This window comes from Numida meleagris, chromosome 1, assembly GCF_002078875.1.
Source record: "Numida meleagris isolate 19003 breed g44 Domestic line chromosome 1, NumMel1.0, whole genome shotgun sequence".
Lineage (NCBI taxonomy): Eukaryota > Metazoa > Chordata > Aves > Galliformes > Numididae > Numida > Numida meleagris.
In genome coordinates this window covers 115,088,928-115,161,016 of record NC_034409.1, presented here as the reverse complement: position 1 = coordinate 115,161,016, position 72,089 = coordinate 115,088,928, and the positions used below count along the sequence as shown (strand labels likewise).

At 36.3% G+C, this 72,089-nt stretch overlaps 1 long non-coding RNA gene across 2 annotated transcripts; it reads left to right on the top strand.

The window, feature by feature from the left end:
* On the top strand, nt 40,824-67,454 carry LOC110404265. 2 transcript variants are annotated; one of them, XR_002442133.1, is made up of 4 exons: nt 40,824-41,110; nt 42,644-42,956; nt 56,051-56,163; nt 67,212-67,454. It is a non-coding gene; the product is annotated as an uncharacterized LOC110404265 (long non-coding RNA). The 2 variants fall into 2 exon arrangements; XR_002442132.1 differs by having other exon boundaries at nt 42,644-43,302.

The following is a 72,089-nucleotide window of genomic DNA, read 5'->3' as shown; positions in this document are numbered from 1 at the left end:
AATTTTATATGAAACAGCTATACTATCTCATTACAGCTACCAGTCGAACTTTAAGAAGTATATGTTACTTATAAGAATTTATGATCTCTAAATATCATCACACACATTTGCAAGAGATAAAGATTTTTGGTGTTACAATTCCAGTTAAATGAAATTATTAGGTAAGAAGGAAGCATTACAGCTTTCTAAACATCCATATATACCTTTTTCTATTCACACCTTTCTAAAATGATCCACGCAGTTCAGACTGATTGAGAAGTTGTTTAAATCAAAGCATGAAATGTCTGGTTGAAGAGATTATTCATCATTTATCTTAGACTGAGTCTTGTCTGTCAGTTTGTAGAAATATTTATCTCTTGTCTTTTTTACTTTCTCCTCCTCTCCTTAATCTCAAATGTGGTTAGGGGAAAAAGATTTTGATTACAAGAAACTAAAGCAAACTATTTTAGCATTATTTAGTTTACAGAAGACGAGTTCTGTTAGGTTCGTCCACTAGGTCTGTTTATTTTCCTAGGCTTTTCTTAAAGGAAAATGGATAAACTGTTGTGAGAAGCGTGGTGCAGCTGGTAGTAATGTCAAGAAGACTTTCAGCTTCAAGAGAAGCCAGCGTGTTAGCCGCCAAATCTAATTATTACTGCTTCATTGTCCAGAACAATAAAACAATTTTTATTAACAAGTTCTAAAAATTGAAATGTCAGCTAAACTATTATGATCTCTCGGTATGTATCTTATTTTCAACTTTGCTGGATGAATATTCCTTTATAATAATGCTTATAAAATTTAGAATGATTTTTCTTCAAGTTAACTTTTGCTTACATTATAACATTAACCCAAATTTTTTTAACAGAGATGTCTAAACAACCTAGAATACCTTGAAGAGCTTATATCAAAACTTACTGATTCTCCTGTGTTTTACTTTGCAAAGACCTAACAGATGTTGCTTCTTTTTTCTTTAACTTTTTAGAGGTTTTGTGGTTTTTTTTATATACTTCCAGAATATAATTTATTTTCTGAAAAGTGCTAAAAATAGAAGTGTTAAGAATGGTGTATTTGCAGTGCACACAGACATTCTTATGTACACTTTCTCCTTAGAAATATTGTGTTTACTTTATAATAAAATCATCAAATTATCAATTGAATATTGCATTATTTATTATTAGGATTCTAACTACAAATTTTTGTGGCACCTCAAGGTTGTAACGAAGTCACTTTTTGTTATTTTGTCGTTTTTTTTTAAAATACTTAAGATCCTTTTGAACTTACCCTACAATTAGGGTTTCTTTTACAGAGGCTCTTTCTAATAGAATCTTAATTTGTTTATTTATTTATCTTGCATGAAGCTTGCTCAAATGACAAAATCCCAAACAGTGAGTGAGTATTTTGCATGTTGCCTTGGTGAAAAGCAAATAGAAAGCAATGTGCATTTTAGCCTCTTCAGACTTGAACTGTTATGTAAACTGCTGGATCAGGCACACATTCCCCTTGAAATGTTATTCTTCATCAATATTATTGTAAATTTGTGTCCTGAGAGTGCAGAAACTATTTGTTTGGTTATCTCCTAAGCTGACAGCCTCACAGAGCACAAGGCATGTTCTTTATTATTCTGTGTTAATGCAAAGGCAGAGAAGAGTTTCCAAGCTTTTCCTCTTGATTTCTTTTTTTTGAATAGGTACAACTATGCAGGATTTAGAGCAGCAAGCAATCACTGCTTCTGTTAATGAAAACAAAGGTGCAGATTTAGTCCACTGACAGGTCAAAGCTTTGAGTACAAACGTCTGACATATATTTTGGCCCCAGTCTTTCTCCTTTTTGCAGACGTGGTATACTTCTATAAATTTGAAGGAAACTTTAAGACATTTTCTACTCCAACTCCTGTACTCTTTCTTATGATGGTTCAGATAGCTAAAAATTCATGGGTTAACACTCTTATTGAAGATTTTTAATGATCACTATCCAGAGCTCTGTCTGTCACAGTAAGGATGTTTTCCTCATGCACTTTGTAAATGGTACATGTTGTTTTGTTTCAGTTGTACTTCAGGGTGGTACAAGGATGGAGGCTCTGGGGATGGCTGAGCTATCTTGTTGGAAATGAACGCTAACAACTCAGAAAGTCAACATCTTCATAAGAAGTCTAAACAGACATCTCTGTTCTACTGTTTTTCAGTTACCAGAGAAGAAGCAGAAACATTATTAATTATACTGAACCAATTCTTTTCTGGAAAGAAAACAAGAGAAATGGCTGAAGAATTAGGTGAAGGGAAATTAAAGTCATTTTCCCTATGGCAAAATTTCATTTAAAGAAATAAAAATAATTGAGATCACAGTCAACTTTTATTTATGTTGTACATGACCTAACCCTTTCTTCTTTCTCTTTTCTTAAATGATCTTCTAAGAGCAATTTGTATTGCTTTGTATTCTAGCTAAGAGGAAAGCTCATTTAAAAAATGTATAAATTAATACACATATAAAAGAAAAACATATACATAACTCTGGAAATATAATCCAGGAAACTCTTAGAGATATGCACGTTCTCCTCAAACACTTTGCCTTCTTTCTACTGTCTCCAACTGTGGAAGCCCTCCATTGCTTTGGAAAAATGCAGAAAAGGGAAAAAAATATTAACTAAGTTTTACAAATCCCTTTACACACCGATTACATTCCCAGGTGCCACAAAAACAGGAGATGAGGATTTCTGCCTTACTACTGACCTGAAAATACTGAAAAATTAGGCTTGTACATTTTTATATATGTGCCATTTTGGGATTTCTAAGTTTAAATTTACACTATACTATTGTCATGCTGTCATGAAAGACCACAGGAAATGTATGGAGAAAAAGAAGCCTCACATTTTGCCAGAGACAGAAATTATACCATGATAAACATTTGGCTTTCATAGCATAAGCTTACATTCAATCCAGAGAAAGAGGGGAGGAAAAAAAATGCAAGATACCAAAGAAAACCTATAGTTTAGTTGATGTTTACCTTGTCTTCCTTTGGTACACCAGTAGCTGTTTCCTGGGCCAAACGCTCTGTTACCAGACAACACACGTATGCTTACCTCTCTCACATTGCTCACACACTGTAAATTTTCCAGTACATTAACCTTTTTTCTTTCTGCAAAATGTGCCTCGCTTATGGCCATTTGATGTTTACAGCAATCTTGTGCACTTTTACTGCCACATTTGGAAAAAAAAAATCTGTTTAAGACGTTAGGTTTCTTTAGCCCATACTTCTTTTAAATCTGATTTTCACCTACTGCATCCAAGAGCACATTTCTGCCATAGAGCTACTAGTCACAAGGCTATCTTAATTATGTTAATCACTCTCTTTAGGCTAATACAATTAACTATAATTAGCTGATCCCTTTCCTCTTATACTTTGTTCCCCTAGGGAGATTAGGAGTTATTAAACTAGATGAATACCCAATCCCTCTCATTTGATTGTCTCCCAGGCAGAGCCATAGGGCAGAAGTGCAGATGTGTTGACTGGGCTCTTTCCTGACCCAACCTGGATGAGCAGCAGAAGTTCCCTGAAGAGGCTTTGACCAAAAATACGCATTTCACTGTAGTCACCTTACATGGAGGATAGATGCTGTGGCATGTTTATTTGCTTGATCATTAAAAAATATTTTAAGTTTGCTGTGCTTTTTTTTCTAAATACGCTGGCCTTTGTCATTAACACCATTTCAACAGCATGTACTGCATTTACAAGTGCAAAGTTCTTTCCCTTCTTCTTTGTACCAAAGATGACACTACTCCTTGCATACATGGAGCTGATTGCCTACTCCTGTTGTATTAGGCGTGTTACGAAGCACTCGGGCTGTAACGTGGAAGGCCCTTCCCCATTCGCTTCCTATTGGTTGGCCTACAGGAGAGGCTGTCCTTCTTTGTTTTCATAACAAGGTGTATAACAACTCCGTATATGGCCTTTCAGAAGTAAGAGGTCAGAAGCGGGATATTCAATATGATTGGCCAGGAGCCCGCGTGAGCTTCTGGAACATTCTAGTAAAAAGATAAGAAATACTACATAGTTCAGTAACTTTTAACAATAAAGGCAATTTTGCTGCATATCATATTGATGCTACGTGCAGTGACTGGTCGGGACCAGGTTTAGGTTCTCTGCATGCAAGGGTAATACAAAAAGGGTCGCCGGAGTTCGGTAACATACTCGCCAACATGCATTGTAGTTACGTACAGTTAGATGAGATATAATATTATAGTAACTTACAGTAAACATGTTTTAAAGACATTTTGTTCCATTTGGCTTTATTCTTCAGACACAGTTTTCACTGTAACTGCTGGTGACCATATTGCTAAAGCAATGCTAAGAAATCTTATTCAATACTTCTCTATAGCTATCATCAGTCACTGCATGAACACTTACACTGCTCCACAGCTAGAGGTTCCAAGTGCTTTGCACAGGTGCTTTTTTTTTTATGCAGAATGCATATGTGTGATCCAAAGAGACTCTAAATGTATTTATAAGAATACATTGCAAATGTAATTTGGCTACTCAAGATGTCCTGGAAATGCATGATGCACCAGATCAGTAATGCTTTCTGAAATCCTGGAATAACAGAACATGGAAAACAGGTGAGAGTTTCTCAAAAGTATACTTAACACCACCAAACAGATATACCTGCGTCTATTAAAAAGGGAGATGTAAAACAGTAAGAGTAAAAAATACATGTCAGGAGCAATCCTCAATTAGAAGGGATAATGCTACATGATAGAATAGCCTGTTCCAACTTAAGCTCCTAGGGCTGGTAGGAATACCGTCTCTCAATTCCTGATAGTTTTTGACAGTGAAAATGAATTTAGATTCCATGCATGTGCAGATGCTCAGAGTAGGTATATTGACACAGTGCAAGATTTGAATCTGTACATCTGCTTACCTCACCCTGAGTCATAGTTCTTGCAAGGTTATTGTTTCAATAGTTTTTACTGTTGTGACTCTCAGTTCAGGCAGTTGATGGTGAAAATTGTAAGTGATCATGCACCAAGAACAGAGAACCTACTTATACAACCCAGCCACAAGCAGGAGTTCCAAACTGAAGTCACAAACGCATCTGAATACCTACTTCCATAATTCATTTGTGTATTTAATAACAATAAAGCAGACAACTGCATTCCCTGTGAATGTGACTGCAGGGAGAAGTGATATTTTCAGGACCACACTATACATGTTCCCAGGCATCTGTTTTGCAAATATATTTGTTCTGTCTCATGGACAATTTTACATGATAGGGGGGAGGAGATAAGTAGACTGAGAGGACAGCAAGAGGCAGAAAAAGGTGAGAAAATCAAGCAGTGGTAGGGATCAGTTAAGTAGATGTAAACTTTTGAGGTTGCCCAAAGATATAAAATTCTCTCTGTTGATTTTGTATTATGTACATAGATATATGTAGGTCTTCATGTATACACACATATCTAAATACACACATTAAAAAAAAAATAATTAAAAACTGTCTGGATGTGGTGCTCAGGGATGTAATTTAGCAGTGGGTTGTTAGGGTAGTACAGTTAGATTGCAGTTGGACTTGATGATCTTGAAGGTCTTTTCCAACCTGAGCAATGCTATGATTCTATGATTCTATATATGTATTTTAACACTTTTTTACATTGTGTTTAGACAGACTTGCACATGTATGCTTTTGCTGGATTGAGACACAAAGTTTTACATTCAAATTTTTTATGTAGTGTCACTGTGATGAGCATATTCCAGAAATTAGTTCTCCCCACGCTCCTGTAAGGACATTGCTCCTTCTTCCAAATTCTTCACATGTAAATTATACTTGCTGGGGTTTTATTCTGTATTTGTTGAATTTTCACAAGCAGGTTTAATGGAGTCCACATTAGCATTAATGGATTCTAGCTTGTCATACATGACAGACCATTTCTCAATTATCTAATCTGTAAACTAAATTTATTCTGAAAAGCAAATTATATTAATCTTAACTTACTGGGAAAACATATAATACACAGATGAACTTTAGAAATAAATGTTTAATTCACGACTTTTTAATTTCTGTCTGAGAAATGATTCTGCTCTAAGGGACAGTGTGGTTTCAGTATGACTTACTGCTTTCACTGCTAGCCAAAAAATACAATGACACAATGAAAACCAAGAATCTGGCATTAAAGCACAGTCTTGTTGTACAGCAGGGTGTGCTGGAAGTGTCAGAACCTTTGAGTGTCACAACAGTTAGTGATACAGAGCAGTAACAAAATGAGTCATAAGCGGGACACCTGTGAGCAGATAGAAGTTACTCAGAGATTAGGGGCGCAGGGGACATAGCAGGAAGAAAGAAATGCTAGAACGTAGAAACAGTGGAAAGAATTTAATTTTAAGAAGTAAATCTGGAAGCAGGGGAAGTTGGGATTTAACTCTAAAAGGAAGCCTGAGATAAATTACTTACAGTAGATGTGTCAGAACAGAAAGAGCATGTGGAGAAGACACCTCTCATCTAATGTGAGGACATATCTTTTGCCCCTCTATTTGTGCCCACCAGAGATGTTACTGGGCCTTCAGATTAGCTGGCAGAGATTAGAATATTTCTGATCAAAGAGGCAGGTTAGCAAGGAGTTCTTCTTACAATGTCTTAAGCTAATCTGGCTTCTTTTGACCGAAATAAATTCATAAAACATTTACAGAAATCGTGAAGACAGCTGATTGGAGGAGGTATTAGCAACCAGCTTGGAACATGCTGAGCAGCTGCCAGAAGAGTCTTCTGCCAGAGCCAAAAGAGAATGTGTTTGTGATTGTTGAATGTTTTACAGAAAGTTGCTCTGGTACCAAGGGTAGAGAATCATAGAATCATAGAATCATAGAATGAGCTAGGTTGGAAAAGACCTACAAGATCATCCACTCCAACCATCCACCTACCACCAACAACCCCACTAAACTATGTCTCCCAACACTATATCTAAACGTTTCTGAACACCTCCAGGGACGGTGACTCAACCACCTCCCTGGGCAGCCCATTCCAGCACCTGACCACTCTTTCAGAAAAGTAGTATTTCCTAATGTCCAGCCTAAATCTCCCCTGGCGCAACTTGAAGCCATTCCCCCTTGTCCTGTCACTAGTTACAAGAGAGAAGAGGCCGACACCCAGCTCACTACAACCTCCCTTCAGGTAGTTATAGAGAGCGATGAGGTCTCCCCTGAGCCTCCTCTTCTCCAGACTGAACAATCCCAGCTCCCTCAGCCGCTCCTCATAAGGCCTGTGCTCTAGACCCCTCACCAGCTTCGTCGCCCTCCTCTGAATATGCTCCAGGGCCTCAATATCTTTTTTGCAGTGAGGGGCCCAAAACTGGACACAGCAATCCAGGTGCAGCCTCACTAGGGCTGAGTACAGAGGGACAATGACTTCCCTACTCCTAGTGGCAACACTATTTCTGATCCAAGCCAGGATGCCATTGGCCTTCTTGGCCACCTGGGCACACTGCTGGCTCATGCTCAGCCGAGCGTCGACTAATACCCCTAGGTCCGTTTCCTCCATACAAACTTCCAGCCACTCCTCCCCAAGCCTGTAGCATTGCCTGGGGTTGTTGCGGCCAAAGTGCAGGACCCGGCACTTGGTCTTGTTGAACCTCATCCCGTTGGCTTCAGCCCAGAGATCCAGCCTGTCCAGATCTCTCTGTAGGGCCTCTCTACCCCCAGGCAGATCGACACTTCCTGCCAGCTTGGTGTCGTCTGCAAACTTACTGAGGGTGCTCTCAATGCCTGAAGATTCTGGGTAGCTGGGAGAAGACTCTGGGTAGCTAACTACATACCTATCCCTGGAGAACAAGAACTATATGAAAGTCAATATTGGGCAAAGGTGAAGAACAGAAAGAACAAACAAACAAAAACAAATGGAAAAAAGCCAACATCATAGCAAGAGCCAAAGTATACCAGAAGTTCCAGTATGTATGGAAATCAGACTGCTACTAGGTAGTCTGTAACATCCAACTGTATCTATGGAGATACATAAATTTACCAGTGGAAATGACTCATTCCATTAATAATTAAAATAGGAAAGTCTTTAGTGGATTATAAGGTGGATTTCCTGATATATAGAAAATGTTAAAAATAGTCTGCAACTTTTCTATCCATATGGATGCTAACAGAACTCCACCTCTTTTGTCTACTTTATTTGAAATTGAACAGCTAAGGGGAAAAGCTCACTAAAGAACACATCATTGTGATTCTATGTAAATGCTTGTATTCACTGTAAAATTAGACAGGGACAACAGTAAAAATGCTTCTGGGTGTTGTGTTTGAGTGTTTAGATACACATATAGATAAAGATAAATATGTACACGTGAATGTATATGTATATATATATGCATATTTCAAAATATCCATATATAAATATGCATAGGTATAACACTGCATAGTGTATATAATTAATTTTAATATCATAGAGTTCTATGCAGTACCTTCAGGCTCAAAAATCAATATTTGCAAAGTACTCTGAAATTGTCAAATTACAACTGCTACAGCATAGCTGAGTATTACAAAGAAATATTTTGCAAAACGAAACGATGTAAGAAAAAATAGTTAACATTTTTGTTAGATGAAAAATTAATAAAAGTGACTGATGGAATCTGAAGAAATTAATTACCATTTTTGCTCTTTCCCACTTCATTGTGATGTACATTTCTTCCCAACTCTGTGCTGTGTGGTCTGTAAATTTGATTCATGTGAATCTGCAACTTTCTTTAACTATTTCTTAAGGAAGAAGATGTCATGAGGTAGTGTTTGTACACAGAGTAAGTATTCTGTTGTTACAAATCCTACCTGAGGGAAACAGATGACCTGTTCAGAACTCTTCTGTATTAAGGTCCTTGTGGAGGAGGATCAAGTTAGGGGACATACAAACTGGACATATCTAAGTCCATGAGCCTGCTGAGTTGCATCCACAAGTGCTGAGAAAGCTGGCCAGTGTCACTGCCAAGTTTCTTCTCATTATCATCATTTTCGGGAATCTGCTTTGTCTTCATTTTCCTCTTTTCGCAACTCCAGAATTCATATGTTACCCCAAAATACTGTGAATTTCTATGAATTAGCAAAGCTTAGGAGAAAAGTCATCAAATAGAAATGTCACTATCTCAGTAAGAAGGAAAAATGCAGAAGAGGTGGAAGTCCCAGCCACATGTAAACTATCAAAAATGACAATTGTAAAACTTATACATATCACCCATGCAAATACGTATGCATACTACTTGTTGCCAAATACCATATAGATTTCTTCAGTTTGACTGTAGTACTTAGGCATATCTCTACACATCTTTCATGGTAAACTGGGACCTAATCTTCTCTCATTGATATTGAGATACTGACTTACTTTTAGTATTCAATATGTTGTTTCTTAATGACACTATTGTTATAATTTTATTTTATTTTACTAGTCTCGTATTCCTCTCCAGATAAAATAATCAGTGTGGTGACTTCAACTTCAAGAAGCAGAATTTTTTACCTTCTGGTGACCTAAGAGATTATCTCCTCCCTTACTATGACACAATTCAAGCTTATTGAGTTGAGTGTCTGGTTTTTGTTCGATCAGGGAATGATTTTGAAGATTGTATCTGATCTTTACTTTACCTGGCTACATTCGGCTTTATTTACTAATAATCTTATCCCTTTTTCTATTCTGTTGTGACAGCTGACTACAAACAAATTAAATCCAAATGCAGCATGTGCNTACATTCGGCTTTATTTACTAATAATCTTATCCCTTTTTCTATTCTGTTGTGACAGCTGACTACAAACAAATTAAATCCAAATGCAGCATGTGCAAATTACATATAGTAATGACTTTAATACATACATACTCATCTAAGTAATAGCATCATAATTAAAAATAGTGTTTTAAAATTCCAAATTACGTATGACAATGTCCTCATAATGTGAACTCGTAACATTTCTTCAGCATATCAGTTTTCAAACCCATCATAATGCTTAAAGTTCAGCATGTAAGTTGCTGAATCATAGCTTTTGAACATGTTGTGCTCTCTTTCCTTTCTCTCAGTTCTGCACATGAAGTATGTTTTCATCAAACTGATAGAAAAAACTACTCCTTCCTTATGTGAAATAAAATAAATATAAATCTTTTTAACAGAAGCAGTAAAGTAACTTCATGGTGAAATGTAAGCCATGCTATTGTTTCACATAGAATTGCATAGTTGCTATTGTTTTACATAGAATTGCATATTATAATAATAAATAATAAACAAGATGGTGTTGAACTCAAAAGGTTCAAGCAGAACAGAAGCTGTTTCTATGTTATCTGTAGTGTACTTGGTGCAGAATACATATTCTGGGAATTATTTTTCAGATCTCATTTAATGATAGTTGAAGAGATTCAGCAACAGTTAATACTTCATTTATTGTTTTGTTGAGAAAAGTTAGCAACTGAGGATAAATTTGCAGAAACAACTTTATTTGCAGACGAGATGCTGACTCTGGCCAAGAGAAGATCACCATCTGATGGAGTTGCCACAAAGGTGACCCAAGTAAATATTTGGTAGGGATGGATACCTACCTCAGCAGGGGCCCTGAGCTTTGCTTCATCCTTGGTAAACTCACAGGGCGCCAAAACATCCTTGCTGAGGTGCAGTTGGCAGAATAATAAAACCATGATGACAAACAAATTCAATAACCGATGTACCAAACTCACTTAGGATCTACAACAAATAGAGTGTGAAAATAAGTTACTGTCTACAAGAAATGAGCTGCTCTGCATGATACCTCCCAGACAGACCCAACCATTGCCAGGAATGCCTGGCTGACTGTACTCTGAGGTGCAGATTATCTATGAAGAAATTTTTGTCTGACTAGCCCAACTCCTGGGGGCTTTGTGGTGGAAGCTGTATCAGTAACACATATCAAATAATGCACATGTATAGGTAAGTGCCCATAATTGCATACTTGCTTCACTAGTGGTAATTTTGTAACAAAGTGTAATATAGACTCGCTTCATTATTTATTTGTAAAAACAATAACAACAATAACAACAAAAAAAAAACAATCAAAACCAACTTTTTACTTTACTGATTCAGTGAAAAGTATCTGAAAAGCTTAAATTCTCTAGGCCTGGCTATCTGAATCCCAAATCATATACTTTTAATAGTATGTGAACAGAATCAAATTAAGTCTCACAATAACACCACAGTGCAAATGATTCGAATCAAATTCTTTAATTACAAGAAGTGCTAGTGAATGGAGGAAGGGCTTTATGGATTAGTACAACATAAGCCACTTTGCCCTAAGCACAGATTTTGATAATCAGAAAAGACATTTTTCTCAAAGTAATATCAAAAGCTTGGGTAAGCCAGCAGGCATTTAGTACGCTGACCAGAACTCACCATCAAAAGAATGTAAAAATCATGACTGGAACATTCTCATCCCCCAGGATAACTCTGTTAGACCATTATTGACCTCTCTCATACAGGAAAGCGTGTCTTCTGCATCTGTTTCAAAAAATATCTGGGCTAGACACGACAGAAACAAACAGAGGCTCTAGAGACAGCTCTGTGAGGTAAACAGCTGAAGTCTTGCACCAGAATGACTTCTCAGCAGTGTCTGAATTTCACACTTTCAAAATAAATGTTTGCAAACACTTCAAATTATAAAGTACCAACACTTATTCTGAAAATTGACATTAAAAATCACATACTGCTTTCAAGCAACTCTACTGATCAATAAGTCAAAACCTGAATCTGGTAAGGTTTTCCTTCATCTTAGATATTAAAAAATCCTTCAAAATAATTAATGCCTGACTTGTCTGTTCTCTATTATTTTATTTACTTGTATTAAAATACATTGCTTTACTTTTCAGTCCCTCTCACATTTACATTCTCTGCAGATGCTAAAGACATATTATATAAATTAATTCCAGAAAATTTCCAAGAAGATAGACATTTGAAGTCTGTTAGGAAAATGTGGAAGGATCCTCACTGACGTTTATCAGTTTCAATCTCTCTACCTTGAAGCTGCTTATTTATTTGCCTCTGCCATTTTTGAGAGGAAAGAAAAAATACTTATACATTTTCCTTATGAGTTTCTACCTTTCAGCTTGATTTTACAAGCAAACTTTATAAGCATTCTATAAAAAAAAGAGACTCTACTCATTAAACTTGCCCTTTAAATTGCCTAATTCTTTTCTCACTTGTTTATTATATTGGGGTTTGGAAAAGCAAATGATGTGCTATTATGATGAATCTATAATTCTAGAGCAAGTGTTTAAACTTAAATAACTTAGGTCAAAAGGGAGCAATAAACTTAATGACCTTCATTCTGAAAAGTCTCCTGAAAGGATTGGATGTTGAATATGTTATTAGACCACTGAAATAATGGATGTTTTCCAGATACTGTCAAGATAGAATGTTAAAAGATAAGCTGTGTAGCACTCCTTCAGTGCTACTTGTCAGCTGTAAAGAGTAGCTTTCAGGATTTTATGAACAAATACATCCATTGACCCAAATACCCAGAAATCTTAGGGATGCTGGTTGGTAGAGCTGTGGAAAAAAAGAACCTGAAAGAACTGTTGCTACAAATTGGTAGTGGGAATTGCAGCAGAGAGAGAAACAGTGCATGCAATATTTTGCAATACTGATGTTGTCAACAGTAATTGAGTTTTACACAGAGATTTCTAGAATTATGAAATAAAAAACTCAAAAATTTGGTTTTGGCAATGGATTTATGACTTAGAAGTTAGCTGGCTGTCTGAAGGTAAAAATCCTACTATAGTTACAGTGTGGGTCCAGAAGACAGGTATTTTTCAATTTGAGTCTGTGAGGATTTAACTTTTCTATAACACACTCAATATGTTCTTTCAACATGAGCAGTATTGGCCACCTCACAAGACTGAATTGTTATTTTCTGCCGGTGACAGCGTTTTGTGGATCTTCCTATTCCATAAACCATGCATGCAACCCTGCAAGTCACAAGCAGATATAAGTTAATCTTGAAAAATCTACAAATAAGCTCTTCATCTTCTATGTGAACTGAAATGATCTCCTCACAAGCATGAGCCTACATGCAGCAGGATCTCAACAAAGCCAGTAAGAATCAAAACACAGCAGTCTGCACGACATGGACAGGGAAGGCCAGAGCTGAGGATGACCACAGGACAGGCACTGACAGGGAGCTCATCAACAAGGATTTACATCCCGCAGGACTCCAGCACAAGGCATTCATTGAAGGTAATCAGGGTGAGCTCAGTGGTTCCTGTGCAAGTCCAAGACACATCCAAGAAAGTAATTTCAGCAAATTAAGATTCAAACCAAGTAAAAGCAAAATTACTGAATAACTCAGGAACAGAAGAAAGGACAACTGGACCAAAGCTTAAATGAAGCTTCTGAGAGAAGTAAGGAGAAGTTCCTCTGCAAGCCCTCCTACAGATATTTTCACAGCAGTCAGTGGTATTTCTCATGGCCTTGACAGTTACCTTTATACTATCATCATATTTGGCCTGTCTTAAATACCATTTTTTGGGTTAAAAAATACCAGACTGACCTCTTAAGGACACTGAACTTTGCATAGTCTGTTCATGCAAAAGCTTGTTCTGGTCCTACTTCAACACACACAAATCAAAACATTGTTCGATCTGATAAAGATAGTAGTTACTTCACATATTCAAAATTAGAAGCTGTGTTCTATAATAACTATAAATTTGTTCTGAACTCAAATGTTTAGAACTCATTTTGTCTCTCAGCAAAATGGTGAGAGAAGTAACTGCTCATGTTTTGTACTGTGCCCCTGACTGAGGCACTAAGACTGATCCTGATGATTTTGAATCCATTGTTCCTGTGTAAAAAGTAACTACTATCCAGCAAACTATTCTCCTTCAATGGAAACACAGTTGAAGATAGTATTAAATCATACTAGTTAGTACTTGTGACTCACCTTACCTGTATGGATTCAGTTCTGGAGAGGGATGAAATAGAAAGTAGTAGGATTAAAAAAAAGTGTAACAAAGTATTGTCTTCCAATTTTAATAATAATCAATAGTTATTAATGGTAATTTATTGTAATAATAGGATAATATTACAAATGGAGAACTAATAGTATTCCTCAAATTCCACAAGGTTTTCAAAGTAACTGTTGCCTTAACTAAATTTACCGTCATTTAGAAAAGCTGATCTCAAGTTTAGGTCACAGTCTTTATATTTCTCATATGTAGATTTCTGTGGTGGTATTAATTATTTATAACAGTGAGTCATCACTTATGCAAACAAGTTTTAAAGCCTGTGGTTCCTTTGGACACTTCTTGTAATGTCTTCTCTGAGAATCCATAATTTACTGTCAGTGTCTTAGGGCTGGTATATTTTTATTTCTGTGGTCACACTGTATACAGTCTGATGACCTAATTGGGTAACTGAAAAACAAGCAAAAATCTTGAAAGAAGTACAACCAATATGCTGTCATGCAACACATTTGTTTGTTGATCATGCTGTTCCCTTTTACAAGATTTTGTAAAAGAAATTGTTTTTAGACGTAATCATGAACAAATATAACTGCAGGGTTTTTCTGAGGAAAATGTGTGCTATATGTCTTCATGTTTTCATTTACTTTGTTTGGTCTTCCTTCCCTTTATTTGGTCTTCCTTCTCCAGATTAAATCAGAAATGGTTCAATCACATTATTCCTGTTATTGCAAACTGCTGTAATGTTAGCTGTTAGTATGCTCTCCAATTCGTTTGATGTCTGTGACCCAAAATGGTTAGTACTTTACCTAGAGTACACCACTAGAGTGCACTAATTCTGTCACCAAGTGTTGATGTTTATTCTACTAATTGTTTTTCATATTTAGTTCACCTGAAGTACATAAAGGGTCTACATCACCCCTTTCCAAGTACTGAGAAAATATTTCATCTTCAACTTTATTATATTTCTAGCTCCTTTCTTAGTATTTCCTCTTTGTCACCTGCTTGCATTCATATTGTTTGTTCTCTTTGCCTCTTAATTTAAGCTTGCTAATCATCTGTTAATGTAGTTCAAATGCAACATCCTTTGCATTCAACCTCATCAGCTACCTCATTACTAAATCTCATTTGAGTCACTCCACCTATTATCACCTGGTCAAATTTCCATTATGTTTTGTCATTGAGAATGTTATCAAGGAGAGATTAACACTAATAGGAAATAAAATAATTAATTCAACTTGATCCTGTTAATATAGTTATTTTCTCCACTATAGAAAAGTGACTTCACCTTAAATTACTCTTAACAAAGACTTCTATTTCCTTGCCAGGGTAGCAAGATATGACATTCAGCTACTGTTAATGCATGCAACAGCCAAATCAAGTATGTGTAATGAAGTATTCAGAAAGGCTAATCATTCAAAGCCGTTTCTGGTATTAGAGGTTATAGCTCTGCAGTTAGGAATATGTTTTTGAAAACACTAAGTACTAATAAATATATATTTTCTAAGAGAGTATTCATCAGAGATGTTACTGTGGTACAATACTTGGACTTGTCCTCAGAATTTGCTTCTGCTATCAATTTCATAATTCTGGATTGTAGATCTAAAATGTAAAATGTGTCAACTAAATTTTAAAGAACCTGAGATTTCTTACAGTGGTATTGCATCTCTGTTCTTCCCATATATTTCTAAAAAATAAAATCAGGATATTTATGGTTATCTGCATTTTAGATCTTAAGGTAATGGTTATTTGAGCTTCTCATCTTAAACTGAGGCAGGATATAAGCATCCCACAAATAAAAGGCAGAGGTCATGGGGACAGCATATAAAAGTTCTACAGAGTTCTATAACTCTTCCTATTAAAGACTGCTTTTTTTTTTTTTTTTCTGTAGGCAATTGTCATTGTGGTCTTCCAGTACTTAAGCAATAGTGCAATGCAAGTTTCATGGGGTTTGTAGCATATAAAAGAGATGAATATTCTCCCTCTTACTAATTAGAAGACAAATGATCATGCTTGACACATTTCTTAAATGGACATGCTCTCCAAGAAACAGAACTCGAATAGAATCATAGAATCATAGAATGGCCTGGGTTGAAAAGGGCCTCAAAAATCATCTAGTTTCAACACCCTTGCTTTGTGCAGGGTTGCCAACCACTCAACCAGGCTGCTCAGAGCCACATCCAGCCTTGACTTGCAATAGCATGCAGAGAAGAGTTACAAAGATGATTGTAGGGCTGGAGCACCTCTAACAAGAAGAAAGGCTGAAGGGAGCTGGGCTTGTCTCACTTAACGAAGAGAAGGCTCTGGGAACTTCACTGTTCCCACTGTTTCACTGTGGACTTTCAGTGCTTGAAGGGAGCTTATAAACAGGACCAAATTTTTACATGGTTTGATAGTAATTAGTATAAAGGATAACAGCTTTTAACTGAAAGTGGTTTGATTCAGATTAGGTATAAGAAAGAAATTCTCTAATCAGAGGGTGGTGAGATGCAGGCACAAGCTGATCAGAGAAGCTGTCGTACCCCATCCCTGGAGGTGCTCAAGGCCAGGTTGGATGGGGCCCTGGGCAGCCTGAGCTGGTGGGGGGCAGCCCTGCTCACAGCCAGGGTGTGGAATTGGTTGTGCTTTAATGTCCCTGCCATTCCCAACAATTCTATGATTCTATGATATTCCTTCCAGATTGAAGAGAATTAAATTTTCAAAGTATAATTTTGACATATTCCAAATGCTTAATTTAGGATAAAATGAAATATAACCCATACATTCCCAGATCTCCCCATAAATAGGACAGCAATGTTGAGATTATTAGTTTGATAGGGATGCCCACAGTATTAACTGAATTCCATTCTTTACAGAAATTTTTGTGCAGACTGGGAAATGGTCTGTAACTGTTGATAACGACTAAATTAACCTTTTGATGTATCCATACTATTGACTTTACTAATCCGTTCTCTCGAGACAAACTGAAGCATGGAATATTGGCAGGAAAAGTTCATGTCCAGATCACCTATACATAGAAAAGATCTACAGTTCTCATGAGATTTAATGTCTAAATAACATACTTGTCATGAGGACTATCAACTGACTGCCATCGTGAGTGGATCCCTTTGTTTGCTTACTCTACAGAAACTGAGCAAGATTTCTGTACTGCACCTTGCCAGTATGTTTATCTCTACAGAAGCAGGGACTCCCAAAGGAGTAGCAGGGAAGTTCTATTTCCATAGGTGCAGTAGTTTCGGCCTCTCTTTTTAGCATACTAATAAGCGCAAAATTTCTTCAAGGATCTGATGTCAGGATTGAAACTCACTGAACTCCTAGACATGCCAGAAAAGAACAAAATAATTATTGCAATATTATTTAAATATCTGTTGATTAGATCAAGTTTTCCTTAGAGAAAGATCAGTATATATATTTATATATACTTATATATATGTTATATATAAATCATAAGTCTGAAATAGTGAAATATTTCATATATTCATATTCATATTCATCTATAAACTTTCAAAATGTTTAAATAGTTTCTGGCTCCAGAATGGTTGTTTCTAATCTGATATTATATGCAATTTAGGCTGTAGGATTGTATTTGATTGTACTTGCATGTAGTTCAGCAACTTCTAAGCCCAAAGGCCTGCATCCTACATCCTCAAAATTTATGCTTTTCTTTGAGTCTGATGTGTTGACTTAGTTAATTAATGCTAACACTAATGAACTGCCTTAGATAGATAGAATTTAATGATTCCTAGCCGAACATAATGGTTTACTGTCTGCCAGTTAGCCAGCCCTTCATCTCTTTTTTAAAGGATTGAGAATAATTATTTGATATTTTTTTATGTCTCTGCAGCTTTAAATCATACCTTTCTAACATCTAAGTATATTACATCTGCAATTACTTTTTTCAGTCAAACTTTTAATCTCATAAAAAAAAATCTGATAAGAACCGTCCTCCGTAAAATGGTATTGACTACATTTGTATTCCTCTTAATTTAATCATATACTATTGAATCACATGTCAGCTCTCTATTAGTTTGTGCTACGATGATAATGTGGTAGTCAATCTGTTCTTCAGCTGGGTTGTCCTGCACTTCCTTCGGCAAGCCATTAACTTCCTTGTCTTCAGAAATGACACCTCCATTCTATTATTGATTAAAAACAATTTGCAGAAAACTGGAAAGAACCCCAGCCAAATCTTTAAGACCCTTGGTATGTTTAGGATTTCTTGGGCTTGTTTCTGAGGAAAAAAAATGTGAAGAGTGTCCTTCTGTTTCTTCCTTGCTTTACCAGTGAAGTATCACAGACTTTGTGAGTTTCCCTCCCTCAAAGAAAATGTCAGGTTTATAGACAAAGTATGAACACAAGATCTTTTTTACCTAGAGCACAGTAAGCATTTTCAATATTTAGTTTCTAGACATGTGCTTCCAGATGGTCTGAGCTATTCCTCTTCATTCCTTGTGCCTGTTTTTAAAAACCAGTGTGAGAACTTACTTGAGAGATCTACTAAGTCCCTCAAATCATTGCTTGCCCTCCAAATCTTGCATTGTTTTAGGAAGCAGCATGTGTATTGTCTAGCTGAGAGAAATACTAAAATTAACATGTTTTCCAGGCATATTGCTGAGTTTTCTACCTTAATGAAATAAAAAAAAGTGTTAGCCATTGAAAGGAATTCTGCCATCAGGATTATTGTGTGGTTCACAGCTCTCTATACCAACATATGTGAGATCAATAAGTTTTACCATCTATGGCCCTTAGAATCTATATCCAAACATCAGAAATCATCGTGTGATACCACAGAATAAAACTGCTCAGTAAGAAACATAGTGAGATTGAGACAGCATCTGAAGAGCTGAGGAAGAAAGTCAGGCTGAACTTCTGATAAGGCAGAAAACTTTAGCCATAGGAATTAGTTAGGTGACATCTATTATTGTTTTACTTGCCTTTCAGAATGACGTGGATCGACTGGATGCAATCCTGCTCTTCCACCTAACAAGCTGTCCGTTCATACCTGGCTCCCACATTCCAGGAGGAAAATCATGTGTCTTACAGATCCCTGTGGTAGGAACACACAGTAGTTGAGAATTCAATAGGAAGAGGAAGCCACCAGACCATGAAGATGCCCTTTGCCATAGTACTTGTATTTTTGGAGCCACACCTTACAGGTCCTCTGTGCCTGAGCAATGAAGAATGTTAATTTACACCGTGAGTCATAGTAAAAAATGATTATATAAAATAAATTAGAATTGAACTATAATAGGGGCTTAAAAGCAAAGAGTTAAATGAAGAAAGAACTGCTTCAGATACAATCTAATGAAGCTGAGTGATTAATTGCCTCAGAAGTTCAAAGGAATAAGAAATACAGGTGGATTTTAAAATGGACTAAATGGTTTTGTGAGTATCAATTGCGTTTTTGAATAATGCAGACCATGAAATCTAATAATATCTTATCTATGGAGATAAGCAACTGATTAACTGGTTAACACAGAAAAAAAGAATAATTTTGCACCATGCTTACTGGTGTACAATAAATTGTACACTCTTCTTAAATAAAGCAAGTGTTGGTTCCTATAAAACAATGCTCAGCCTCATTTATGGAATACTCTACCATTTATCGTGAGGGATCACAACTGCAGTTTGAATCTCAGAGTTGTGGGGGGAGATTTAACAACAAATTGCTCAACAGACTCTGGTAGATCTTATCGCTATGAGGCCTCCGGAGTCTGGAGACAGGACCAAGGTGTAAACAGAATACTCCTTTAGTATGCACAGCTAATGTGGTCACATCTGGGACAGTTAAGGAACCCTTTGTTTGTTATCTATGTTATTGTGAAGAACTTAAGGATAATTAACCGTGAGTGGATTTACTGCTTACGAGTGAAGGATATATAAGATGTGTGTAAAACACAATAAAGAAGACTTACTATTCTGATGCCACACTGACTGAGAATTTCTCTAACGGGACAAGCGCCGACAAGAGTTTATCTTGAAGACATAGTTCATCTGCATCTCACTCTTAATTTTAGACCTGTCCACATACAAAACCTCTAGAACTGAGCCAAGGTATTTTATTTTCTTCTACAGTTCACTAGGAGCAGTGTATAACAGCTCAAATTATCACAAGTCAGCAATAGATAAAATTGAAGGTATATATTAATTAATTCTGTTTCAAAAGTTGTGGTAGACAGCACCACAATGAACCCAGATATTTCCACGGGTTTCCCTTTCATGATCCTTTCCTCTTTCTAAGGGGATGTTGTCCCACATTGTCTTTGACTCCTGCTACTTTTAGAAGCAGTTATTCTATCACTTCTTAAAATGCTGGGAAGAGTCAACATTTTGTAAAAAACAAAAACAATTGAAAGCATGTTCAGAAGTAAACTTGTGTTAGAAAAGCTAGTGTCTTTCATGGATCAAATAACTTTTTTTTTCCAATTGAAATACATTATTGTCATGTTAACAGTATTTCTTTCAAGATCGCTTTCATTTTGTAGTATCCCTTTATTTCTAAATTGCAGGATACATTTCATATTGCAGGGGCAACCTTTGTTTCCGTTCTTAGTGGTCACTGTCCAATTCTTTGCTGATATTAAGAACAATATATATTTCCTTTAATCTGTGAATACAAGCTAAATATATTTATTTGTTAACTGAAAGATTACGACTAATGATGAGATAGCTCCATCTGCTTCTGGCTCAGACAGATGTATGGTTGTGGTCTGTGACAGCTCAGTTCTCTGTGCTGATTGCTTTTGAGTTTTGCAGGAATGCAGTTTCATTCTTCCATTTTCGTTAACAAGGTTGACAGGATTTATAATTACTGATGAGTTCTGCCTACTCTGTTATCTTCATAATATGCTGAGCTAATATGAATTCTAAAAACAAATACAACCATTAAACAATGTTTATAAATATTATTCTCCCATATAAAGATTAATATACTTAATTCTCATTCTTTTTAGACTCTCTAATTCTTTAAGGACTTTGTCTCTTCTATCAGTTAATGTTTTGAAATAGATATGCGTGTGAGTAACACACTTTAACCAGACAGAAATAAAATTGCTGTAATTAGAGTAACAGGAAAAATAGAAATCTGAGTGAATTTTTCACTTTTTGAAAACTCAAACTTCAGTCAGGCTGCAGATACCCACTGTTCACAACTTGACAAGATATGTCTCTTGCTGAAGAGGTGCCTTCAAAGGTAGCAGTAAATTTCTCATCTTCAGGTACTGGAGCAACACACAGCCTATTCTAGAACAGAAGAAAATATTTTAGGCTTAGATGTGAGATCTCAGAGCTGGTTCCAGAATGGTTTTACAGCTCAGCAGTGTGGCCACAGAATATTAAGCACCAAATCACACTGCCTAATTCTCTACCAGCGTCACCTTATCATTCTATTAATCCATGGTACGAAGTAATTTTAAACGAATTTCTGTTTCAGCATATGTGCAAATGCTGAGAAAAATAAAAGATGACCTTGAATGTCATGGATAGAGATTCAGGCATAGCAAGAAAAATAGCTTTCTCAGTACTTTGTGCATACAAACTAATACAATGAAATTTATAATTATTTTCTGAATGGGTTTATGTTATTCTTAGCTTTTATACACACTTAATTCCCATGCAGATCATATTTAATATTCAGCTTCAGAAGCACAATAACTTAAATAGTTAAGGAACTCTGCAAGAACTCTAAGTAAAATATAGAAATTCTGAATGTTTTTCTTCTGCTCAAAATTCCTCAAAAACAGAAAGCTTTTAATTTTTTGGGGGGGGTGGTAAAAAGGGAAACTTTTTAAAAGTAAATCCTACATTTCTTTCCAGTAAAAATTGCTGTGGTTTAGTTGTATTTATTTTCCTATTCCTTAAAGGACACCTGCAAAGACATTTAATTTTATGAAATAATTCAGGATAAGAACATGTAAACTACCTGGTTGGATTAATTTCTTCAGGAAATACCAACAGTGAAAATTTTGATTGATACAAAATCATCAAGCTCAATCACAACGCTTATCTCTAACTTCACTTGGATTTCAGAAAAAATTCTTACAAAATCAACAAATTTAGCACATATTCTCCCTATTTTTCATGTCTTTATGGTTCCATTTAGACTTTTCCTAGATATCCTTGGTATTTTGCAGAGCCCACTAAACTGTTATAGCTTCCTTTTTGCCAAGTTAGGTCTCGTACCCCTATTGGTATATTCTTTTTGTTTTTCTTTCACATTGTTCTTAACAAAAATTCCATTAATCTAGTTCTTTTCAAGGTTTACAATGTGAATTATTGTCACATGAATTTTACCACTGTGAGATAAAAAAGCAGACTTTGTCTTTGCAGCATCAGGTGTTCTGTCATTATTGTGGTAACGCCTCATGGTGGTTTTCCACATTTTGAGGAGGTAATGTTCTCTGAGACAAAGCTAAATGCAGCTGACATTTCATCACAGCTGAAAAAGTAATGGGGGAGATTTGGACTGACTGAGGGTTTACTTTAGCTTAAAAACAAGCTCTGTGGAAAGCTAGGTTCTGTCTACTCATAACCTATTGATCAGTGACTGCATGACGAACATGAAGCACTGACATCCAAGCTTTTATACCACGAAAAAAAAAGTCCAGAACAACAGTATTGCCTCATATGTAATGTTCTAACAAATAATGCTAATCCATTCCTTTGGTTTCTCATCTGTTCTCCTCCTCTGTTTGGGAGTGCTTATGTCAATGAGCACAGAATTCTGTAAAATACTGAGGTCAAAGAGCTCAGAGGCCTAATAACAGTTCTCTGACTTCACAGGAGCAGGAGAGGACACAGCTGATCTCATAGCAGCAATTTCTGCTATCATAACAAAAAAAGTTTCTTATTTCAATGCATAGTGACCTTTTATTTAAAGGCTTATTGGTAGCTTTCTTTTATTGCAGTTTAATTTTTACTCATCACAAGTAGGCATCGTGGAACCTATAATTAATCTTCAACACTGACAGGTAGAAATACTTAAAATTGAAATGTCTTACAGCAAAATGTTGAATACACCAATTTGGAATCCTGAACCTACCAAATGAGAAAGGCAAGCTAAGCTTAATTAAATAAGTTCTCAATTTAATGTTTATCCATATTTGTTTGTAAGCCTGGATACCTGAGGGCTTTACCTGAAAGATGATGTTAAACTGACGGTATTTTTTAACAAACTGAGATCATACTCATTAGATCTGTCTGAAAAACCATGGTGAGATATTTATTAATGCTTTTAGCATTTTTTTGTGATTTTTCAATGAATAATAATAATAATAATAAAAGAGTGTTATCTCTAAGAATAACTGAAAAGTATTGCTTCAGATCACTGGTTACTGTTCAAAAGACTCCTGGAATTTGGGCCTTTCTTTTCAGACAGGGTTTTGAAACTAGTATCCTTAGAAAGACACTGAACAGATATGCAGTAAAGGAAAGCATCTATTATCTAGTCCAGGGTACAGGTAACTACAGAGAAAGTGTCATGTTCTCATTCTACCTATGCATCTTATGTCTATTCATAGGGGTGAATGCCTACAGCTGACAAAGCAGTTGGTACACATTCCTTTGCTGCTTTCCCTTTCTGCTAAAACCAGCAGATATGGAGACAATTAGTGTGATTTAAATTCTCCTTTACCGTATGCGTAATACAGTATGCCATATGGGCATTTTATTACTGTACATTTATAGTCACATCATATTTTAATACTACATTACACACAGTATATTTATTAGTCTACTTGATTCCACCAAAGGGGCAAAGTCTGGGACAATAACAAGAAAATAAAAGTTTTTGTTTCTGTAATTTATGTGCATTACATTTTTTAGCTCCTTAGGCATGTCATAACATAATATTTCCCCTCTTTTTCTATACAATTAAAACATATTCTTACATAAGCAATAGCATTTAAATTAAGTGAATGATTTTAATTAATTAATTTAATTAATTAAGGTGAATGACATTAAGTGATAAAAGCATGGATCCTGGACATTCTGGTAGGGGAGACATCATGGCTGTCCGGTGAAGTCCCCGGTGACTGGAGAAAGGGAAACATTACTCCCATTTTTAAGAAAGGGAGAAAGGATGACCTGGAGAACTACAGGCCGGTGAGCCTCACCTCTGTGCCTGGGAAGATCATGGAGCAGATCCTTCTAGAAGACATATTAAGGCACATACGTGACAAGGAAGTGATCCGAGACAGTCAGCATGGCTTCACCAAGGGTAGATCTTGCCTGACCAATCTGGTGGCCTTCTACGATGAAGTGACGGCATCGGTGGATGGGAGGAGGGCGATGGATGTCATCTACCTGGACTTCTGCAAAGCCTTTGACAGGGTCCCTCATCACATCCTTCTCACTACATTGGAGAGGTATGGATTTGAAGGATGGACTGTTCGGTGGGTTAAGAACTGGTTGGCTGGTCGCAGCCAAAGGGTTGTGATAATGTTCTGTGTCAGGGTGGAGGCCGGTCATGAGTGGTATCCCCCAAGGCTCAGTCCTGGGACCAGTGCTCTTCAATGTCTTTATCAATGACATAGACGAAGGAATCGAGTGTACCCTCAGCAAGTTTGCAGATGACAGCAAGCTGAGTGGTGCAGTCGATACATTGGAAGGAAGGGAAGCCATCCAGAGGGACCTGGACAGGCTGAAGAAGTGGGCCCACGTGAACCTAATGAGGTTCAACAAGGCCAAGTGCAGGGTGCTGCACTTGGGCCAGGGCAATCCCAGGTATTTATACAACCTGGGGGAAGAAGTACTTGAAAGCAGCCCTGCGGAGAGGTACTTGGGGGTCCTGGTGGACAAGAAGCTGGACATGAGCCAGCAGTGTGCGCTGGCAGCCCGGAAGGCCAGCTATGTTCTGGGCTGCAGTAAAAGAGGAGTGGCCAGCAGGGAGAGGGAGGTGGTGGTCCCCCTCTACTCGGCTCTTGTGAGGCCCCATCTGGAGTACTGTGTCCAGGCCTGGGGGTCCCAGCACAAGAAAGATGTGGAGCTCTTGGAACGAGTTCAGAGGAGGGCGACCAAGATGATCAGAGGGCTGGAGCACCTCTCCTATGAGGAAACGCTGAGGGAACTGGGCTTGTTTAGTTTGGAGAAGGCTCCGGGCAGACCTCACTGTGGCCTTCCAATACTTGAAGGGAGCATATAAACAGGAGGGGATCGATTGTTTGTGAGGGTAGATAGCGATAGGACAAGGGAGAATGGTCTTAAGCTGAGACAGGGGAGATGTAGGTTAGATATTAGGAGGAATTTTTTTCACACAGAGGGTGGTGACGCACTGGAACAGGTTGCACAGGGAGGTTGTGGATGCCCCATCCCTGGAGGCGTTCAAGGCCAGACTGGACGTGGCTCTGGGCAGTCTGGTCTAGTGGTTGGCAGCCCTGCACTTAGCAAGGGGGTTGAGACTTGATGATCTTTGAGGTCCTTTTCAACCCAGGCCATTCTATGATTCTATGATTCTATGATCTTCCCAGGCACAGAAGTGATCTGTATCAGGGAGTATCGTATAATGGCTTTTCCCTGTGTAAACAGAGGATGTCATTAGAGCTTGCTGCCATTCTGTTTTAAGTACTAATATAAACCAACTGTGATAGTAATGCAGTTTGTGCACTTGAGACTCCTTTTGCCTGTAAGTTGTATCAGAAGTGAAGTCTCCCCTACCAGAATGTCCAAGTTTCTTAACATCTGATGATGTCTTAATCTCCACTTCTCCCAAATCCTCTGCCTTTCCTTCTCTTACTCACTCTGCATAATAAATAGTCCATGTATTGAAAAAGCACACTGAGGTTTTCCAGCCATCCTCCACTCAAACTAACCACTCGGAATCTCATTATGTAAAACAGAAAATATTGAATTCATTCCTGTCAGTAAGACTTTATTATATCGCAAGAGGCTGAACAAGATTGTAGCATTGGCAGCTGGACAACATAAATGGAGAGAAGTTGCTGTGTTTAGTGGGAGACACTAGAAGCAGAATTAAAAATTACCTTGCTTTATTTTGATTACTGAAGCTGTGCCAACATGTTATTCAGTGGCAAAGTGATTTGTTAGAAACAATCAGTTAACATTCACAAAAATTCCAATTGTATTTAGCTTTGGAAATACAAAGATGTTCAGATCTTGCAGGTATTTCATTATAAACTCTGTTATGCGCTGGTATGGTTATGTTCTTTCTATTACCTTTTTTACCCGATTATATCCTGCATATCCCTAAAGCACAGACTTTCATCCTGGCCCATGAGACTTTCTTGGTCAACAAGGGAATTATCCTTCACCAAGGAAATGATCTTTTTGCTGGGCTCAAAACTACTGGAGAGATTTTCTGTTCTTTCATCCATCTATGAATATTTATTACTCTACAAGGTGAGTCTAATAAGAGTCTGATTTAAAACCCACTGAACTCAAAAGGAGTCTTTCAGATTATTTTAATGGGATTTGATGCTGACCCTAAGACTTTATGCCAACAGACATTACTGAGAGCTGTAAGCATTTTGAAAAGATAGGGAATGAACACAAAGGAGCAGAGACTGGTTTGAGCATATAAAGAAACTGGATGTCTCAGGTTTCACTAAGAGGTTTTCATTTAGCTGTTACATCACCTACTTGACAAATGAAAATGACTTTAGTGTCTTACCCACAGGGTGTCAGAACTCTGCTCATTTCTGTATCTTTCACTGCTTTACACTCCAATTGATATGTACAAGGAAAATCAGATTGCACTGTAGGGAGATATTTGCAGGAGCAGATGCAAAAATGGTGCCCTGAAAATGGAAGAAAATACACAGCAGAGATTTATAAAGAAAAAAAGAAAAGTAAATGCCACTTGAATTAAGGTGTACATTTTTTTTAATATATACACATATGTATCTCATGTTTTAGCTGAAAATAACCAAAGTTTATTATTCACATATGAATTTGTACACATAGATCTTGTTCTATATGCCTATATATTTGCATTTATCTTTAAGTGAGAATGTTAAACATTTTTTCAATTACTCCAATGGAAACTGCTTCACATTTGTATTTATGTATGTATGTGTATATATATTTAAGTACATATGTTTACCAGATTCTTTCTAGATTTGCACATTCATTGAGATTTATTCGTATTTTATTATCAATGCAACTAACTATCTCTAAAGCAAGGGACAGAGGAGTGATTGGTGCAAAGGGAGTACCCAAATGCTGAAACTGTGTAGCAAATACCTCTTACCTCTAGGTTTTTGATCATGTAAGTGTAATGATAGCCCCTGCAAGGTATTATTTTGTTTTTATTCTAAAATAAATTGGGCAAATGATATGGACACCAGATGATGTATTACTTAGCTGATTTCTCAGTATATACTGCATCTCAGATAGCACTGGCATGCAGATATATCTCTATCTCTCACTGCTGTAATCCTGGTTTCTGACATGAGAGGAAGGAGAATAATGACAAAAACACCGCATTATCATTGCTGAACAACTGTTTAGCTTTCCAGGTGAATGCTAAAATGGAGTGGAGATAGAATATTTTAATCTCTGCTGCTGACTTAAAATGAAGACTGTAGACAAGAAAGAGCCTTGCAATGCAAAAACTTAGCTGAACGGGACTTATAGCAATGAATCATCGACAGCTTTGGTCATTATTCCAGAGCCACGTTCTTCCTAAAATACATGGTAACTGAGTTTTTTAATTGAGTATTTATGGTTCAGTAGTATATTTATTTTCATTTCTATTTCCAAAATCAAGTGACAGTATTTGGCACTAATGCCTCCTATTTTATTATGTTGGCCTACGATGTCAGAGATGGATGTTGGTGGTATGGCAGTAAAGGTTGAACCTTCCCACCAATATTCCATTACACGTTGTTGCCTTGCGACAAAATGGCATCTGACATGAAAGTGCAGATGAAGAAAAGGTGTGGAATTGAACTCCTCCATGAGAAAAAATGTCACCCATTGACATTCATAACACTTCTGAACATTTGTGGAGACCAAACAGGAGATGTGAGGACAATGAGGCAGTGGGTGGGGAGTTTCAGCAGTGGTGACAGCAACAGTGCGTCACCTCCATTGGTGCACATTTTACAAGCATAGCATGCAGGCTCTTGTTCATTGGTAGTGAAAATACGTAGCTCATAGTGGTGACTATATTGAAGAACTTTGTATATTGAAAAATTCAGTAGCTGAGAATTTGCTCTGTCAAATAGTGTTACTGCGCCCTTTGTACCTGTTGCAGTTTCCATGGAAATAAATAGGAGGCATTACTTTTGGAACAACTTACATGTTACTGCAACTTTCTGTGTGCCATGTATGATTTCTTAGTTGACCTAAATATCACATACATAGTTTATTTTAAAAATATTTTCAAAAGACCGTTGTGATGACTGCTACCTATTCTTTTGTGCTTCCTTTGATGCACCAAAAAATTAGCTTCTCACCCTGCTCATTTCAATCAAATTGACTTTTTCACTTGGTTCATGAAATAGTGTCTCTTGACACACACGTATCAATTTTTCTACTGACTCTACAAATTGAAAATATAAGATTGCACATAAACTGCAGGCTTATGCATCATAGGATGGTGCAGAGCTGCTAATGTATGGAAAAGTGAAGATTTATTTTCAGTGTCTCTTGCATTTCTTTTATATTTGTAGAGATATAATGTGATCAGGAAACAATGTATATAGGCCATGTTTCTATTTTTAGATGCACTCTAAAGAATTGCAGTGTTCTAATTCATCCAACCACTGAACTCAGAATCTGGAGTGGGGACAAAAAGAGACAGTAAACCTAAAACTGAATTCTGTTCAACATTCAGATTTAAAAGAAGTACTCTACATGACATTGAATATGTCCTCATAAAATTATCAGATTATCAATCAGTTGTTAATAACTTCAGTTCAAATATTCTGAGAATTTCAGAAGAATTACCATCAGTTACTTTGGTATGATCTTCTCCATATCACCCGCCATTAGATTTCACAATATAATTCTTGTGTCAAGACCAATAACAATTATTTTTTCCGGGGAAAGAAGACAGCTCACTAGTCAGCACTCTCACAAATTTTCCTGTAATATATTATAGAATACCTGACTTTGGGTTGTATTAGAAAAAAACATTAAAATTTATTTTTCATAGTTTAATAAAGACTGATTGTACTGTGTAGTCTGAAATTCTTTATGATATCTCACTATAGCTCTGTAGTTATTTGAAAGTAATATGAGTAAAAGTAGAGTTTACAAATATTTTAACATACAAAAATGCAAACGTGTTTGATCCAAGGTGCAAGATTAAAACAAACAAACAAACAATGTCATTAGACTAAGAATTGTCAAAATTTGTTTTTAATTTGATATTTAAATTCATTATCTTATTATATTTGAAAATATTCTGTGAAAACAAGATGTTAAAATTTGACATAAAGTTAATTACACTAAATAAATAAATTAGATGAATGCAACTAAATCAACTTTTGTTAAACACAATATTTGCATGAAAATTCTTTCTACTATGGGTATTCTCTCCAGTAAGGCCTTCAGACAACTCCTCTCCATCATTTTCATTTCACTGGAAAGGTAGTGAAGGAAACAGAACCCATAGTTTCCATTTCGTCTACTAAATTAATCTTAATTTTCAAGGCAGAGTTTAACTTACTAAAATTGAGTACATTCTTCAGATACATCAATATGATTTAACTCCTAAAATTGTGTCAACAGAGCTTACATCCTACACCTAGAAATGTAAAGTTATGCAGAATGTAACAAAATACATTTAAAACTATTTTTGCTCATATGCATGCATATGGGATTCTCATCATTCATAAAAATGGGAACTATTGGTATTTTATATATTAACATAGAATCATAGAGTCATAGAATTAGCTAGGTTGGAAAAGACCTACAAGATCATCCACTCCAACCATCCACCTACCACCAATAACCCCACTAAACCATGTCTCTCAACACTATATCTAAACGTTTCTTGAACACCTCCAGGGACAGTGACTCAACCACCCCCCAGGGCAGCCCATTCCAGCGCCTGACCACTCTTTCAGAAAAGTAGTATCTCCTAATGTCCAGCCTAAATCTCCCCTGGCGCAACTTGAGACCATTCCCCCTCGTCCTGTCACTAGTTACAAGAGAGAAGAGGCCGACACCCAGCTCACTACAACCTCCCTTCAGGTAGTTGTAGAGAGCGATGAGGTCTCCCCTGAGCCTCCTCTTCTCCAGACTGAACAATCCCAGCTCCCTCAGCTGCTCCTCATAAGGCCTGTGCTCCAGACCCCTCACCAGCTTCGTCACCCTCCTCTGAACACGCTCCAGGGCCTCAATGTCTTTCTTGCAGTGAGGGGCCCAAAACATAAATTAGAGTGTTACAAGATTCAAATTGAACGTTTTTTAAAATTTTTAATTCTTTATCTATACATATGTATGTGTGTTCGCATGTGTATTTGTGCAAGAGAATTTGATCTTCATTCACCCTTTTATTGTAAAAATGGCCATTATTTTCTTGATATCTCTACTACGGCTCTGCACTTTTTTCTTAATCTTTGTAAAAGTACCAATTTTGTTCTATTTTTAGGCCTTTAATAGTCCACTATTTTTAACTATTCTGATGTCTCTTTTTAACTGTGTGAGGACAATGACATTGCATTTTGCTGTTCCTAAAATGCCGGGTAATTTAGAATGTTCAATACGATGTGTGTTTGATATATGTTTTCTTTGTGGTGCAATTTCATTAATATATTAAAAAATACATACTTGCATCATTGTTAAATTTAGTATAATTTTTTTTTTTGTTCATCCTGCATCTGATTCTTTCAATTCCCGGAAACTGAGTATATTGTTGACTAACACTGCAAGTCACTTTGTGTGCAATTAGAAACGTGTAATTTCTGAACAGATTTCCCTCTGTCGCCAAAGGTATACATTAGGACGTTAATGATGCATGGAGATGAATCCCAGTTGTAAATGCAAAAGCCTTTGTAATATTTTAGGGAACAAACAATTAGCATTTAAAAATGTGTATGCATCCTACAGAAGCAATCTAGTTCTCCTCCTCCTTCCTGTTTTGAAGTCAATAGCCTGTGTTACATCAGCCATCTGCAGTTCCATAGACAGGTGCAGGGTCAGCACCACAGCTCCCAACCAGCATAGTATAAAGTAAACTGAAAAAACTGGTAAGCAACTACGAAGAATTTGCAGCATCATTTGAAACAACAACAACAACAACAAAAACCCACTAACAATCAACACTCCAGCACTGATTTCTAACAATATGGATGTTTTTATTTATTTTATCTATTTCTTTGGACATGGCTTGTCCTGATGACAGCATATGTGTCTGCTCTCAGCATTAAACTGTGCAGGAAAAAAATGAAAAATATATATGGCTAACTCTAATGTTAATAATTCAGTTTTTTTGAGGACTTGGTATGCCATATAGCTAACACACTATTCTATAGTGTGCTCTAGAAACATGATGCTACTTTTTGTTAGCTGCAGACACTAACTGAAATGCTGAGATGGTGCAATGTGCCAAATAAGTATGGACCAAAACAAAAGGCCAGCAAACTCTTCAAAGTTTATGCATTATTGCATCTGCTTAAATTTCAGACATTGCTTTTTTCCCCATTCATTGTTTGACTAAGCTGAATTGTTCCTACAAACTCCCTCTTCTCTCTTTTCTTCAGTTCTGACCTATTATTGCGGTTTTAAGCAAGAAGACTTAAAATGACATCATCTAGATAAAATAATTTTGTAAGTGTAACCAGTGCACTTTGGCAGAAATAAATTTTGGACCCAGACATGTCATCATGCAAACATGTTGTTCAATGAAGTTCACAACTAGAGATTATATTTTTATTGGAAAGCACTGTCATAATGTCCATCAGCACCAGGCAAACTTCATTTTTCATCCAACATCATCTTCTGATAATAAGCTGTTTCTTAAAATGATAGCATTAATTAACAAAATAAAAATCATTTTCCTATAACAAGCATAATGTTCTTAGGATCAGTAAGGCTAACCACACTTCATTCATGGATATTCATATGTAAAACATATTCTGGTTTTGGTTTCTGCTGGTCACTGCCTAGTGATCAGCAGAATATCTTTTATTTGGATTTAGTTCCACATCAGTTCTTTCACGAGACATAATTGTCAGATCTTCTAGTACGGTAACAACAACAACTTTGATTGTTTTAAAAATAGAATCTCAAATATGGATGCTACTATTAAAGACATTGTTTGAACAAAGGTCAACAACACTGAAAAATCTTTTTTTTAAAACATCACAATTTAGATGAAATTAATATCCTCTTGCTTTTTGTTTGTTTGCTTGTTTGTCTTGTTTTCTTAGATTAAAGCCAAAATGTCATAGTTAAAGAAGATCATCATGTTTGTGTAGAAAAACAATTTTATAATAGATGGCATTTCAGGTTAGCAGTAAGAAAGACTACCCAAGTGGTGATTTTCTTTTCAGTAAATATATTTGCTAGACTACACTGCCAGAATAAAAAGATGTTATCTTCTTTAACTGAGTTCCAAACTTATCCTGATCTCATACCATGAACTGATTACATAAACTTCTAATTGTTTAACACCAGTATCTTTTTAATAAAGACATATGATCTTTCTACTGCTGTTACGTAAGCATGATATGTCTCTTTTTTCTTTTTTTTTTCCCACATTTAAAGCCATATGGTTAGTGTATTGCTATTCCATCCTTTCTCTGTCTTGTGCACTATTTTGTCTTGTCTGTGTTCTACTTATATATTGATATTTCAGCAGAATATCCATCAGTTCTTGGAATATAAATTCCTAGTAATACACAAATTTTGATCTCCTTCTACTTAATTAATTTCAGTGTAGGATTCTGAATAAAATTTCCAAGTTAAAATACCCATTTAAAAGAAATACAAAGGTATTTTGAGAAGCTGTGATGTTTAATAATTCATCTCTTACACAGTAACAATTGAGATTTAGTGAAAAGCGGTAAATAAAAGATCGTCCTTCTTGACTTCACTTATATGTTCACATTTCTGGTTTATTTCCTTTTTTTTTGTGTGTGTTGGCAGGATGAGTATTTTTGCCTCACTGTTGAAATTGACTGTTTGAAAAGTCCTGCAGCACAGTGCAGGCTTCAGCGCTGGGACTGAGAAAAAGGGAGCAATGCTGAGCAGTATATGTCAGAGACAACTTAGCTGCAAGGTAGAGGCATTCTTCACTCATTTTACTGGGCAAACATGAGGTGAAGCTCTTGCAAATAATAGACAGAATATAGTGTTGAGGCATACCAGTACACAATTAGGCCATGGCCTGAGGTTTAGCTAACTGAACTCACCATGAGAAACTGCTAGATGTGACAGGGGAAATCACAGAACATGGAAGATAACAGAGTGAGAAGCTGACGTATGTTATAATTTTCATTGTGAGAAATGGTCAGATTTCACAGATGGTTAAGGGTGAGTGAGGTGAGAGACAGCCAAACCTCACAATTGAGGGTGAAGCTAGGCATCTTTGGGGAAGTGAAATCTTGCAAGACAAGCAGTGCCACAGTAACCGTAATCTGTGAGATAACAAAAATGAGTGCAGATTTAACAAAACAAAGTCCAGCAGGGAAAAGGTAATTAGAGGTGGGCTTAGTTGGGAATAAACAAAGGTGGAGAATGAGAGAGGCCAACGTGAACGAGGAAAGAACAAATATGGGAAAGAGAGAGGATCTGTGACAAAAGAGACTGGTTTAGTGTAAGTAAACGGAAGGCTACTGTCCTTATCTGGTATAGTCTGGTCTTTTTAATAAATTTTATTCCTAACTTGATGTTGCAGTGGGAGTTGTATTTTGTTACCATACGATCACTCAGTTTGTTCTCCCATCACTAACAGTATGAGTGTGTGAACCACTAGTGACCTTCAAGCAGGACTAACCACTGAGTAGGATGAGAGATCTGAGTGCCAGCCACTGGAGAGAGAAACCATGGGTCGGAGGACCCATAGGTCTTGGTGCTGGCTTCTGATGCTGGCTTCTATATTGCTAGTGGATGGTGGTAGGGTGAACCCACAAGTTAGACTAGCATAGCTGAAGGAGGCCAGCATCTGGAGAGAACCATGGCTTGAGCCAGTGACTGACTGAAGGATGCTGGATCAAGGCAAGGATATAGATGGACTTAGAGGCTGTGATAATACTCACAAAATCCAGTGCAAGGGTAGGCCTGTAAAACCAGAGTGTGAGGGTATGGGTACATACCATTACCAATCTTCAGTCCTGTTCTCGCCATGTCTATGCATGTGTGCAAGTATACCAAGAACTGATGCTCCACTTAACTGCTGGCTGGACCTGGGCCTGAGGTCTGACAGGAGCCAGAGTAATCTCTAGAGAGCCAGGAAGAACTGCTGTGAATCCCAAAGTCTACCATGTCTGGATACATTTCACTACAGGTATAAAATGAGCCTTAACATCTGTCTTAAAAGAGCCTTCTGTAGGATAGCACAAAATGACAAAATTGTGTTTTTTGGTTTTGCTCTTTTTCTGGGGAAACAAAGTGCAGGTTTGTCTGTGTGACTTTTACAGTCTGAAGTTGAGGCCTTTAAAACAATAACAATTTACCCAGGAACAAAGAATACAAAATATATCCGTCTTATTATTTAATGTGTACACGCCTGAAAACCAAATCAGTACAAATAAAGGCTTTAGGATTATGTAACATAGTAAATAATCAGGCCTATTTCTAAACCTCACTATCATTTGCAATTTGCTATTTTGCTGTTTTCTTCTCCTGCAAGTCGGAAATTAACTGTATCAAGTGTCTGAGGAGGCTGCAGAGTTCAAGAGCTTAACATAAGGAAACATTCATGCTGCCTCTTTTTCTTATTCATGCATATTTTGACAACTGCTTTTGCAATAACATATTATTGATGTGTATTTGCTGTTCCTAGAAGAACAATTATTTTTATTTCATTTCTCTAGAAAATTTAAAAACTCATTTATTCTCCACTATCTATTTAAACTAGTTTACTAGCACAGAAACAAACTTGCCTTCTTCTAATCAGCACAATTAGTATCTGTATTAAACAATTGGTGGTTAAATTATTAATCATTCCATTTTATGTTTAGCCTAACATTAATGACGAGTGAACAAACTGAACAATCTGTAATGTCTGATTCTCATAGGAGCTCTGTTATAATTTACTAATTACAACCATGAACCAATCTTATAAACTAAAACTAAAATTAGACTGATACTACTTCAATAATGCTTTAATACCTGAGCAGCAACAACAACATCTGACTTTGAACGTTTCCTACTTCAACATAGACTTCAAGATTGATGTTGCCAGATAAGAAAAAAGCAAACTGATGGAAGCACTTGTAAATTTTTTTTCTGATAGCTATTAATTTAGCAGGAGTAAACAATGTTCCTATTGCACAAAAATCAAGCAGAATACAACAAATAAGTCTTCACAATCTATGCCACATTAATCAGCTGAATTGCTGAAAGTTTGACATCTACTTTTCATTTCCCATTAATCTATAAGGATATGTTCATAAATGCCAACACTGTGATTAAGGGTGACAAAACTGAGCTGCCCAATGCTGTAAAATGAGATGGGATGTGTACTAAGGTCTGTAGTCACTTATCACAATTCTGTTAAACCACCTAAAGCAAAGATCATTTTGTGTCACATTTTATTGTAGGGTTATGCTAAACCTTCTCCTACAACAGAGGCCTGCATAACTTTATATGATACATTCATTAAATATTGTGTAATCCATAATCATAAAGTGCACGTTATTTATACCTTTTTTAGTGAAATAAATTTAATGTTTTTAGGGAAGACTTTTGGTAGAAAAAAGACACAGTTTTTCATGTACAAGTGTATTTAAGTAGGCTGAACAAGGCAAGTTTTACTGAGCACCCGTTCTAAACATTTTCTTGAGGTCACTTGTTTGAACAGACAAAGCTTTGCAAACTATGAAAAAAATCGTTTTTCATTTACATTACATTCTAAAAGCCACAGTAATTCTAAATGTTACTTTAGTTATGATACAGAAGAAACATTCATTTTGAAGTGTTCTTTACTGACAGCACATTCTCTGGTCTTTTTTTAAACTCATGTATCATGCATTTGAGGAGTTCCTAAAGGCATCTTTTTTTTTCTTCTGTGCATTGCTCATGAACGTTTTTATTTGGTACCTGATCGATCCCTCTTAATCCATAAGTTCACTTGCAATTATTTTTACAAGCAATTCAAAACGAACTCCAGTATCTTTCAGTTCCTAGACAACACTTTGGAAAGCTTTGGATTTTATGTTTTTCTTGTGTTATTTTGTTTTCAATTTATGGGAGTTTTATCTAGGCTTTCCTAGAGACTATGCTTCATTTTCTACGGTGAAAGATAGAACTTTTAGTTTAAAAAACTTCCTTAAAAATAGAATAGAAACAGGTGATCTTATTAAGCATACTCTCAGGGCAAATATTTTGCCCAGTTACATAATATTCTAGTTTCCTCTGTATCGTAATGGAAATCCTTTTTTTGATTTCATCTTTACATTTACTTTTCTTCAATGTTTCATTCCAGAAATAATAGCTTCTCTTACTCTGTATGTTTTGTTAATAAAAATATGTGTTTAATAAAATAGTTTCAATTACATTAGTCTCTCTGAAAGTAATGCTTCCTATTCGTTTCCATGGAAACTACAGCAGATACAAAGTGGACAACACCACTATCTGATAGAGGAAATTCTCAGCTACAGAATACTGTTTTTCAACATAGCCACCACCATGAGCTATGCATTTTCATCTGCAATGAACAAGAGCCTGCATGCTGTACTTGAAAAATGTGCACCAGTGGAGGTGATTCACTGTCACTGTTGCCACTGTTGAAACTCCCCACCCACCACCTCATTGTGCTCACATCCACTGATTGGTCTCCATAAATGTTCAGCAAGTGTTGATGAATGTCAGTGAGTGCTATTTTTTCCACATGGAGGAATTCAGTTCCACATCTTTGTTTCATCCGCACTTCCACGTCACACGCCGTTGTGTCAGACTGCACCCCTGCTGCCATCTGTCACACGGCAACAACATGTAATGGGATATTGGTGGGAAGGTTCAACCCCTACTTCCATACTACCAGCATCTGCCTCTGACATCATAGGCTAACATAATAAAATAGAAGGCATTACGTTTAGAGGAGTCCTTGTATGAATAAAATAAAATAAAATAAAATAAAATAAAATAAAATAAAATAAAATAACTTTCCTGTGGTAGAAAATGACTTTTTTGCTTATTTCTTTTTTTTTTTTCCACAGAAGGAATTTTTATAGCTGCTGACACTTCATATCCTAATTATTATTTTTAAAATTCATAGATTTATGAAAAAAATACTGATAACGAACATCTCTAGCAACATTAAGTAGGGATTTTCTGGGGCCTGCCTTCTATGTGTGCTGTTGTGCTTTTGCATTCAGCCTAGCAGAGCTTGAAGGGGTCAAACTGAATAAATCTACGAACTTAAGGGCAGAAAGTAGTGCAACAGTCAAAACCATTGAATTTAATGAGTAATGCATGGGATGCACTGACAGCAATCTGTCAGCTGCAGTCCTAGCTGGAGGATCTGTGAATAGTACCCGTAATACTGCATGGAGTTATAGACTGAAAACAGAAAGAATGAATTCAGGCAGGAGATGGGCATGTTTTTTTATCTCAAGCCCAGAGGCCTTTGGAACCCAAATCCTCAGAGCAACGTGAGGGACTCAGCCATGTGTCCTCAGCAGATATGATAGCTCAGCTCTGTCATGATATGCTCACTGAAGATTAATCTCATCTGAAAATCCTCTCTTGCAACCTAGTTACCTAGTTTTTAATCTATTGAAAGAACAGGAGCTGCTAGTCTTTCAGAGGAGCAAACTGAAAACTGTGCTTTATATCACCAAATTATTCTTTATTTTCTGTATATAACTTTCTTAAGAGTGAAGCTTTTCCATATTCCTTTGAATATGATTACCAGTGTATTACAGAGGTAATCTTATAGATATAAATTTATTATTTTCCCAGTTACTGATTTGAAAAAGGAAGATTTAATGTTCACATTTATTACTGGAGTAGCAAAATTCCTTGCCAAATACTTAAACAACATCCACAATGTGGCCCAGCTTTTGTCCACCTCTATCCCCAGGTAGATGCCTGGGTCTACCCTGCTGCTGGCTGGAGTGACGGGATGGCCTGATGCTCCAAGTCCCAAGAAGATCTAGTCTTCACAGTACCCTGACATAGCATCTGTGTACCAGGGCATTCAAGACAGTTTTCTGGGAGACCTGTGTTTCACTCACTGATTATCCTTTAAATGTGATGCTTAGTAGGAGAAAAGAGATACATAGCCTATGAATTTCCTGATAACCAAACTAAAAACAATGAACAGAAAATAACTAGGAAAAGATTTGTTTCCTCAAATGTTACTCTGGAGAACCAGCCCCTCATCTTCTCCCATTTCAGTCACCTTTGGGAGCCCATGGATGCTGACTGACCATATCTGTCTGGCCTCTGATCATGTTGACTGCGTTGTTTTCTTCTCTGTTTACCTTAATGTGGGGATATTTTGTTGCATTTCCTCTAAAAGTCTTCTTACACAATCTTTCACTGGCTCACAATTTAATGCTATAGTTAATAATCACCATAATCTGCAAAAGGCTTACTATAAGCAGGATGCTTTTCTACCAACCATTAGTAAAAGTTATATGTTTAAGTAGAAAATTTATAGTAAGTTTTGAACAGGGATTCAGTTATATGTTATTATGTCTACTCAAAGTTTTGTACCACAAACTATATATCCTTGTGTCAGAGCAAAGATATTCTAGTTGGGCAATGATACCACTGTAGTAGCATTTTGACTGAAGACCAACTGGGGTTAAAAAAGGTTCCTCAGGTAATTAATCCTGGCCTATATTACCCCATTGCAGTCTTTAATATGAGCCTAATATAAAATCCAAAGTAATCTAAGACTGCTTTCCCATTATCTTGAGAGGGAATGACATTGAGGACTTGCTTTTTTCTTTCAGAAAACTGGTATGGTTGAGCGATTACCTGAAACCATTTGAAGTTTATGAGACACCTCTAAAATTGAGTCACTGTTGCAAAAGTAACAACTAAAGCCACGTCATTTCATATTCTGATGGATGGAAAACAATAGCTGAAAAATTAATCTATCTTATTTGCAAGAATTACATAGGCACTGGAGTACTATTTTCTTTGGCAAAGGGGGAAAACAAGTGAAAGCAAGAACCTATGTTTTGCAGGAAACTGGCAAACTGACCTTTAAGCCTTAGCTTGCAAGTCAGTGCATTTCAGCCATCATGTTCATATAAGGCTGTCATAATTTGGGATAGCATAGCAGAGTTTAATATCTGGCCTTCAGCCAGGAACAAGAAACAAATCTTTGAGTTTCTTTGTGGACTCTTGCAGTATAGAAAATCTTAAGCATTACTCTTTACTATCAGCTGTTCTTAAAGTTACTACAAGCCCTAATAATTTACTTGCACTTTGAGCATGCTGAATATCTTGATAACAGTGTTGTAACTGTGATGACTGAAGATTTTTAGGAAGATATTACCCAATGTAATCCAGCAAATATAGTTGGAAAAAGGAAACAAGGCTTCAGGCATACAATCCCTTTTTTTCTGGAACTGTTCTTAATTTGAAGTCTTCTTTTTCAGAATCAAATTTGGTAAAAACACTTACAAAATTTTCACTTTTTCAGAGATTTTCAAGTAAAAAAGGATATTATCTCTCATGGCCAATATGGAACTCTTAATTATGGTATGGCAGGTGATAATACTCTTCCATTTATGGTAGTATAAATATGGTAGAATAGCCCCATATTTAATGTAACATTCGGACACTTTAAAACTGGTAGCTGCATCCCTAGTATTTTAAAAAATCATATGAAACTGACTGACAAGCTGACTGACGGTAGCTTTGACGAACACTCCAACACAAAACACATATGGAGAACTCTATTATTTGACATAACAAATATCAACTAAGTCAGAATGAACATTATCATCACCCATAACCTACCAACACTGTAACATCATTCTCTGTGGTATGATTCCTATTCCTTCCTTTAATACTGAAGAGCAGAGTGCTAACTGCAAGTTTGAAAGCTTATGAACATAGTCACTGTGTGCTCAGAGGTTTTTAAACTTAGATTTTACCTATACATGAAATCATAGAATCTTAGAATAATTTAGATTGGAAGATACCTCTAAGATCACACAGTCCAACTATTAAGGTAGCACAGCCTATTTTACCACTAAACCATGCTCCTAAGCACTGTATCAGGAGCAATTTGAAAAATTCCAGGGATGATCATTCCTTCCCTACTTCCTTGGGAAGCCTGTTCCATTGCTTCACAACACTTTCAGTGAATAACTATTTCCTAATATCCAATCTAAACATTCCTTGGTGCAACTTGAGGCCACTACCTCTCACCCTACCACTGTTACCTGGGAGAAGAGGCTGACCCTCACCTTGCCACAACCTCTTTTCAGGCAGTTGTAGAGAGCAATAAGGTCTCCCCTGAACCTCCTCTTCTCCAGACTAAACAATCCCAGCTCCCACAGCTGCTCCCCATAAGGCTCGTGCTCCAGACCCTTCACAGTTAAGTTGCCCTTCTCTGTACACGCTCCAGCACAATATTTTTCTTGTAGTAAGAGACCCGAAACTGAACACAGTATTTGAGGTGCAGCCTCACCAGAGCTGAGTACAGGGGGACAAATTCCTTTATTTTCACTGTACTTTCACAAGAATACTTTCTTGTTCTTAGTTTTGCTCTACTATAATGAGGCACATCAACTATAAAAGAAAGATTTGTCTGAAATTCTTGCATTTCCTTAAATTGGAATTTAAATGTCAGAATAGATATAAGTGTTATAAAAGTCCCGCAACAAACGAGATCAGTCTCAATTTGCAACACAGCAAGAGAGAGTTTATTCAACTAAGCAAGCAGCAAAGTGAGCAAAACAGCGCGGGGTGGCCGGGGAGTCAGTGCTCCGCCAACGGCTCGCAATCTAAGCGGGGTTTGAGTCCTTTTTTTAAGCAGTCCTTATCTCCTGTATGCGTGGCCCTTCCTGAGTACTCTGCCTTGCTTCTGCGTCTGCGCGGGCTGTTGCTGGGGAGGGAGGGGTCGGGATCTGCCTCCTGGTGGTCGCTCGGATGAAGGTTCGTATCTTCACTGCTTTCAGCCGCTCAGGGGTTTGAACCAGGGGCCGTTAGCAAGGTCGTGGTTTTCTGATTCCCGTTGTTGCAACACTGTTTAGGTTACCGGATGTCCCGACAAGGGGGGGGCTTTTACAAAGCAAACCTTGAGTTTCGATTTGATTAACAAACCTCACCCTTTTATTTATTACAATAAGTCTCTCTCAAGAGTAGCCCACTGTTTTCCACGATACTTCCTGTATGGTCAAACCTATGTTTAGTAAGGTATATTTAAGGAGACAGATCAGGATTTTGCAGTTAATTCAGTTGCTAAATACAGATAAAACTATTGCTCAATTAATACAACAGTGGTTAAGTGAGCTAGTTTGTCATTTCAGTGTCTTTTTAGTCTGCATCCAAAATGTGTCAAGACAAAACTGACAGTGTAGAGTAAAATCCAAGTCAGCAGGGACAAGAAATTCATTTTGTAAGGCTTTTGCATATCTTATCTTACTTCCAGAGGTGCTGTTCCCGTACATTAAATTAAAACTAATGCATTTCATAACCTCACTGTGTTCCTGAAAAGGAATGTGTCTGTGAACTTTTCACATATACCTCTATCTTTTCATTCAGATGCACTGTTGCTCTGCTTTGGACTAACTTGTCATATAAAAATAAATTTGAGAGCACTGGAAATAGATGACAGTCTGAAATTAAAGAGCAGGCAATAACCTCTGAAACAATAAACACACTTTTCTTAATCTTTGAGAATGAAGAAGAATGAAAATGTAGTTGCAAGCTATCTCTTCTCTCTGTAATTCTGAAGGTTCAATTACATTTGAAGATGGAAAAAAATTCGTCACAGATACCTTACACCAAAAACCTGACTGGCTCTTGCACCCAATTTACAGCTGCCTATATTAAGAGACAGGAATAATTTCAGTTCTATAAATTTGGCTCTAATACATTCTGATTGTTATGCAGGATGCAAGTCTTATGTATTAGGGCTTCAAAGTAAAAGGAGCAACTGTGGCATGCAAATGCTTATAATATTTTCTCCATCTAGAAATTTCTTTCCTAAAAATAAAATTTTTAAATGTATCTTCAGGTCTCAGAGGTTATAAAATTTTAGTGTCTGTGAAAATTTTTTGCATGCCAGTGGAAAGCAGTGAAATACAACTCTTATATCTGCATATTACGCCACAGTTTAACAGAGGATAAAATGAATATGCTATTATCAAAACCATGACACCACCACTTGTATTTTCAGTAATTATCTCTTCTTCATTAGCAATCATTAGCAATAATTGATGCTTTCTCAGAACCCAAGTATGTTGTTCTTAATATTTTTACACAAGTGCAATAATATATCAGCTAAATGCCTCTAATTTTTAGAGAAGTAATGACATTGTGGTAACTGGAGAAAAGTGAGACAGTTACCAAGAATAGCAGCATCTTCTGTCATTACGTGTGCATAGCAAAGAAGAGGAAGATGTAAGCAAAGTAATCCAAGGATTGCTAGAACTGAATTATCTCTTATGCTTTTATTTCTTTTAGGAAAACACAGTGGTCAGTCTGCCCTTGTCCACTAACTCATGATCCCAGGAATATGGATTAATGGTGTCATGGTTCTGTGATTTTTTGTTGTCAGTATTCCACATCATAACATCATGTAAAGCACCAGCTAATGTCCCAGTTTTTCTGGGGACTGCTTTTTTTGGGTGTTCTCGTTCTCTGAGGAGCAGGGGAGGAGCTGCACTCCCCAGGGGTCTTTGTGTCTGGAGGGGTGGTGAAGTCGCCTGGTAGACCGAGCCTGCTTCCTTCCTTTCTACCCGGCGGAGAAGCACGTGGTCCCCCTGCAGCTTACGGAGTAAGAATCTCAACTTGAAACTCTCTCTGTTTGATGTACTGGCCTCAATTTCGATATAATATTTAGTAAATTAACGTTCCTCCTCAGATTGGTGCCGCTGTTTTACATCCGTCTACCAGTTCTTTACCTTCCCCCTTTTCCCTTTGTTTTCCCCGGGGCGGGTCCGCCCGTCCCCTGCCGCATTAGCCGCCAGACCAGTCTGGGCTGGCCCCTACACCATCGGCAGTTTTTTTTCCTTCTTTCTTTCTTTCTTTCTTTTTTTTTTTTTTTTCTGGGCCTGTGGGGCCGTGGGCCCGTCGTCCCCCCTGTCACGGACACAGATCCTTAGATAACGCCCTGACAAATGGTAAGTCAAACTACGTAAGCTTGATGTATTTGGCATTGTATTCTGTTGGATAAACCCAATAGTCAAATGACATGTGAACCTATATCTTCTGTAAGAGTGAACTAAACTAAAAAACTTGCTCCCTTCTGACACTTGATAATTTATGAAACGTAGAATTATAGGCAAAAATGAGAAAACACAGCCAGCAAGAAACTATTAAGATAGTGCAAGATGCAAAATAATTTTAAAGTAATAAACTTTTGAAAATACTTATTGAGACAGACTATGTTTATCTATTTTCTTACTTCACATAAGCAAATGTCAGTTTTAGGTAACTATATTGCCTAAAGTTACAGTAATTAAAAATAAAATGATACTGCTATCAAGCATAATTTAGAGAGTCACAGAATGTTTGATGTTGGAAGGGGCTTCTGGAGGTCATCTGGTCCAGCCCCTGCTCAAGTAGAGACACCCAGAGCAGTTCACTCAAGACTAAGTACAGGTGGCTTTTGAGGATGACCAAGGAGGAGACCACAATCTCTCTATGCAGCCTGAGCCAGTGCTCCATCATCCTCACAATAAAGTGCTACCTGATGTTCAAAGGGAACCTCCCATGTTTTAGTTCGCCTTATCCTGTACCCGGGCATCACTAAAAGGAGCGTAGCTCTGTCCATATGTAATATTGCCAACATATCCGCATGAACCTTAAAATACTCTGAAATTAAGGTGATGCATTCATACTGGTCAATAATTAAAACTGTTAAAAGAACACTGTGATTTCATGTCTATTTTCTTCTACCTTATCCAAAAGAACAACATAAAACTATAAGATACTCAGCATTTTGTGGGAAATAAAAAGCATTAAACTTCAAGCAGTACAAGCTTTAAGTTAAGAAGCATTTGAATGTTTCCTTGGGATATATTTATTTTTTCTCAGTACAAAATTGATTGAAGAGGCAATCATCATTGGCATCCAATTCCTATTCCATTAGTATCATTCATTACCTACCCTATTCTGTTGATATAAAAGTTGAGATAAGCTTCCTCGTAAATCAAAACTATGAAGTGGTCCAGATTAAAAATAGTCTATAAATATTTTATTTATATTAAGATCATCTATCAAAACGATTTGCTATTATGAATTCATTGATTATTTTCAATAGTGAGTAATACTTTACAAATATGCTTCCTATAATGCATTGTGCTTGAAATATCCTCACTACTCCTACCTCTGAGTACACGTTACTTTTTTATTCTGTTTATTGCACAGGTCACGTAAATCAAGTTGACAGTTTGTAAATCCCATCTAGAGGATTAAAATGGAGGATGGCATATTTCATGAGAAAACACAGCTTACTGAGAACTCTTCAAATACGTATCTGCATTAGCATATATGAATAGCTGCTTTGATATGCAGCCAATAACATAAATGTCTGCATAAAAATTAGCAAGTGAGGGTTGTGAGCACAAAGCTTAATTCACAGAATTCTCTGTCCCAAAGCCATTTTGATGTAGCATAAAATGCAATTATGTCGTTTCTGTAGGTAACCATGAAAAGAGATGAATGCACCCACAATTTTTTGTAAGATTTCCAACCTCTCTACAATGAATATAAATTTTTATGTTATTGGTTTAAAGAATTATAAATAAATCATTTTAGTTCTAATTATTCAGTAAAATATAAACCACTTTTGATTACAACTAGTACAAAGATTTCCCTGGGCACAAAAGTGTTTTCAGAAGACATTTTTTTTTTAGTGCTTCTTCATGGTGCCTTAAATTTTTGTTTTCTTTTATGGGTCTATTAACTCAGATACTATTCATAGATAAAATTATACTTCCTTTCCATAAAATCCATGAAACCAAAGTTCTTACAGTCCTCTTAAATTCAGTATTAGAAAACATCCATGTTAAGGAAAGCAGCTGAGTTTGTGTTTAACATTACACTGACCCACTGCAGACAGTTGCGTTTATGGACAAAATTTCAAACTGTTGTAACACTGAGTTATTTACTTAAAACAAAAAATGTGAATTATCAGCTGATTTAATTCCAGAAATATAATGACATGCAGCAGCAGAACCATCCATATTTGTGATTCATCAGGCTAAATCATTCTTTTCTTGTATATTTTAAGGTTTTTTTTAGTTGAGTTCTGTCCACATACAAGGTGGTTTTAGCCTTATTAGACAAAGTGGATATATACAGTTGAAGGACCTCTGCTCTAAGATTCATCCTGCTGAAGTCTAAAAAACATTAAACATTAAACATTTCTTCATTAAAAGAAATCTGAGTCTCTATGTTGGTCAACAATAATTGGAAGCTTGTAGAGGCAATTGTCTTTCATTGAAATTGGGTGAAGTTTTCTACCTAGTTTATTTAGAGCATATTCAGGTGTCAGAATATCCTGCATGTATACCCATGGACTTTTGAAGCACCCTCAGTGCCCCATTCACATGCTTTCAGCTTTGTGCTACACTTGAGCAATTTCTGTTTGCTAGTGCCTGTAAAAACAGGAAGAGGTTGTTTCTCAATGCTATTATGGAACCTCAAATCTCATTATTCTAACAGCCAAATATGAAATGAATTATGAAAGGAGTAAAAATTAGTTCTGTTTTAATTAGCTCATATCAAAACCTGCACTTCATTAATTCAGTAACATCATCTTAGATAATTGTGTTCCAGAACTGAAAGAATAAACTTTTCATGTTCTGCTTTCCATACACATGCCATGGTATTTACAGAGTCATTCAAAGTGACATTCATAACTACAAGTTCAGAAAGGGCTACTTAGTGTTTAGCTTAAACATACTACATTTTTGGTGTTAGCAGTTAGAAAATATTGCATTACTTCCTTTCATTCAAATTAAATTTAGCATTTTGCTAACCTGCTTGAAATAGCAACAAACTGCAATTTCTCGTAAAATTTCATTCCTCAGATTCCAAACCATGGAGTTATTTATCTACTTTATTTGCTCACATGTAACTTCTAGTTTCATTTTAATTATTTTCTCAGCTGAAGGAATATTACCTGTGGTGATATTTTGGTCTGAATCTTTAACCATGAATACATAAAAATGAACTAAACCCAGGCTAGATAAGAAGCCTGCACCAGAAAATATTTCACCAGTAAAAACCTCAGATCTGTATTCATATTTTACTCCCTAATACCAGAATAATAGAAATTCTTGATTGGCACAAGTTACCAAAAATAAACATTAACTAAATAATTGCTGACAATTTTCCAGCCCATTTTCTTTCCCATTGAGGTTTTTTTTTTTTTAGAATTCAGTTCTATTAGGAAACAAAAGCAGTAGAGGTGTGTTCCTTCTTCGAAACTGAAAATATTTGACTAATTCAGTGACACACAGTTCCTGATTAATTAAGGTTGGAAGGAACATTGGGGATATTTAATCCATCCTCCTGATCAAAGAGATGAGAGGTCTCTATCTACAAACGTCCTGTAGGCCTGCAAGGACAGAGACTGCATAGCCTTGCAGGACAGCTTGTACTAGTGCTTAATTTATCCTGAGGCTTCTTTATCAATTAAAGCAATATTTAAGAATAAGGTATATCTGAATATGATGATAATTGAGGTGAGTCTGCTGCACCACTGTTACTCTTTGTCACACTGTCATTTCATACTTGCTCACATAATCTAATTAATGTAACCTGGCTGACTTAGTATAATACAGGTTCTTGGTATGAGCTGAGCTATGGGATGCACAAAATATTAAGGATTTATTTTCTTGTTTTGTGTCTTGAGAAAGTTCTTAAACTCTGAAGAAGTCTGATAAGACACTAGTAATCTGAATTTTTTAGAAGATGACTATAAAGTGAAGCATGTGAGAGTTATCTGCAGTTTAGTTTGGAGACTATTAGCAGTGAAGATGAAAGTAAATGTTATTTTTTCAATAATTACATCCTACACAGCGTGAGCATAATTTTATTATCATGTGTTGCCATTGAATACATGACTCCATCACCATAGCTCCTTTGAATTTCTGCTTCTTTGCTTCTCCTGCAGTATTTCATCAAGAAATTTGAAATACGTGACCATAAAAAATGTTCCTGAAGACGTCTCTTGAGCACTAGCCATTTGAAGACCCCCATGTTTGCTAATGGTTTTCTATAAGAAAAATATATTTAACCTTGCATATATGGATAATAAATACTATGATCAACAGCCAACACTTTAAAAAGTATCCAAAAATGAGGGAAGTGATGCTGATTCATATTGTAGTGTCATTATAGTTGATGTTCTGGATGGCTTTCAATCTTTCTGCTCAAGAAATATTTGCCCAGTTCATTCACATGACAGTCTCTACAGTTTTTTTGATAGAAAGTGATATAACAGCCATGTAGGAATGCTTGAATTTCTTTAGATTCAGCAAACAGTGGCTGCTATGCATCACCTAGGGTAAATTTTCAAGGTACTACACTAAGACTCAGGATTTATGTGTATTCAGTGGGATTTGTTAAAGTAATTCACATTTTTTAATAAATTTTGTTAGCTCAGCCTCTCCTAAATTCTGTTTACCTATATGCTTCTCACGCTAAATTTGTAATGATATATAGTAATAGTTTTTGGCCAGATGACTAAAAGAGATTGTAAGTAATACAGGAAATAAAATTAATTTACTGACTCTTCTTATTTGGCTTGCAGCTCTTGCTTTCCAAGTACGTTTCAAATGTAAGTGAACCAAATGTATCAAAAGTTCCACTGCATCTCTATTTTCAAAACTGCCCTGCTCTGCTTTGCTTACTGAAAACATAAAATAGTCGAAGTGTACTGTATGATATTCTTTTGTCCCCCTGGCAGGTCAGTTTGCAAATGTTAGCTCTCAGCAAAAATCAGCTGACCAAGTTAAGACATATTACAATTGTATATGTTATTATTCTGACTTATCTGCGGGCTTAAAGAAGAATGGCAGCTAATTTTTCTTTGTTTGGGGTTAGCTGCTACTGCAGCTAAGATGAATACACTGAAAAAACATCTGTACAAAGACATTGTGCAAATATATTTTGTTGTTTATATGGCCTTATGTCTATGAGTGATTTTCTACAGCTGTCCATCATCACATTGTCAGAGATATTTTTACTGAAGATCTGACGTTGTTTTAAATAATTTGACAACCAAAAGCAATAAGAAAAAAGACGTTAAAACACTATCTGCTTTTTCAGTGTCTTGAATCTGCATTGTTTTCTGCTGCTGCTATCCTCACCAAAACTTAATTAGTTATGCTGAAATTTTCTTATTCATTTTGTAGAGGAAAAAAAACAAACAACATCAAACAAAACAGTGAAAACATTTAACCATTTATGGGAACAATTTTAAGGAGGAATATGCTATGTGGATAATTTAGAATATTCTAAAAATGTTTTTCTTGAGAATAGACTGAAAATTGAATGAAGGTAATTATAAGGAGGTGCCCAAATAATGCCCTGTCCAGTGACTTTCAGGCCCACCCCAGCAGCCCTCAGACCATCAAAGGATCACCTGCTCAAGCCCAGAGCAGCACTAGAGAGAATTAGCAGGCAGGGGAGAACTAATATGATGGACTCAGAGGGAGAGACGCTCTGTCTGGGTCCCTCCAATCTCAGCCCCAGCTGAAACATTTTGAGAACTATGTGATTTGGGAAGAAATGTAGGAAAACAGAGGGGAAAAAAAGGGGGAAAGAGCCAGTTGTGTGCAATTAGGGGCTGATCAGTACACCTTTCTGACTACTGGTGCTCTTTTTGTTCATGTATATGACAGGTACGTTGGTCTATTCATGTTGATCTGTGTGACCAGTCTTGTAAATACATATATAAACTGTGTATAGAGTGAGCATGCACTCATTCTAATCTGTGACAGGGTCTACCACATTGCTGTATGACTCTGCTACACAAAAATCCTGTGCAATTTCAAATTACTTCAAATATGTGAGTTTGCTATTAAACTCTTGAGGTGGGAAACATATAAAAAGCCTGCTTTTTTTTTAAAAAAAATGTTGCCTTGCTCTCTGCTGAATAGACTGAAAATGCTCACATGATATAACTTCATAATTTGGACACTGCCATGCACTTTCCTTCCAGATCCCTCCTGTTCGGCTCATGGCTACATTAAGTCAAACAAAACATTATTAGCTTAGCATCTTCACCCACTTACAATTTACATTCTTCTCTTGGGAGATAGCATGCATAGTCATGACAAGTTCAAGCACAAGATTTGGGTAACTGAAATATGACAAAAGGATCTATCTCTCTCTATATATATATTTTCATAATCATTATTTTAAATTCTATATTAAAATATACTATATGTGTACTTAATTATAGGTGATTATTAATTAATATAATTAATCCATGGGATTGGTGTGTGCTCAGAAGTATTTGATCCTCTTTGGCAAACTTATAGACTCTGTATGTTACAATACAAAACGTGGTCTAAAAATGATAGTAGGGAAAATGCAGTTTTGCCTTCTGTAGTACCTGTTAGCTTCACAGAGCTAACTTTTCTTCATTTAGGGAAGAATGGGAGGGCAGTGATAATATTTTAGAAGACTGGAAGAGAGAGGGAGATTTTTCTTAATTAATTAGGAATGTGCATCTATGGAGTATGTATTTTTTTAGCTTGATTTTTAAAATGATTGATATTCTGGTGTTCATATGAAATTTTCTGTTTTCAGCTATTCTAAGTATGGTAAATTGATTCTATGTTTCATTAGGGGTACATTTTATAATTTCCTGCTGTAAAATGTCAAACATCAGTTAAGTAAAAGTCTGTTCTTTTTTCAGAACATTGCATGCTGTTCTTTTTTTTTTTTCTTTTCCAGATATCAAAGATGGTCCCTAAATGAAGAAATAAAAAAAGTGTATGTGTGTGCTTGTGAAAAAGAATATATTATTAAAGATTATGGTTACAAACATCACTTAGATAGAGATAGAAGACAGAGATAAGAATTTTCACAGAATCAGAGAATTCATTAATTTCAGAATAAGTGGGATAATCCTTTGACTTAGGAAAGATTTCTTTTCAAATTATTATTAGTATTAGTTTGCCTTTGTGAAGGGCAGAATCTATTTGATAGCTGCTGCCACCACCACGTCCTGACTTCAGGGGTATCCTGGTAAGAAAATGAGTGGCAAAACTCAGAGCTGTATTGAAGCTGGGGCACCCACATCCTATGAAGAGCAGGATTCTCCAACTTCTGTGAAGCTCAGAAGTGCGAAGGAAGGGTGTGCTGAGCTTCCATCCCTTTCAACAGTGAAAAGATCCTGTTTGGGTAGAAAGGCATCTGCTGCTGGCTCACACCTCTCACTAAATTCAGCAATAGTCTGATATCTTCAGAGCTTTGAAGAGTCCCTAGACTGTCTAAAAGTACTGAAAATAATTATTACTGTTCTTCATAATCATAGCATGTTATTCAGGAAGTAAGAACATAAAGACTAAAGATTTATTCAAATAGAAAAAAAGAAAACGTGGTGGTGACTGGGACTGAGAGGAGTACTAGAATAGATACAAAGAAGGAATTTTATACTTAAAAGACTTTTCCCAGCTGTGTGATTTGGGCTAAACAAAGATACTCTTAATGCAGCCCTTCCCTCATTATGTCTTTGGACCATTGTACATTTGTTCTCGTTGGACAATACTGCGGTTTAACCTGGCGGGCAGCTTGGCATTGCACAGCTGTTCACTCAACCACCTCCCCTTCCCCGCATTGGGATAAGAGAGAGAAATGAAAACAAAATAGAACTCACAGGTCCTCTTGAGGTACATAACAGTCATCCCTCTCCTTTACATTACCCACCAATTGCACAGAATTACAGAATCACAGAATTGCAGGGGTTGGAAGGGACCTCAGGAGATCATTGAGTCCAAGGCCCTTGAGCAAATGTAATCCCGTGGATGGACTTACCTTTGCCTGAGGCAGGATTAACTTAGAACTGTCTTATCTGGCATGTTTTTCATGTGTATTACAGGGACTTTATCTCATCCTACAGTACGTAAGAGTTGTGACTGGACAGGGCCAGCTTGATTGGCAGATCCCTGAATGTTAACTAACTAGGTGGCATTTGCTAAATGTGTCTCCTAATGTTTGAATGTCCCAGCACTCATTACTCTCAGTGTAGTCCATTCTATCATACAGTTATAAGGGGGGTTGGTGCATGACAGAGGATGAGATATACCTACTCAACACCATGCTCTTTGGTCCAAGTGTCTATGAGGTTGTTTCAGAAATGAGCCCTCATGGATTACCTAGGTTCCTTTTGAGCAGATTTGATGACCTTAAATTAAAAAAAAAAGCCTAATATTGGAGTGTTTCTTTGAGGCCTTTTTAAAAATAATTATATCATAATTTTAAAATTTAAATGGTGTTCTCCATTGAAGAAAAATTGTAAGATGCTGTTATTTTAAGGACTCTGAAATAAAAGAAAGGGGAAGAATGTTCGATTGAAGAATGAGAATAAAATTATATGATGAACATATGTTACAGAACATTTTTTAAACAATGAAAGGTGTTTTAAAATACAAAGGAATTATAATTCTTACAGAAGTCACAATGATTTTTCATTTAAAATCCTCTTTTTTGTTTTAACATCACTGACACCTGATAAGTTGTCTTTTTTTTTTTTTTTTTGGACTATGACAGAGAAAATCTGATGCAATGGACTTGTAAATCAGTTCCATATGTTCATTAAAGGAACTTTATGCATTGCTTATGGTTTTAATAACTAGTCATAACCCAGAACAAATATCACACTGAAGGTAGTGTGGAGGGAGTAAGATTTATTGGCTTCAACTTTTTTGGATATTCACAGTAAATATTAGATTAAAACTTCAATGTCTGCCTCTTTTTTTTTCTTTTTCATGTATTACTTTGCTTGTCGTATTCGTTATTTCTGCAGTATTTAAGATTCTGAGGGAACTATTATTCTTAGATATAATCCTGTAGATCTCCTGTAATATCTCTTAAGGATCTACTGTCTGTCCACAGATACACAGATAGATTGTCATTTATTTCTATTAACTGTGGATGTGTACTCTAAAGTTCATCTGTTCAGAATAGAGACACTTGCTGTAGATGAGTAAATCTGCCATTTCACAGTGCATGGCTTTATCCCTGAATATTGTCACGAGACACACTAGGTGAAAGAGATGAGATTTTAAATAATTTAAATGTCTAAAATAACACATTCTTAAGATTACTATCTCTTTTACAGATAAAAGAATGAGGGAAAGCTGCAAATTCCATTTTAAAGTTATAATTAGTCCAAAGAAAGCTCCAAAATTTATGAATAACAAGATATTTTCAAGCATAAGCAATGTACCTTGCAAAAAAAACCCACAAACAATGATAGACTTTGCTGTTGAGGTAGGGAATCAAGATAGCAAACACATCCCCTGAGGAGTTTCATTCTCACATCAAGCTCTTAGACAAGATGATAGTGATAGTGTTCTGGAGCTGCTGTTAGAGGCTAGTAAGGAAGAACACTGAGTTTTAACCCATGAAGTTTTAAGTACTGGAGTTTTTATAGTGAATAAATGGTGCAGCTGTCCTTGGAGGGAAGTTGAGGCAGAAAGCAGAATCTGCCCTCTGTTCATTCCAGTGCCTGGTGATCGGCTTTGGGGTCTAGTACCTTCTAAGAGCTGAGCTTTGCTGAGTGGGGTGAGCTTCCTGGAAAGTGGGACTGTCTACGAGCTACTCCAGGGCCAGAGAGCAGAATATATTTGGTATAGAAAATACACAGATGACATAACTCCAAGTCTCATCCGTTGAAAAGTAAGCTTGCAAATTTTCTAATATCTACTGCTGCTCAAATAAATTGTTGATAACAGAAAGCTGGTATCAGAAGAAAGAGAACAAACCATTATTTTTATAACTGAATTTATGAACTTACATTGCCTTTTGTTACTACATGCATATGCATGATCTGATCATATAAAGGAATGCTAAAATGTTCTGATGAATTGGAGAAAAGAGACTCTATTCCAGCCAGATATTTTCTGCCATTTCTTTCCTGTTTAAACAGGGAGCAGTCTGTCCCCAGATGACCTTTGTCTGATACAGATCTCAGCTGTCAGATCTCTGAAACATAGGTCTTCTGAAAGAATTCTCAGTAATATAAGATTTGGAGGAAAAAATAAAAAGCTATTTCTGCCCAAATTTGTTATCCTGGAATTGTTTTCACATGACACTCAATAAATAATTAAACTCAATAAAAGATTTTTTCAGAGTTTTCTATTTACCAAATTGCTGTAGAGAAGAAAGTTATTTCCATTTTTAAACCAGTGGATGATGATTTAATTCACTTTTCCCATTTGATATTTTCAGCCATTGCAGCACTCAAGAGTTCTTTTACCTCTCTCTTACGGCTTCTGACTGTAGACAATTTTTAGCAATTTTAGCTGTGCCCTATCTAATTTTTCTAATCATGTTATAATGCAGAATCATTCATAATTATGAAAAAAATGATAGTGTAAATGGCTGAATTTGAGAAAACCATGGGAAGAAACACCTGACATAAAATATTTTCTGAGCATTTAAATTTCACACAGAAGTCTGCAGGACTTAGAGATAACTGTGCCTTCGATAATCAGATCACAGAACTGTAGGCAGAAGACATCTAAATTGCAGTGTGCAGCTGTGTACTGCATTTATTATCTATTCTAGATCTGAGAGGGAGGTGAGAATCCCCAGAATACCAAGGACCATAATCATCATGATCATCATTAATCACGGCTCACCAGCTGCACACACACGCACACACAGTCCTTCTTGGCATCTGATAAAGCCCTAATATATATGTTGTGTTGATTGGGGAACTGAAGAGGAAGCATATAGGGAAAAATAGAATCATGCAACTCTTCCTATATATGGATCATGTTCATTTATCTTAGGAGGAAAAAGAGACTTAAAAGATACGGGTTTACATCTATGCAGTAGAAAAATTACTGGGTGGTATATCATCATGAATTATGAGGGAAATTGCATGTCTGTCTCATGTATTTTAAAATGTACTTGGTTCATTACCAGGGGGGAAAATTCAGTGAAATAGTGTTAACTGCAGGGAAATTATTTTGAGAGCATTCTGTTACTTCACAGAGGAATGTTTAGGAGCTTTATAGACAACTACAAGATAAAGATGGCAGAAAGATATTGCATTTGTTACAAAGTGAAAAATCAAACTCCATTTGCAAGACAATCAAATATAAGCAACTCCAAAATAAATAAATCATGGCAGATTTTATTTGAATATATCCCAATTGGAAATAAATTGTCCATCAATTCACAGAAATATACACTGTTATGTATTAAAAAGTGAGCTATTAGAAGGCAGAAAAAATAATCCTTCCTTAGAAAAATGAGATTGAGAGAAAAGGTTTAACTGTCTTCAGTATTTTTGACAGATATAGCTGCATAATGTACGTTGTCTGGAGAAGGGAACAAATCAACAACAGAGCATAATTATGGAAGAATCCTAGTCATTGCTTTTTATTAAGAATTTCTATTGATCTGTGCAAAGAGGAGAAGACAGCGCTGCTTCTCTCCATGACAGCAGGTCTTTCCAAGGGCATCAGGTATGGCTGAGCCTAACCATCTGAACAAGTGTGTTTAGTTATTGAAAAGAAGGTTTTAAGCAAAATTATTTCTGAAGCTCAACATAAAAACTGTCAGAAACATGGTCTTTAGAAAAAGGCAGATGTTTAACAGCTGCTAAGATTATGTTTAGCTGTCACACATTTTAGGAAAGTGAGTATGAATTTATCAGTCTACACTGACAAAAAGGATTCTGATGATTTAAACTACCCAAATGCCTCATTATAACATTTGTGGAGATCAATAAGATCCTGTCTTATAAGCTAAAATGGTTGGTAGTTCTGGGTTCTCTCTCTGAATTGTGTTCTGTGAGTTCTGTCTGTTTGTTTGGAGAGGTTTAGTTGTAAAAAAGGGAACTCAGAAGAGGAACTTACATTTTCTAGTATTATGCTGCCTAGCTGAATGAAATGCATGTGCCTGAGCTGGAACTCAGTACAAAAACTGAAATGGAACTGCAGCCAGAACTTCTCTGATAGTGCATTCAGTGACTTTGGGATGCAGAGGTATAGTCTGTGGAAGTTAACTTTTGATTTAGGTGTCCTTGGCAAGGATTTACCAGGTCCAATGGCTGAGATAGTGCTCTTTTTACTATGTGGCTTCTAGATGATATGTTTTGACTAGAGAGGATGAACACTGGTGATGATGAGTGGGCTTGGTATGAGAGTTAGATGGAAAACTGATTCACTGAACTATGGTATTGATCTATCTAATATTTTATTATTATGATTACCTGTTGTGTTAGAAGTGCTGACTGCTCTGGTGAGGTAGGCTCTGGTTCATTCTGATGTGGTTGCATCTTGCCCTTGAATGCCTTGCACAGACTCTTTGCTCTTCATTGTCTCATTTGACTTATTTCTATTTTCTAGCCTCAGCCTGCTTTTCTCCAGTTAGCTTTTCCTTCTCTCTGAGCACCAGCAATCCTGGGTGTGTTGTCTTGAGTGCACATTTGTATTTCTCAGAATAGATAATTATTTCATTGGCACTTGCCCTCACTATATTTTCCCCTGGTTTTATTACTTCTTTTATCATGTTAGCAGCCAAAGGAATTTTTATATTTGATAAGTCTCAATCCTTCATCAGGGTACTTACAGCAGAAGGAACAGGCTGCTTTTGCTTTTCTAAGCACACTATAGTTTGATATGAGGGAAGGGGAATAATCTCATAATTGCTATCATTTTGTTTTAGCAGAGTGGAAAACGTGGGTGCTAACACAGTTCATGGACATACCTTCTGTAAAGAATAGTCAAAACAGAGAGAGAAAAGGAAGATAGCATCCTCCATGAGAAGTGATCAGTAAGGTAACGTAAATGTTTCTTACCTGGAGCTACTACTACATACGTTTGCAAGAATATGCAAACTGTGCTGACTATGATAGAATTTCCACATCAAAAAGAGAGAGAACATCCCATAATTTAAAACACAGAATAATCAAAAGCCTAATGATGGAAGTGGTCTCCTGAAATACAAAATTCTCCCTGAACTGGATTAGGGACTTGAAAATACTCCTCACCCTTCCTAATGAGTGTCTTGTTGGATGATCAGCTGTTCTGCAGAGGATTTGTTACAGTTCTATCCGTGATAGCTGCTTCATTTTTGTACAATTATTTAACAACTGATTAGAGAGGGACTTGATTCCACGCACCAGATAAGTACTTATAATAATCAGTACTGTATCCTGTTCCTCTTTTTCAGTCTCACTTAATGAGCCATTTCATTTTGTTTACAAACGTTCCTGCTGTCTTTTGGGGCTTTCTTTGTATAACATTAAGAAAGAGATTCTAAACATTGAAATATAGCAATAAGAGAATACATTGTTCACTGAAAGACATTTAGGAAATCTGCAAGTATGTATCTCTTAAAATCTGCTTTTCCTTTTCTTCTGTCCTAAGATCACACGCAGTAGCACAATGGAGCTTTCTACATTGAGTTTTGATCTTGTGCATACATAAGGAATAGGAAAAGACTTATCTCAATCTTATGGGAGCTCATGGACCTCTACCTTTAGTCCCAAGTCTCAGTTACTCCTTGCATCTACCTTGTTGGTAACTTCTTTGACAAGAAAGATGTCTTCCCATGACTTCACAATTTATCACTCAATTTACAATGAAGCCTTTGCAATTTAGTGATAGATCATTCTGTAGATTCTTGGAAGCACAACAACCTTTAAGGTGATAGACATTCAAGGAATTTGCCACTGTATTTGCAGTGCCCAGATATTTAGTCTGAGAGGTATCTGCCAGAATATTTAGAATTAGGTTTATCACTTCAAAAAATGTAAGGGGGAAAATTATAAAATATATAAGAGTTCAATAAGGATTTTCAATAAGGAAAATATTTTTGAAACCTATCCTTTTCCTCTCCATTTTTATACTAAGATTAAATTTTATAATAAGGATGTTTCTTAGTTGCCCCAGATATGTGCTGGTTCTTGTTATGTTTCGACCTGTCATTAGAATGACAGCTTTCCAGTTTCTATCATTAGATCTTCCTACTTCTCTTTTTCACCTTAAGGCCAAATAAATGTAATTTATTTGCCTTTTAAAAGACATTTTTTGTTGCTTGCTTTTGGACTTTGGGACATCACATATTGATATGGTGCTCAAGTAATTTTCTCGCTCTTCTTTCTTAATGTCTCTTGAAACATGTTTCTATTCCATACTCTAATTAGCACATTTCTTGCTTAAGACCTCTACATGTTTTCCCCTTTTATAAAAGGATTAATTTGAAAAAGCCTTTGCAGGGAGTCCACTGTGAATTATCAATACTCCAGAAAACTAATTTGAGGATAGGGGTGATAAGGATCCTCAAAGACTTGTTTTGTTAGACTTAAGGAAGCAACCAAAAGACCATTCTTTTTTTTCCACTGATCAAATTCCACAGAAACTGGCTAGAATGTAGTCCTTTAACCTTATAAATAGAATCAAGCGAATAATGCTTCACAGAAAACATCTTTGCTGCCTACCATCAAAATGAATTATCTTTGTATCACACTAATTGCTAAATATTCCTGTCCTACAGGCTTCCTCTTCTAGACCTTCTAACTGTTTTGTGTTGCAAAGTCTGGATCTTCATTATCTACCAGATGTCATTTTAAAGTATCACATTATATTGTCAGCAGACTCATTTTTTAGCATCATACAGATCAATTCTGGATGAAAGATGGCAGGCCACTCTCCAAAGTTAACAAAATAATTCAGAGATGATGCACTGTCTTGTCATGACAGTGCAGGATGGGTCATTTCTACCGTTTATCACTACTAAAGGCAGGCACACCATCAGCACAATCACTAGCATTCTCATTTATCTTCAGAAGTAGGTATCATCTTTGACTGTGCAGCAGAATTTCAAACCATAATTAAAAAAAACATTGGAACCCCAAATGTACCATTGTTAACTTACGCTTCATTCAGAGTAGTTTTCCTGAATACTCACAAAGATGAGAGTATTAATATCAGTGTTGCATATAAACTACTATGCCATTCCATCTGAATTTTTATCATGTACTTGTTCAACACATTTTTTGCATCTTACCTATGAGCACAAAGTGAACTACTGTTTGGATCATCCAGAGGCTTGGATGGCTTGCAAAGCTTCACAAAAATGCTTCTTTATGTGGGTTAATAGTGGTGATGTGCTGTTTATTTTACATAATGCTGTTCATTTTGAAATGCCTTGATGTTTTGAGAGCTTTAGTACCTGCAAGATCCATGAGCCTGTCTTTTCTCTTTCAAAACAGTCTAAGTAGCTTTTTATGAAAGCTGCATAGAGAGTTATACTGTAGATTTCTGTATAACAGACAACACTGTATAACTGTCTTCAGTTATACACGTTTAAGTAAAAACCGTTCAATTAAAACTAGCTGAGCCACATGGATTAGTTAGCCAGTTAGATAAGTTATCAGATCACATCACAAACTGTTGTGGGGCAAGTCATATATTTTATAGGAAATAACTTCTCCTACAGCCTGAAATCTTTAATTACCTGACCAGTCCAAGTTCTCAGTCTCTTTTGCAACCACCTTCTTCTGCATAGCACAATTTCCACCAGAGTAAAAAAAAAGTAGTGTTCTTTTGATATAGAAAGCCTGAGATTTATGTAGAAGATCTACCTTATAGCAGGCAAAGCTATTAAACAAGATGACATGTTTCTTAAGGCCCAGAGAGCAGCATCACCTCAAGCAGACATTTTAGCATGCCTTCTTAGCAAAGACACATTTATTCTGAAAGGAAGTTAATGTGATTGCAGCAAGAAACCTAAAATTTGTATTGCATTTAAAGACAGCTAAAGATGCTTCCCATATTATCTTAAGGAACGAATAAAATTACTGTTAGTCAGCCTGCTTGCTTGAAAAGCAAATGTTCTGCAGAGCCTTCCTATAAACTAGCAGTTTTACTTTTCCCAGGAAAATGTCAGACCATGAAAAACTGATTTCTATAAAGAAGATGTATCTGCATGGAAAGTATAGCCTTACACTGTGAGCCATGAACCTAGGCTCATTGAACATTACGTTCAAATACAAAATCCAAAATCTTGTAATGGATTCTGCTGGAAAGCACCTATTCATTTACCTCCATGTGGGCTAGGGAGACACTATTATCAGGATATACTAAGCTAGACCACTGGTGTTATCATTATACATGATAGCAGGGCAGACATATATGAAGAAAGGAGGCCATATGTCCATATGACTGATTCCTATAAATGGCAAACAATTTTGCAGCTCTTGCTGACACACAGCCTCACTCCTCCCATAGTTTGCTTAATCCTGCAGTGTGGACATAACGGACTACTACAAAGGGCAAATTTCCTATTCCTTCCTCAGGCCTGGTCATGGAAGGGTTAATTTGTAGTCTCCTACATAAAATGTTACTCAAAGGGTCTGTGAAGGATTTATCATCCATTCATCTTTTGTCCCTCTACAGGGCTTGGGGTGCTCCCCCTGACATGTGCTTCCACTGACCCCACTGAATAAGAACATCCACAAGAGTGAGGTGATAAGACAAAGTATTTCAGATCATTGTTTTGGAGGGATCTTGGGATGCTTGTTCACGTGGCTCCCAAAAATGTCACTTCATTTTCAGAATTTGAAAAAAAACATGTTACGAACTCTTTTAGAAAATTCTTTTTTTTCTTTGTGGGATTTGCTGTGATTCTTGTATTTCTTTTCAGATACAGATATTTCTTGCTTTTGACCTCTGTCCAAAGTGTCTGCAAATCTTTTTGTAGAAATGTAGAATCACAGAACTGCTTGAGTTGGAATGGACCCTTAAAGGTCATCTGGTCCAACTCCCCTGCAATGAACAGGGACACCTACAGCTATATCAGGGTGCTCAGAGCCCCCTCCAGCCTCACCTTTGATGTCTCCAGGGACATGGCATCCACCACCTTTTGCAGCAACCTGTTTCAATGTCTCATCACTCTTTTTTGTTTCTTCAGTCAAGACCAACCTGAAAAAATACCAACAAATAAACAGAAATTAGAAGCAGAAATGAAGCAAATATTGTTTCATCCCATTAAATGAGATATTATACAAAGTGTAGAAGAAACAAGTTCAGTTATCTGGATGTTTCTAAAAAGTTCTGTTAAAAACAATTTACCTGTTTTTTAGGGTGAAAAAAATGTTTTCTTTCTGCTCTTTTCTGGTAGTACCAATTGTCAGGAGAGAATTAAGAAGAGAGAGGAGGTATTATTAATTCTGATGAAGAGATATGTGTTGAAAACGTTATGTGTGTTTGCAAGGATGATTTGGTCTAGGCAGCTTGTGATTACTGTTCAGTATACTGAGCAAGGAAATGGTAGCACATAGCTCAGCAAGGGCTGCAAGGCTCAGCTGCTCCTGTATGACACTGATTAACCTCTGTGATGCTCTCTGGGCTATGTGCTGACTCACAAGATCTCAGTCATGCTACCTGATGAATATTATTAATATTTTTTATTCTATTTTGCAAGGGGAAAAAAAAAGATGAGGAAAAATGTATTTATTTTCAACTCTTTCAGTAAAAAAAAGGAGGAAATCTTCTACTGTGGGTAAAATACGCAACAGCTTTTTTGAGGGGCCAAAAATGAAATCAGATATTTCTAATATAATTGAAAGTAATACTTGCATTATTTTTATTGCTATAGCACCTGTGGAATTCATAGCAATGCAGCAACAGCAAGAAGTATAGGCATGCAGCTTCCTCTTCCAGTCTCTACCAGTGTGCCAAGAGTTTTGAAGGCAGTTGTGGTCACGAATTCTCTGATAAAGATTCTGAATATTAAGTAGGACTAAGTATGTTAGGGAGAGAGAGACACCAGAGATTCTAACTCAATATAAAATCCAGAAGCAAGACACTATTTTAAAATGTTTGTAATATTTGTGCTGTATTTTGTATTTGACTCTAAGAGTTGGGAATTAATCTCTGATCCAGAAGAATCTTCTGGTCTTATGTTTACAGGATAAGGAATTGTCCTTCCTTACACAGAGAATATGAAAAAAGCTGTCAGATAAAATTATTTTGAGTTATCATTATCATACATGAAGGAATTATTTGTTATCAACTTATGGATGAGAAAATGGCATTTTATCTTTCTGTCTGCCTGTATTTCAGTACTGGAATCCAGAAATATTAAGCACTTTCTTTCAAACAAATAATTTGCATAAAAATAATCAATGAAAATTTACACATACAAATATATGTAGAACATTTGGAAAATATGTTCCTGTTAAATGGATAGCTATATTCCTCTTATGTCTACCCTGTTGTGGATAAGTATTTGCAAATCAGATATGACCACAGTAACTGTGCAACTCAAGGAAGTATCTGAAAAAAAAGATTAATCACACTTCTTTCTTGACATCTCACATCTCTTTCTTCTTTGTTCTCTTACTTGGACGAGTGCCTTTTTTTTACTTGGTGAAGGCTTTAGGAAAAACTCTTAGTATAAATAGATAACTTTGGTTTCTTCACTGACATCTATAATATGTGAAAGCAATATTGCCTAACTTCTGGAGCAAGCTGAAAGGATACGTGATATTATTACAAACATACACTTATCCAGAGCTTCCTATCAGCTTTTGCTTCAGGTAGTCATGGGAAAAAAATATTTCTTTAGACTGGTTCTCTTCAAAATGCAGACTCTTTAAAGTATTTGGCTTGAGAAACTCATATAAATAATTTTTAATGCTGCTGCAGTGATCAAATCCAGGGAGAGCTGCAAAAGTAGCCACTTTAGAGAAAACACTTCAGATTTCATTTACATTTAATCTTAACTCCAAGAAAGAGTCATCTGCATCTGGTTTTACTTGTGCTTATTTCATCAATACTCTAGTGCACTTGACATAAATGTTAAATAAAGATTTTTGCAGAAGTTCAGTAAATTTTTCAGATATGCAATTATTTCAGGAATGTTATTGCTCTTAAATGTCTACTTTGCATAGGGTTCCTATGAGTTGCTCATGTAAATCTTTTTGTTTGTTTCTTTCTTTCTTTCTTTTCTGTTTCAACTTAAGCAATATTGTTAAATGGATTAAACTAACCCTTATCACAACTTATTTGACGTCACTGGAGTTACATTAGGGACACACTGAAACCTATGTGTCTCATCAAGCATTAGGGAACGCTGCTTGCAATATGCTTGAAATTCAGTATTTTTCATGCCATTTAAATCTAAAATATAAATTCATTCTAAGGTTTTCTATCTCTACAATGCCTAGAGTTACATATTTCAATAGGTAATCTGAAACTGAAAATCTTGGAGCGCTGGTGAAGAAGGCAGAGCTCTTGATATGCTGGTCTACAATAAGGAATAAATATTTAATATTTGTTTGAAAAAAGTCACTTCAAATATTTTGAGGGATTTTCTTCCTTTTTTTCCTCTCCCAAAATATTTTATTTAAATATTTAAAAAGGGAATAAAAGAAGTAAGAGACACAAACTATATCATAGAGGATTTGTCTGAATATCAGAAAATGGGTAACTGAACACTGGCACAGTTTGCGAAGAGAGTTTGCAGACTCTCCTCCATTGGATATGTGCCTGAACATGGACCTGGATAACTGGCATACATCAAGAAGTGTGGGTCAGACAAGATGATCTCAAGAGGTCCCTTCCAAACTCAACCATTCTGTGATTCTATGCTCAAAGATGATGCAAAAGAAAGTGCCTGTGCACAAACATAAATTATCTCAGTGTTTCTTTTCCAAGAATAGACTGGACATAAATTAGTCAAAAATATTCCTAAACAGCAATGTTTTAACATTAGGTTATGTAGTCAAGACTAATTAGAAAGAAAGAATCAATTATTCCTTGAATTTGCATTTGGCATTTTAAAAAAAAAAATTAGCACATAACTTATCATAACTCCCATAACATTCAGTAATAACTGATTATTCTGCCTTTGTACAACAAATTTATACTGAGATGCATTATGTAGACAATTTCATTAACCACTGAGAATTTCATTGTTTCAAAACTGGCAATAAAAACTGTGTTTCCTAAAAGCAGTTTTGCTACCTGACAGTGTTGGAAATAAAACCTATAATCCCTTAATTTAAAGTAAGTACTCTCTCACAAAAAGCTTACTCACCACCACATTTCCTGTTCACCAGTTTTCATTGTAAGATGCAGCAAAAAAATGATAGATGGAAGATCTATTTAACTTCCTCATGCCTCTGCATACTCTTCTTCCATGGACACTATACCTGAACTACATTGTTGGAAGATAACAGGTCAAATTTTCCACCTAAGTGAAAAATGTCTTTTATTTGCAAAATGCAGATTTCTCCTGAAATTCTTTCTTCAGCACAATCTTTCCATATATTTTTTTCTTCTAATCACTACTTACAGAGGCTAAATGTTCTTGTGTTCTGAAAAAAATGAGCATTTCTGAATGTGCTTTAGCAGAAATTTTTTAGCTGGTTAAGGACTTGCTGAATATGGTATTTCTAATCTGAACAAGAATTTAATTGTTGAACAACAGTTTTCACTCTCTGCATCTCTCCTACTGACATGTTCCTACTATCATCTGGCACTTTTCCAGGAATTTAAAAGCTCCTGCATCAGATGAGAGAGGAAAATAAAGTAGATCATTTCCATCATGGCTGTATTCAAAACCACTTTTGTTAAGTAAACCCAAGATGGGTTCTATTTTTTTTTTGTTTTGTTTGTTTTGCGTTGTTTTTTTTTCCCTTTTTCCCCATGACATCTTAGCATGATGTATTTGCTGTTTGCTTCCACTTCAATAAACCTCACATGTACAAAATGCTTGAACACTCAAAACTCAGTCAAAATCTTGGCAGTTGATATCCAGAAGCATAGAATAAAATACACATCTATCGTATCCGAGAGCAAGAATACAGGTAATTATATGAAACAAATATTATATTCCAGAAATCAGTGACCCAAAAATAACTGGAGATTAAATAGGTAGCTGGTTAAATATTTTCTTTCAGGTTGATAGCGTGAGTAACAGCAGGATAACCTTGCCTGATTTACCAACCAAGGGAAGCTTAAGTAAGAATATCTGAATAGCATTTGGTTTGCTCTTATAAACATATAGTTGTGATGCCCTTGTAAAAGTCTAGCTTTTAAATCCCATCTATGTCAAAATAATTTAATTGGCAAGGTTCTAAATCTTTGCTTGAGATCTTCTCAGAACTTTAAATTTACCACAGCCTTTCAGATCAGGAGTAGACTATGTTTGGTTTGCTCTCTCATGTAAGCAGACAAGCCTACGGTCTTTCCCCAGATCATTGCTGTTTTGAGATTTATTACACATTTGGCCATTTGGATTTCTTAGATTTCTCAGAACTTCATTTCTGCTACACAAATTGCCAAATCAAAATTTGATTAGTTAAAAATAAAAATGAGGACCAGAGTTGCCTTAAGGTATTTAGCAAATGTTATCACAGAGCCTAAAAGCAACTCTAACATCCACAACATTTTACTGCCTGCTAAAAAAAAAAAAAAAAAGGAAAAAAAAAGACAAAACTGAACAACAGCAAAACAAAATTTAAAAAATCCACAAAAGCAATGTGAAAACAGTACTGAGGGTAGTCATTTTAAAATCAATAGAATATAGTATAATACAACGTAATCTTCATCTACTACTCTCTTTGGTGACAGCAAAAACATTTACTAATTGCTTATTCTCCTTCCCTCTGCTGAGCCAGCCTGCAACTGTCTGATTAATCATCAGTCTTTGAAGTCAGCAGCAGCCTGCTAACGGTGCAATTAGTTGAAGCATCAAGGCCAGCAGGTGCTAGATGTGTTACTTTTTTTGTGCTATATCAACAGCATTTACGATGTACTCGCAAAAGAAAAACAATATACACATGGATTTGCTATATTCTTTTATTTTCCATGAGTGAGGTGACTCAATGACAGCTATTCTGTTTTATGAAGTCTTCTTTGGCCACAGAAGCTGATGGGTCAGATCTCAGAATCCTGGTGTGCAATACATTCCATGTGGCATCAGGACACCAAGTCACTTGCTGAAATGAAAGGTGTTATTCATCTGACGGACTGGAGCCATTTTATATCAGAGCCTGGATTTTCACTGTAGTCAGTGGGAAGAAAGAGATGAATTGTTTCTTTGAAGTGCTTCATTTAAAGCACATAAGTAAATGGTGCATTGCTATTCTGAGGTAGTATGAAATTAATAAAAATGGAAAGAACATTCTGAGAGCTGGACTTAAATCAAAATAATCTTGTTTAGATGCAGGAACAGAATTGAATGTTGTTGGGTAATAGTAAATGACCTGGATTAATTTCTTCGTATTCTTACCACTGCCATCTTCATTGCAAAATTTTAGATACACTGGGGCATTTTGGAAAGATTTGAATATGATTTTCATGCTTTTTCAGATATATAAACTTCAGAATAGTCTCAGCAACTTTAATAGACGCATGACAAGATCCATTTTAAAGTTGCTATATCAATCTGCAGGATGACTGTCAAGGCAGCTTTACAGATACTTACACAGCTGTGCTTCTCGGTTACTGGAGAAATAGGAGGTAAATAGCAGCATTCAAGGAAATATGACTTGCTTGTTTATTAGAAATTATTTCTCTGAAATGCATAACAAAAATAAAAATTTAACCAAAAAAGGGCATAAGTATGACCTGATAATCCAGTATTGATTTACAAATAAAAAAACATGTAAAAGAGAATTAATTAACAATTATTTTTCCTTGAATGAAGTTGCTATGGCTGAGTTCTGACTGGAGTCAGATGTCAGTGAACTAAAGACAAACTTTGCTGTAAAGTAGCAGAAAAAGAATAGTATGCACATTGTTGTTATCTGTTGTTCAGTGTAACTACATTCTAAGGAGTACCAGGCAAAGAAACCATTTCTTTATTGAAATAATTTACTATATGCACACTCTGAGTCACAGACACATAGTTTGAATAACAAATCTGTGTTGGAAAGTTCGAATAACAAATCTGTGTTGGAAATTTGTTTTACTGCACCTGGTACATCTTGGACAGTACAAACTAGGTTTGTTTCTGAGGACAGAAAGATGTATTAAAGTGCAATAAATTTTACCCGGGAGATGGACTGAAGACACTGTAGGGCTCATAATGGTACACACAGAACAGCTTCTGATATGAATTTTATATTGAATTTGCAACAGAAAGCATGGTCAGCAGATATAGAGTAGTAACAATCTTAGAAAGGTTGTTTTTAGTTTTTAATGTGTGGAGAGATATCCAGTCTCTTTTCTTAGGAAATGTTATATATGGAACTATAGAGTAAGAACACCCAAACAAGGCAGAAACAAGACTTCAGTCTCTGGAGTATTTTTTTGTAAGTGCAGTTATTTACACTACCTTTGTCAAATACTATGCATGCTTTCTGAGACAAAAAAAAAGAAAAAACACCTCTGCTCTTCTGTTTGTATGTGATTTCTCTTTTTATTGATTATGTACAATTTTGCTGAGATCTGAGATACCTGTAGCTAATAAAAAAAATTACTATGGGAAAGGAGGAAGAACAGGAGAGATACTGAAAATTAAGGAAGGATCAATGCAGCAACTATTTTTCTGTCCATCTGATTGTGGAAGGGCTGCATGACAACACAACACTCATCCTAAGAACAGCAGCACCATGTCCCTCCTAAGCTTTGCAAGGAGCAGTTGATGAAGAGAAAATAGACAATATCTAGGCAGACTTTTTTAAAAAAGACACATTATTTTTGTTCTTTTCAAATGAAATGTAATGTGAGAAAGTAAGCAAGCATTATGCATACCTCACTTTCCCAAAGCTGTTGTTACCTGAATAGGGAAAACACTATTTCTAAGACAGTTTCTTCAGCTTCTTTCCCCCCACTTTTTCTTTCTTTCTTTTTTTTTTTTTTTTCAGAAAAGGATGAGGAAGGGAGAGGAAGGCTGTGCCTGCATTAAGATACAGTGCAGACTAAAAGAAGTGAATCTATGGAGTGAAACAGGTGCTAATGAGGACCAACCACCAACACTACAAACACTGCATGTGTTTTGGGATTAGAGAGATTACTTCAAACTCTCATTTGTCTGGTCCCATGAGCCTACAAGAGCCTTTACGAGCTTTTTTTTAATTATTTTTTTTTATTCTGTAACTTTTGTAATATTGTGTGGTTCATTTTTTTCAGAAAGATTTTCTCAAAAAATTTTGTCTTACTGCTTTCATGTCTTTTCATATTTCCAATTGAAAACATATTGTGCTACATTATAAATTCAGTTTTCTCAGGTACAGATGAAAGTGCTTTATTTTTATTTATATCTTTTTTATGTACATTTTTAAAAATCCTTTTAGCTGAGCACTTATTTACAGAGTAATCCTAGAGGATTTCCCTTCCCTTTTCACTTACCTACAGCTATCCACATACTTTTCATTAGTGCAAGCAAAATTCATCTTTTGAAACTTCATTTGCTCATATGGGAACAAACAAGAGCTGGTAAACATCCCTGTGAGTAATTATCTCCATCAAAACACACATGAGAATTTTTCTTAATAGTTTGACCCTGATGTCACTACTGTGATCTGTTTTTGCAAAAATCATTCATGTTTTAAGAATCAATACTATTGTCCAATGTGTAAAGAAGTAAAAGATATCTATTTATAACCCTGCACTTCTGTGGGTACTTATAAGATAATATGCTTGTTTGGAACAGGAATGTGCTTTCAAAACTATATTTTAATGCTCTCTAATTATTATATTTTTTTGTGCACATTGTTCTGGTTTTATCAGTATTCCACATCATGGCATTAACGTGTCGGGCTGTCTGATGCTTAAGCACAGTGCTGGGTGCACTTCTTGTCTGCTGTGCTTTCTAGCAGACTCAGCTATTTCATGTGAGTTCTGGCTGTGGGAGACATGATCTTCCAGTTCCAGGGGAAGGGGAAATTCTCTCGCCTTTTCTGGGATGCCAGCCGTGGGGGGCCTGCTGATAAAGACTCAGACTCTCTCTCTCCCCTCTGGTTTTATTTTTGGTTCGTTTGCTTAATTATTCCTAATTATTCTGTATTATCTCACATTCCTTTTAATAAATTAGTTTCTCCTATCTCAGTTGGGTTTCTTTCTCTTCCTTCCCCCTCCTTTTCCCGAGGGGAGGGAGGGGTGACGCATGATTAACTCTTCAAACCATGACACGCATCACAGATCAGGATCAGAGCACACTCACAAGGATAAAACTCAGCCCAAATATTTGGTCCAAAAGTTCAGTTCATCAAATAAAAAATGAACTAATACAAAGTAAAATCTTCCACAAGAGTGTATAAAGTAGATAGCAGGTCATCAGTGTAAGTGCTGGATTCTGCACCTGGGACAGAACAACCTTGGCTATATGTACAGAGAGGGAGATGAGAGACTGGAATGCAGCCCTGCAGAGATTCAGTTGAACTCAATGATCGCTGTGAATCTCTTCCAATTTCAGTGATTCTGTGACTTGGTAGTCTCCATTATTTGTTACTGTAGACATAATCTATTATAGAATCATAGAATGGCTTAGATTGGAGGAGACCTTAAAGATCACCTAGTTCTAACCCCCTGCTGTGGACAGCGCTGCCACCCACCAGATCAGGCTCCCCTTGGCCTCATTCAGCTTGGCCTTGAATCCCTCCAGGGATGGGGCATAAACAGCTTCTGTGGGCCTCCCCACCCTCTGAGTAAAAATTTTCTTCCTAACATCCAACTTAAATCTCTCCTCTTTTAGTTTAAAGCCATTTCCCTTTGTACTATCACTATCAGATAGTGTAAAAAGTCAGTCCCCCCTCTTACTTGTAAACTCCCTTCAAATACTGAAAGGCCACAATGAGGTTTCCCCAGAGCCTTTTCTTCCACAAGATAAACAAATCCTTCAACATTTCTTCATAAGAGAGGTGCTCCAGCCTTTTGATCATCTTTGTGGCCCTCCTTTCAACCCTCTCCAGCAGCTCCACGTCCCTCCTGTACTGAGGTCCCCAGGTCTGCACACATTACTCCAGATGGGACCTCACAAGGGCAGAGTACAGGGAGACAATCCCATCCCTCTCCCTGCTGGCCACTCCTCTTTTGATGCAGACCTGTTGGCTATTCTGTGATCATCTAGGGTATTAGTTTACCTTTTGTAAGTTTGTTTCTCTTTCTAGGAAAACTCTAAATTGATAAGATATGGAACTGTGAGTATATATCATAAAATATTCCCATGGTAGTGCATCAGTCATGAATATTGCTCAAAATTCTTTCCATAATTTGTATATTTCTGAAAATGAATCATTAACATAACTACTCAGTGATCCTGCAGGTTACTAAACTGCTTCCTACTAAAAGATTCTACCAATAATTTGAACTTGTCATCCCCTGACTCACAAATATGCATTCCAGAATGCAGAATGTCTGGGAAAACAATATTCATGTCAGTTTGCTTCTTGGATTGAACAGTTCAAATTTGGTGAAACAGATGAGAACTGACTTTGGCAGCTGTAGATACACAGGCTTCTTATCATCTCAGTGGTAATTCTGAGGAATTACCTCCTTCTGAGGAAAAAATTTCTGTGGACGCTTTCAGCTGTAGTAAGGACTCTTGCTAGCAGCTGAAGAAAAGAGTTGCTGTTTTGACCTGGAAAACAGACAAAATCATATATAGCACTGATCAAATCGAAGTGTAGGTTAGAATAGAAGCTTAGTATTCCACCATTCCAAATAGTAGTATTCAGTTTTCTAGTAAAGCTGACCATGAGTCAGTGTGTTGTCTTTCTCTTTTTTATATGGGGACTATTAAGATACAAGAGAGACTGTCTGTGAGGACCGTAACCACCTCTGTGTATGTTTCTCCAAATGGGAAAAAAATACCTTTTTTTTTTTTGTACAACTGGAATGCATTCAAACAGCTCATCTGTCATAGATTTAAGGGTTTTACATCACAAATTTGTTAGCAGTTTTCATCACTAAGTAAAAGTCACATAGTTTAAATTTGAGAATATTCAAAATCATAGTACAGTGTTGTTAATTTTATCATCACATTGAAAAGGTTTTGTTTGTTTTTCACATTAGTTTTTTCAACATACTTGAAGTTCATCATAAAAATGGCAAAGATTCCTGAAATAAAGGATTTTGGTCTTTGTCACAGATGAACAGTTTAACATTCGCAGAATTTAAGCCATACTCATCATGAGTTTGTTAAATAAGCTTAGAAAGTGGAGAGAAAAAGTGAAGTTCTAACAGGCAAGAGTTTATATATTTATAAAAGAAGCTAAATTTTCTTCTTTCAATTGGCAAATATCAAGAGAAGTATGACAATCTTCATGAAATGTACAAGTGTTTGGGTTAGCTGGGATAAAGAAGGGTGTAAAGAACTTGAAAAGCAGAAGATGTATATCTGAAAGTATAATTCAAAAAAATAAATGTTTTCACTTTGTTTTTCAAAGTGTTTTATGCAGAATTGCCTGGAATATGGCAATCAGAAATCCATTTGATCATATGTCTTTTTGTGCATTGCTGTTGACACCTATGGAATTATTCTAGCAGTAATATGGCGTGCAGAAGAACATATCATATTTAAAAAGCCCTGGGTTGGATAGATATGTCAGGAGACCCAAAGTTAGTCAACAATTAACGTAAGGGATGTATTTGTTATCAATGAACTAAAGATTAACCAAACATTCCACTTTTAGCTGTTCTTCCCACATAAATTGGCAAAAGCCTAATTCTTATTGGACTTCCAAATAAATGTACACAGACTTCTCTTTGAGTTAGGAAGGATTATGTGTGATGATATACCATATGGATGATAAGATAACAATGTTTATGTGCTTAATTTAGGACATGGCTAGGTAGTTAATTATTTGGATACAGAAATACTCATTGTAAAAAAAAAAACACACCTGGACAATAAATGTGATTTTTTTAAAAGTTCTGATGATAATAACTATTTTCCTAAGTATGAATAGAAATTTTCCATAGACAGATGAATGCTTCTGATTCCATATTTCCAAATTAGAATGACTCATATTTCATTACTGTTTGAAGATGAAGGCTTCCTGTCAGTAATGCTTAAGTGACATACTGTCAATAACTTCCCTCGTGCATATGGGCAGCCTGAAATAAACTGCTAGCTCTTGGGTGTCTACATTTGTGACAATCTGTGAACAAATCACAGTACTTTTGAGAACTGCATCAATGATTCTACATATGGTATGCCATATAACCTGCATTCCAAGGTAATGGGATATTTCATGACTCAGGAGTGCAGCTCAAAGTCACAGAGCAAAACAAGGAAATGCAGAGATTCCTAGGGACTACCTTTCAAATTGCCATACCAGAGACATTATGCAAAGGTCTTCTTCTTCCATGTAGCTACTCAGGGTTAGGAAGAAATACAGCAATTGGGTGTAAGCCATTTGTCTTTTGCCATGAGAAGTCTGAGGCTCTTTGCTGTGAGATCCACTGTGTCATGTATCTGAAATACAAATGAGAACTCTCTGAATCAAAAGCCAATTAGGCAGACAACATTCTTTAGTTAAGGACGAAAGAGCTATACTGATATAATTCAGTTTATATGTGTGCTTGTATGTGTTTCTAAGAAGTTCAGAAACATAAGCAGAATTTTGAGATATATAAGAAGGCAGTCTTTAGATGGCACCTCATGTATCTCTTGTGAATGCTAAAATTAACCCACTGGGAGGACTTTTTGGTACAGCACAACATAATAGTCTTATTTTGTGACTGACAGGAAAGCATTCTGCCTTGCTGCCACCTACTGAAAAGACTGAAAAAAGCTTGAA